At 43.6% G+C, this 71,831-nt stretch overlaps 3 protein-coding genes across 4 annotated transcripts; 1 reads left to right on the forward strand and 2 right to left on the reverse strand.

Annotated features, from left to right (window-relative positions):
• Window positions 1-2,611: 2,611 nt before the first annotated feature.
• On the reverse strand, window positions 2,612-4,355 carry LOC123364109 (histone H2A-beta, sperm-like). The gene has a single exon (XM_045005927.1). The coding sequence runs from the start codon at window positions 4,320-4,322 to the stop codon at window positions 3,909-3,911; it is 414 nt and encodes a 137-aa protein (XP_044861862.1). The 5' UTR covers window positions 4,323-4,355; the 3' UTR covers window positions 2,612-3,908.
• Window positions 4,356-12,969: 8,614 nt separating this feature from the next.
• On the reverse strand, window positions 12,970-15,038 carry LOC123364117 (histone H2A-beta, sperm-like). Of its 2 annotated transcripts, none has more exons than XM_045005940.1 (2): window positions 14,881-15,038; window positions 12,970-13,542 (listed from the first exon to the last, which is right to left on the reverse strand). In XM_045005940.1, exon 2 carries the CDS (start codon window positions 13,539-13,541, stop codon window positions 13,104-13,106), a length of 438 nt encoding a protein of 145 aa, XP_044861875.1. In that variant the 5' UTR covers window position 13,542; window positions 14,881-15,038; the 3' UTR covers window positions 12,970-13,103. The 2 variants fall into 2 exon arrangements, with proteins under 2 accessions (XP_044861875.1, XP_044861885.1); XM_045005950.1 differs by lacking the exon at window positions 14,881-15,038 and adding an exon at window positions 13,719-13,846.
• Window positions 15,039-28,076: 13,038 nt separating this feature from the next.
• Window positions 28,077-39,295, forward strand: PDCL3 (phosducin like 3). Its single transcript, XM_045005957.1, has 6 exons — window positions 28,077-28,213; window positions 31,733-31,850; window positions 34,156-34,246; window positions 35,093-35,236; window positions 36,229-36,437; window positions 38,729-39,295. The coding sequence occupies exons 1-6, from the start codon at window positions 28,208-28,210 to the stop codon at window positions 38,869-38,871; spliced, it is 711 nt and encodes a 236-aa protein (XP_044861892.1). The 5' UTR covers window positions 28,077-28,207; the 3' UTR covers window positions 38,872-39,295.
• Window positions 39,296-71,831: the final 32,536 nt, after the last annotated feature.

The following is a 71,831-nucleotide window of genomic DNA, read 5'->3' on the forward strand; positions in this document are numbered from 1 at the left end:
AAAAAAAAATTTAATTTTGCTGCACCCAAAAAAAAAGCAAAAACTAAGTTTTTCTCCAACAGCACTTTTAAACATCCAAAGGCACATTCTACCACCATTCCGCACTTACTCAGCCTATAGTTGAACTGCTCCTTACTACTGTCCAGGCTTCATGAGCCATGGGAGCAAGGGGTAGGCTGGGGTAGGTGCGACCACGCGGTGCTGTCGGCTGGGAGAGCAGCCTGAGGCAGAAGCCTCCAGCTGGCATGATATTCCAGGCAGGACTGAATCTCCATTAGACGAAACTTAAAGAAGAGAGTGACCTGGAGTCATTCCCATTTTTGTCCAGGTGCTCCCAACCGACCTCACCGAGGTTGGCCAGGAGCACCCATGTCTGCCTAGGCACCCCCAACCAACCTCACCAAGGTCAGCCAAGAGCACCCACAAGACGACGATGATGGTTAACAGTCGCATTGCACCATCTGCCGCCAGCAAGGGAAAGCAAGGCAAGGAGATGCTGCTGTGTAGCACTGCAGTACTGCGTCAGTCAGCAGCACCCAGGAGACATACGGTGACAGTGAGCTGAGTGGGCTCCATGCTTGCTGTGGTATGCTGTCTGCACAGGTAACCCAGGAAAAAAGGCGAGAAACGATTGTTTGCCGTTGCTTTTACAGAGGGAGGGAGGGGGGCCTGACGATATGTACCCAGAACCACCCGTGACAATGTTTTTGCCCCATCAAGCATTGGGAGCTCAACCCAGAATTCCAATGGGTGGTGGAGACTGCGGGAACTGTGGGATAGCTACCACAGTGCAATGCTGCGAAAGTCGACACTAGCCTCGGTACTGTGGACGCACTCCACTGACTTAATGCGCTTAGTGGGGACACAAACAATCGACTGTATCAAATCTATTTCTAAAAAATCGACTTCTATAAAATTGACCTAATTTTGTAGTGTAGACATACCCTATGATGGTGAGCATCACACTGCATAAATTCCTTTTATGGATCTGTGCCTTATAGTATCCCCAAGGAAAAGCCAGAGCTTATGAATTTAAAGTTAAGAGTAGTCAAAACACTGGAAAGCATATTATTTGGAATAATCACAGATGGGCAAGGAAATGCTCTAAATGATATAATAATGCAAGAAAGATATTTTAATATCTATCATCTGATAGAGACAAAAAAAACATGATTTCCCCCCAAACATTCCCTGTAAAATACGTCATTCATATTGATACAATAACCATTATACCTGATTTTTAACTAGCATTAATATAAATGTTTAATAGCATTTAATGTATCTTTTCTAAAATACAATGGTCTTCAGTCCAATCTTTTTGCCTGAACAACATTAAACAAAGAAGCCAGACTATGTTGCACTTAAAGTGCAGGACTACTAGAAAGTGCCATCCCCAGAGGAGTGGGGAAAGGACTTCATGGGTTATTGGATGCTTCCCTCTCTTCTTCAGGCATTGAGAGGGTTGTTTTTGTGACAGGCATTTTTGACGTCCTACACTATCTTTAGGTGGCTGATATTCTCACTGTACCTGGAGTCAAATTTCTCAAGCAATGTTGTTTCAGTTAGCTTTCCTTGTTCTCACCTCAGTTCATGTCTCCACCTTTGGGCGTGGAAAACCTTATCTAGAAAGGTTGATGCAGTTCTCTGCAGCACCATCTTTTTTCTAAAGAGACCCTCACATCCTTATGTTCCAATGCTGTGCCCAATTTTGGCTGTCCAGGTTACCATATGCAGGCTTCTTTTTAAATAGGAACAGCTCTGCTACCAGCCCGTCTTGATGGACTGTTATTCAGCCAGCCAAGCCACACAATCTGAGACCTATTTGCAGAGCCACCCCTTCCAAGGTTTGTCTTCAGGTGCTCGTTTTGTAGAAGTCAGTCCCACATGCCATTTAGAGTCATTGGGCTACAGATAGTGAGAATAACTCTAACCTGGTGTTCAGGAGACCCACATGAGCAGTGGGAGACTCAGGTGTTACAGATATGGCAATTTCCTACAGTATCCTTGGGAGACCTCATTGGATTAAGTTTAAGTGCCCTTGGGGGGGGATCTATTGTATTAAAGAGTTGTTTATGTATTGTTGTGGGCTGCAATTGTATTACCTGTCAAGGAGGGAGCTGTGACATATGTGATTCCTGGAGGTTCAAAGGACTATATTGAACAATGCACCAGACCAGCATGGACTCTTGGAACAAAAAGTGTTATATGGTTTTCCTGGGAAATGTATAGGGGGAGGGGAATACAAATTCCACACTTCTGATTATGCAAAAGCCCAACCTTTTGAAGCTACAGTCTGAAGAGTGGGCCATTGTCTGCTGCTCACCTGTTGCATAAAGCCAAGATCAAAGGCCCAACGTGTATAAAGGAAAGACTGAACTATTCATGGTGTGTCTGAACCTGAGACAGTTATGAACTTGTAACCACAAGGAAAATCCAGTTGCTGGTTATAAAGGGTTGACAGCTACCAGGGGTGCAGTTGGAATTGGTGTGATCTCAGGTAAGCTTTTTAGCACATGTGTATGTTCTTTTATGTTTTCTCTGTAATGCTTTTACCCTAAGAATAAATGTGCTTGCTTAGAAAGAGCTGTGTGATGACTTATAACTGCTGGCAACACACTATTCATAACCTCTGGGAAAAAAGCAAACCATCTACGGTGGTCTTTTAGATGGTATGGCTTGCTGAGGATATGACAGTGTAGGCAAGGAACTGTGCAACCTGGAAAACACACAGTGAGGGGGGAAGAGAGATGTGCATTTATGCACAAGAGAGGTGATGGAGGAGAAGCCTAGAATAGGTGCCAAGGGACCACAGAGGGATAATATGCTACAGTTGCCCTGAACTGTGGCACTGGGGTCCAGGCCCTCTGCCCCAGTGACTAAGTACCGTATTTATCCATAGAGGAACAAGCTCAATCCGAGAGCTTGATGGCACCCCACATCCAAGTGGCCCATAGCTCACTGGTTAGAACAGACAGCTGAGAAGTAGGGCACCCCTGTTAAATCCTGTCTCCCCTATTGCATGAGTGCTTTAATCACTGCACTAAAGAGTTACAAAGTTGGGAGCAGCTGCACCTCCTCTGGCCTCCTACCAGATTGGACCCCTTGGGCACATTAGACAGCCCAACACCTATCTTCCCCCTTTATGGACTGCCTAGAGTGAGGGAGCAGCACATATGCCCAGGGGCATAAACCTAAGTATTGAGTAAGTTTAGGCACCTACAGGGTTCAGCAGGAATTTTGTGGATTGCTATGGAGCCTAGAACTACTCATACATGCCTAAGTCTGAGTTTAGGCCTATAAGTGCCTTTCTGAAGCTACCTCAAGGAACAAATAATGCATGGGTGACCATCATTAAAATTAACCAGGGTAGTCCACCCCTTACAGCACAGGAGAGAAATCCACACTTACTTTATCACTATAGGAAACCTGAGTTAAGGTTTCCCTAAACTGCCTAGTACTTTTGAGTGCCCAATCAGATACTATAAGTAGACCCCACTTACCAGAAAGTGCTCAGCACCCCCACTCTGAAAATCAGGCCCACTCAAATTAGTCTCACTTCATGCACACGCAAATATTAGTTTTTAAAATCTTGGCCCCAAGTTTCCTTAAATTAAGAAGTGGTGGGACAGCAACTTCCTTCTCAAGAGTCAGGTCATAGTTTCTCTATCTGCCAACTTCAGAAAACAAGTTTCGGGGGCTTCTCTATGCACTAAATATTTATTTCAAAGACGTTTAAAAAACAAACAAAACCACACACCACAGGAGGGAGTCCTCAGGAGGTTCCATATTTACATACAGTCTACATATAAATATATGGATTACAACCAAGAGTCCTATGTGCATGAAGTGCTAGTGTTGTGGAGAAATCCAGCCTTAGAAACAGCACACTTTCAGCAGGTGAGCTGTTACTAGAATTCTTGTGACTGGCCATCTTTTAGTCCTTGCTTAGGCACCTTTGTGGTCTTGGGAACAAGAGCAGAGAGGATGTTGGGCATAACTCCTCCTTCAGCAATGGTCACCCCAGCAAACAGCTTGTTCAGCTCTTCGTCATTCCTCACGGCCAGCTGGATGTGTCGTGGCCCAATCCTGCTTTTCTTGTTTTCACGGGCAGCATTTCCTGACAGTTCCAATATCTCAGCAGTCAGATATTCCAGCACGGCCGCCAGGTAAACAGGAGCGCCAGCACCTATTCTCTCAGCATAGTTCCCTCTTTTGAGAAGCCGGTGGACACGACCCACTGGGAATTGCAGGCCAGCCTTCGCTGACTTGGTTGTCTTCGAGGCAGTTGTAGGTTTCACGTTTTTCTTTCCACGTCCAGACATCCCAACATCAATCTAGTGTAAAGAAGCAGGTGAGGGGAAGTAAGAGTGAACATTAGCCAGAGGCTTGTCTACACTAGAAAATTAGGTTGGCTTAACTGGGTTGCTCGGGGGTGTGAAAAAATCCACACCCCCTGAATGGCATAGTTATGCCTACCAGAGTCCCCATAAAGACAGCCCTAGGTTTGTGGAAGAATTCTTCCATTGACTAAGCTCCTGCCTCTCGGGCATGTGGATTCTCTAAACCGAGAGAACCACCTCTGGGCAAAGGCAAATTATGGTTTTGTGGGGCCCCAGGCCAGAGCAAGTGAGGGCCCTTCCCCACCCCTTTCACCGGCAGGAGTGCTGGGGGGGGGGACTGCAAGAGAAATGGGGTCAGGGCACAGGGGCTTGCCCCGGCCCTCCACCCAGCACTCCTGCTGGGGATCAGGAGAAGCCCCCGCACCATAACCCCACTCCTCAGCAGGAGTGCTGACAGGAGCGGGTCAAACCCCCCATGCCCCAACCCCATTCCCTGGCAGGAGTGCTGGGCGGGCAGAGAGGGTCAGGGTGCCCATTTTTCCAGGGGCCCCCAATTGGCCCAGGCCCCTAGGCGTGGGTCCCATTGGCCCAGTGGCTAATCCGCCACTTCCCCTGGGCATAGGGAGTGTCTACACTTAAGCATTACAGTGGTATTGCTCTAGCATTTTAAGTGTAGACAAGCTCCAGGATGTCATTATAGTATCCAAGTGTTTCTTAAGCTATGAAGAAGCAGGAGTCAATAATACACCCTCTCACTTTCCCACCTTTATCTGTTTTCTTTAGGAGGAAGGTCCTGATTTTAAGATGCCAGCTTATTAGCAGTAGTTTATCAAGTAAAATGCCTCACGCTCTCTCCTGAAGAAGGAGCCTGTTTGAGTCAGGCAGCTAGTTAGAAGTCCAGTCAAGGGAAAACCACAGTCCATCAAGAGTCTCCAGTAAATTCAGATAGCAGGTAGAAAAAGCAATGAAGTTTTTTCCTGCTGCCCAGAGAGAGAAGTGTTGTCCAGGCTCAGGGTCTTCAACCCAAGATGTCTGTTTCAGAAAGAACAGGAAGGCCCCTTCCCAAGAGGAAAGGTCAAATTGGTCAAGAGGTAGAATAAATACATTAAGGCTTTACACATTCAGGATTATTACAGTTTTGAGAAGCTCTGCATGAAGACCATGTCAAGAGCCGCTCCTACAACACTGGGGACCCCAGGCAGGAAAACTAAGCAGTTTCACCAAATCAGCCCCAAAACACATAAACTGGTAAGCAACTGCAAGAGTGAAAGGAATTCAGAATTTTCTTATATTGTAAAAGCTCCCTGAAGTGAGTTTTGCAATCTTTGAATAAGGGGACCTCAATGCAGTTTGAAGTTTTTTAAAAACCTACTAAGTTACTACTAACTACTACTGTTCAGTATGTGCACCTTATTATTAGGTAGGTAGAGACCTGTAGCTAGGTTTCAGTACAGTTATTTGCAGGATTTGGTAAGGATGAACCACTATGATTATTAGAGAAATAAAATTTAAAAAGTAGTGAAAATTTTCTCTTTAGAGTTGGTGACAGTTAAGTAGGGTACCAGATGCAAAGCAAAATGAGTTTAGGCAGAGGGTTCAGAAGTTGAACAGCAATGTCTTCAGGAGATCAGAGCCTTTATCTCAGTATCAGGATTAGTGAGAAGATAGAAGCTAAACTAGTGACTTACATGATACAGAATAGAAACAGCAACTGAAGTTATTTTGTTTAGAAACCTGCCTTGCACTACATGTCAAATACAGCTACTTAAGGTCTACTTAAACTAAAATTAATAGATCATTACAGAAGAGACACTTTTCCCCCCCTAAAATAAGGTATACTTTCCCTTATGAGAAACAAACACACTTTTACCTTAACCAAATTCTTTACTTATTCTCCTGCCCAGGAACACTACTATCTGAATTTAACAGATTCCTCTTTTTGTAGAAACTACTCTTTAAACCCTTCAGTAATAGCCACTCATTAGCAGCGTCTACTCCAGATCATTTGAGCTCCATCTAGATTATTAATGATTCAGTTACACAGCCACACCCCCCAAAATGATTAACTTGATTGTAGGGAGAAGAGAGAAACAACATAAACCTGTGAGGGGAAGATGTTTCTCTATTAGTTGATGAGTTAGTTAGGCCCTGATCCACAAAGACCTGAGTTAGGAGCCTAGGCTCTGGATGGGAAGCGATTGGTGCCTCAGAATGCAGACCACAGAAGCCAGCACACTAGTAGATGGGGAGCCACCTACACTAAGCAATGGAAGCTATTGATGAGCGTGTCTTAAGCCCTGCCCCTCTGACAGAGATAGGTGCCTAAATCCAGGCTACGAGGAAGCACCTATCTCTGCTAGCAATCCACAACAGGAACTTCTCTTCTGCACATGGGTGGCTAAGCCATTTCTTGTGAGAATGAGCTAGGCAAGCCCTTAATTCAACTCAAAACAACCTCATAACTTGTAGCCTATGAAACTTTGATGTGGGAGACTCTGGTTCAATTTTCCCCTCCCCTCGAGAGGGCAGAAGGATTTGAACAGGGAGAGGCTACCTCTTGGGAACAGTGCTCTAGTGACTGAGCTATGTGATATTCTGACATAGGGCTCCTTCAGTCTCTGCTGTTGCAGCTGTTCCACTTTATATAAATAACTAAAGTGTTTGGAGCAGCCGCACTGCATTCTGGGGCCCTCTGCCTCCAGAGATGCCTTAGCCACCAGGTTATGGCGTCATTATTTTTCCCTCACTCCCTCTCCTCCAATGACTTTTTAAATATTTATACATGGTGAAGCAGCAAAGAATCCTGTGGCACCTTATAGACTAACAGACGTTTTGTAGCATGAGCTTTCGTGGGTTATACCTGCCCCAGGAAATTTCCACCACTTGCATCCGAAGAAGTGGGTATTCACCCACGAAAGCTCATGCTACAAAACGTCTGTTAGTCTATAAGGTGCCACAGGATTCTTTGCTGCTTCTACAGAACCAGACTAACACGGCTACCCCTCTGATACTATACATGGTGAGACAGTTCCAAGAGGAGATACTGAGGGCTTCCCCTCCTCATCAGAATATCCCATAGCTCAGTGATTAGAATGCTCTCCTGAAAGATGGAAGACCCCTATTCAAAACCTTGCTCCCCATCAGGGAGAGGGGAAAATTGAACCTGGGTTTCTTGTATACCAGGTGAGTGCATTAACCACTGGGCTAAAAGTTATAAGGTTTGCAAGGGGAGCAGTGCCTCCTCTGGCCATATTTTGAATGGGTCCTGATCCTGTAGGTGGCATCTGAGCACAACTACTAGGTCAGGCAGCCCTCCTATCTCCACCCAGTTTGTGGATGGCTTAGGCAGGAGATAGGCAGCAGGGCACATGCCCAGAGGCAGAGGTAGATGCCTAGGGAACTTTCCCAGTGAAAATATAGGCACCAAGTAAATATTGGGCATAATGGCTGATCATTGTACAGGGATCAGCTGTAGCTGGAGGGGAGTTTTGTGGCTTGCGGTGGAACCTACAACTTGGATTTAGGTGCCTCAATCTGTTGTTGAGGCACCTGTGCCTTTTGTAGATCTGAGTCCTAACTGCTTTGTGTCCCATTTTTCCTATTTGTAAAATGAGTCTAATATATTATTACTCTACCTCGTGGGGTTGTTCTGAGCTCTGATTGGCTGATATTTTACAAAGGGCTTTGAGCTCTTCAGGTGGAAAGTGCTATATGAATGCTAAGTACTAGAAATGATTTTAAAAGTATCTAGAACATACCTAATAGCTTCCAAATTAAGAACCTTTATTTAATTCCTCAACAAACTCAGGGATAGTTTAGTGTTTCCACAAGAGCTGACTTTTTTAAAATGTTTGTGAATATCTATTAACATAAAAATGTTAATTTGCACAGACATGTCTAGATGCCTGTAGGTAGCTACTCTCACTCACAGCGAGGCACAGATTGGAATGAATAACCTATACCATATTCCTTTAAGATATCCAAGCCTAGGCAGACCCCGTCCCAACAACATAGTGCAATTTGAAGACTTAAGGCCTTAGAAATTTCTGCCCTGTTACATCTGTCTGTCTGTCAGTCATGGCCATGATTTTCATATTAATATATATGTAGTCATGACTTATGACATATTGGGTCTTTTGTTGTATGCAGTGTAGTTGTAGCCGCCCAAGACTACCTCACAGAAAACAATTTGTTTTCTTTAGTATTTTTACATAACATACTTTGCAAGGCAATCTGGGTTTTAGGCCTATTCTGATATCTCACTTCCTCTGGATTTACACCCATGTAATGAGGTCACTGTTTGCTATTGTTATTTTAAGTGCTTATACAGAGATATACACCTATCTCATAGAACTAGAGGGGACCTTGAAAGGTCATCCAATCCAGTCCAGCCCCCTGCCTTGACTAGCAGGACTAAGTACCATCCCTGACACATTTTTGTCCCAGATCCCTAAATGGCCCCCTCAAGGATTGAACTCACAATTCTGGATTTAGGAGGCCAATGCTCAAACCACTGAGCTATCCCTTATGATTGGGCCCAGGTAAAATACCCCCAAATCTATTCTCTCTCCATTACATACGACCTTTATAAATTTTATTTTCTCCCCTCCATACCTATTGCAACTGAGGTTTAGCACTAATTTCTCTTAATTGTCTCTGCTCCTTCCTTAAAATTTCCTCTTCATTTACAGGGATAAAACCAACACCTGTGAGGTTTTGCTCCAGTCACACGTTTTCATTTCACAAGGCCAAACCAGTCTCTGCCCCAGAGCGTTCAGATGTCTGAAGTTCTGTCTTTCAGAAGTGTTTTTGCCTCCCTTTGGTACCAGCACACTGTGATGTTCTGTACCCCATGGGAACACTCTACTCCCCCCATGTTCATCCTTATAATGTGATTGTGTGGTATCCAATGCAAAGTTTGTCATGCTGGGTATCTTCAGAAGGCTCATGTTGTAATGAGAATTGTTATGGTAATGTTATAGGTTGTAATTTCATGTATAGAGTTATGAGGCTGAAAATGTGTCCTCATGGCTTAAAGCAAGCCCAGGCAAAAACTCCCCAAGAGCAGAGGAGCAGTTCACACCTCCTTAGGGTATGGATGGGACAAACCCAGCCCAGCCTCACAGGAACAAAGGACATTGGCCTAGGCAACAACAAATGATCTATTGGACTCTCCAGTGAGTCACCTCCCTTCCTTTGGTCAGTTTGGGACCGTGATGAGGTAATGCTCATCTGATGCTGCGGGAGAGGGGGGGTGTAAAGCCACAAGGGAAGAAAGAACATGATCAAAGAGAAATATTTGCCATGCTCTTCTACCTCCATCTACAGCCATCACCACCAAGCAACTGAAGAGCCTGACTAAAGGGCAACCAGCCAGCCTGAGGTGAGAAGCATTTAAGTTTGTAAGGGCACTGACAGTGTTAAGATCAGCTTAGAATGCGTTTTGCTTTTATTTCATTTGACCAAATCTGACTTGTTATGTTTTGACTTATAATCACTTAAGATCTATATCAGAGGGGTAGCCGTGTTAGTCTGGATCTGTAAAAGCAACAAAGAATCCTGTGGCACCTTATAGACTAACAGACGTTTTGCAGCATGAGCTTTCGTGGGTGAATACCCACTTCTTGCATCTGAAGAAGTGGGTATTCACCCACGAAAGCTCATGCTGCAAAACGTCTGTTAGTCTATAAGGTGCCACAGGATTCTTTGTTGCTTTTAAGATCTATATAGTTAATAAGTGTATTTGTTTATTCTATCTGAAACACTGTGTTTGGTTTGAAGCATCACAGAAACTCCCCTTAGGATAACAAGCCTGGTACATATTATTTCTTTGTTAAAATTGATGAACTCCTATAAGCTTGCAGCATTCAGCAGAAATAACTGGATACTGCAAGATAGAGGTGCCAAGGGTTGTGTCTGGGACTGGAGATATTGGCTAGTGTCAGTCAGTTGCACAATCCAAGGAGCAACTTACATGCTAGAGGCTGTATGTGAACAGCCCAGGAGTGGGGGTTCTCACAGCAGAGCAAAGCTGGCTCCCAGAGTCAAGGATTGGAGTAACCTAGCAGATCACCAGTCCAGATAACAGCAGGGGAATGCCACACACACACACACACTCCTCTTCTCATCTTGAAAAAAAAAAATCACTGCAGCCCTCTTACACTTTCACCCACCTGCCACACCCCACACAACCTATAGGGGGGTTGCTGCTACACTCTCCCAGTCCAATGTATACTCTATGAAGGGAGGTAGTTAGCCAGGGGCACAGCTTCCTTTTCCCTCATATGTGCTACCTACATCTCTGTGGAGCCAGACTTAGGATCTTTTTTTAGAAAAAGGAAATTAAAGTTAAGTGAATAATCTAACTGATGCCACCCTCTGCAGGAGTCTGAGAGCAAACCTACCAGCTAGAACCTAAATTTAGCGAGTCACTTTCTCCCGTGGCTGCCTGAAGATGTTAGCAATGGAGTGAGTTATTTTTTCACACAACACTTTCAGAACAAAAGGTGTTAGTTTGTACTCTCTCCTGCCCTAGCCCCCCCAAAAAGAGTGGGTAGGGAAGTTTCATTTTAATTCAAAATTTGTCTGAGTTTAATACAAGAAGATTCACATTTTCTTTTTTTTTCAAAAAGCTTTGTCCCCATCATAAAGGAGATATGTTGGGCCAGCCTTAGCCTTTCACCTGTCTGCCTACCAGCCAGAGACCCTTGTTATTCTACAGCCACAGAAGTCAACCTGCACAGAATGTGGAGAGAAGATAGTGCAACCATAGTTTCGCAAAGGGAAAACAGGACACCACACAGGGCCAACCTGAGGCCCCTCCCCCATGAGCCATCCTCCATCCTATGCATGGGGCTGGCCTAAGTCCCCCCTTCCACCTGCCCGAGGCCTCTCTCTACCTCTGCACATGGGGCTGGCCCAAGACCTCCTGCCACCAGCCCATATGGCTCTGGCCCAGCCTGAGCTTCTCTCCTGAGTCCTCTCTCCCATGTAGGGCTGGTGTTGCCTCACCTCTCATCCCCCACCACACCCCACTTTTGGGGTGGGGGGTGGGAAGTGCATTTGATGATCAGTTGGCAAGAGCAGACAGGCAAATGCCTGGTTTTGCCAAAAGAGACAGGGCAGCCAGGATAGGGCTTTAGGGTCTGTCCTGGCCAAAACAGGACATATGGTCACTCTCAGGGAAGAGCATGGAGACCTCATGCTATTACCCAGCATGAATTACATGAAACAAGCATAAGTTTCTCTTTTCTCATTCACTCCACTTCTGTGAAGCAACAACAAAAGAGCTATCTGGGGTCACACCAAAGGTCCCTCAAGCCCAGCATCTTGTCTTTCTGATCATGTGCAGTGCCAGGTGCTTCAGAGGAAGTGAGAAGAAGAGAGCAATTTCAGGTGATCCAGCCCCTCTTGTCCAGCCTCAGCTTCTGCCAGTTGGAGGTTTAGGGACATCCAGAGCACAGGCTGCATGCCTGACTAGCTTAGCTAATGAGAGAGACACACAAGGTGACTGAGGTGATATCTTTTATTGGACCAACCTCTGTTGGTGAGAGAGAGATGAGCTTTCAGGACAGAGCTCTTCTTCCAGTCTGGGAAAAGTACTCAGACTATCACAGCGAAATGAAAAGTGGAACAGATAGATTATGTGCTAAGGGACAATTTAATGTGAAGTAACCTGTTACCACCTGTGCAGTCATAGGATAAAAGCACACCAAGTCCTAGTCCACTACACTATATAGTTAGGCCGCTTCCATTCAAACCAGAGTTTTAGGTTTGATGTGACAGTCCAAATCCTGGGTAAAGGCTGTACTAGCTAAGTGGGAAAATCCAGCTATTCAACCAGAGCAGCATCACAACTGACCTCTGTGGCCCAGAGGAAAGACTTTCCTTGCATTTGAGGTATACATCACGCAGCCAAAAGGCCAAACCATGGCCGGGAGCTTGCCATCCTGACTAACTGGTGGTGGTTGAAGGAAGAAAATGATCTGGCCCAAAATAGCTAAAAACATAAATATGGGGTGGCTCCTGCCATAGGTGAGTACAGAGCGCTGCAATGGACATCAACTGCCAAAAGGTAGTAAAAAAAAAAATAAAAAAAATTACAGAGCTTTATATTTAATTCATCATCATACCTTTTAGACAGTGTCTCTGAAGAGAGAACTACCCATTGCTGATCCATTAAAAAAACCAACCAACCAAACACACAATGGCTTTTAGCTGATCAGGGAGTAATAAATCCCTTCTACAATGTGCATGACCATTAAAGGTCTAGGACTCAACTTCTCCATTACAAGTTAATATATGAAGATGGATTTGTCATTATTTTAGCATGTAAAAGCAGAGGTCTTCCATTTCCCTTCATCCCTCCCCACTACAGAGGCCTCTCACTTTCATTACATCCATAGATGCAAAGAATCTATGCTCTCCCCACACTCTTCTTTTTGGAGATTTAGTTAGACCTTGGAGTCTAACACAGGCTCGGAGGCCAGGCTAGCTTGCCTCTGAGCATGCTTGCTTTCAAAGTGCTAAAGAAGCATGTTTATTGTTTAAGAGCTGCAAGCTAGACTTTTCCTGGAGAAAGTTCATTCTCCCTTCTCCCTGAAGGGAAATAATAGATCGAGTCAACTGCTGAATTCTAGAAAGTTTATTACAAACATCTAAAAGACACACAAACATTAAAACAAGTCACCCTGAGTAATATTTAGCAGTGTTAGCATATATAGAGCATTGATAAACACGAGTCAAAGGAAAGGCAGGAGTAAGTCAGTGGTTACTGGATTCTTCCTGGGAAGCAGTAGCATCCCCTCTTGGTAAAGGATCTTTAAGAGTTTTCTTGGGAAGAAGCTGGGAAAGGATGTTGGGCATAACTCCTCCTTCAGCAATGGTCACATCGGCAAACAGCTTGTTCAGCTCTTCGTCATTCCTCACGGCCAGCTGGATGTGTCGTGGCCCAATCCTGCTTTTCTTGTTTTCACGGGCAGCATTTCCTGACAGTTCCAATATCTCAGCAATCAGATATTCCAGCACGGCCGCCAGGTAAACAGGAGCGCCAGCACCTATTCTCTCAGCATAGTTCCCTCTTTTGAGAAGCCGGTGGATACGACCTACTGGGAATTGCAGACCAGCCTTCGCTGACTTTGTTTTTCTTGATAGAACTGTAGGTTTTACGGCCATCACATTTTTCTTTCCACGTCCAGACATTCTAATAATCAAACCAGAGAAGCAGAACTATGTTAGGACTTCGTGACAGCATTAGAGTGCTTGAGCTACAGCTATACAAGAAGAGCCAAAATGGTAGCAAGGTTAAATATACCCTCCCACACCTAGATTTATTCACAAACTCACAAGTAAAGAGAGCCCCTCCCTGCAAAAACTCACCTAGATAATTCCCTAATAATTTCTTCATCTTGAAATACAGCTCACCACCAGTAATTCTCTCTTTAAGCCATCTCTCTCATACAACAGGTTTTGTTTAAATTTGGTGAATCGTTTTCTCCTATGCCTGCCTTAAGTTAACAAGGAAGCTAATCAATAGTCTACCCAGAAACCACTTTTCTAGAACAATTTTGGTTCCCCTTGCCAAGAGAAGGGCCATGTGTCACCATTCACTCTGTTTGTACTGCACAGGAGCAGATTTTTTTTTTTTTTTAAACTCAGAAAATAGCTGAGGAATATTTTGCTCTCCTATACAGATGCAGCATCTTTAAGCTTATTTTCTGCTTCAGAGCAACCAAGCCTATTCTTAAGGGACACAAGTAGGGTCTTACCAGCCACATTCAAGTGCCAAGAACTCCTATAACAACTTCTTAAGCAGTGTATTCTTAAAATGCTCCCACTAGTTTTTTCACAGGACAGTGGGTGTTTCATGGGGGATTTTTCTGCTAAAGGAAGATACCACTAGGCTCCCTAAGGCTGTTTTATTTAAAAAATAAAGGCTAAACAAATACCTTCAAGAACCCTAAAGTAGAAGATAGTGGATTCTACAACATAAAATAGTAAGAGTAAGGAGTCATGAGATGGTCAGACTTTTATTTCTCTCAGACCACAAGCATCAGTAGGTAGTACTCTTCATAGTTTTTACCTTCTCAGTAGATACTAACTAACTAGTTTTCATCCACAGTTAATGCAGGATATATTAGCATTCAGAGGTCATCAATTTAAAACAGAGCTATTAAAACTCTTCTGTGTAGTACAGGTGAAAGGCAGAGTACAGTATGAAAAACAAACTGATATTAAGTCTAGGATTCACAATTGTGTGAAGAGATCTCAAGGGAGATTACAAAAACCACACAACACACATGTCTATTAGGCTAGGAAGAAACAGTAAGGCCAACTAAGCAGCCCTACATAGTTACATATAGAGTCAAGAAAAATCCTAGAGATGAACTAAAGACATAAGTTCTACATTACACACAACTACTAATACCCAGTATTATTAATTATTATTCTTCTTTTCCAAAACAATGCTTTCTCTGAAATACAGTATCTTCATCTTTTAGGTATATACCTTAACTAAAAATCAAGACAAACATCCCATTACCTTCAATAAACCTTACTTTATCCTATCCTAAGCTTATGAGTCAGTATATCCAGCAAACTCTTCTTCTAAAAGAAGCTAGCTCCCTTCTTTTTAACTTCTCAGCAGTAGCCATCTTATTAGCAGCTTTTATTCTAGATCAGCTGACCACCTGGATTATTGATGAGCCATTCACACCCCCCACAAACTAGTAAACTTTATTATGGGTGAAAGCAAGAAATCTATTACAAACACCTGAGAGGTGCAGGAAGTTTCTTTTATCTTATCTGAATTAAGACTGGAAATAAGGGTGAACTGTCTCCAATTGGTTTTTAGAGGAAGTCAATAAACTGGTAGTGACACCACTTGTTTGTTAAAGGGTATAAAAAGAAAAATCTTAACAGGTCCATTGCAAATACCTGCCTGACAATGTTGAAGGTGACTAACATGGGTCTCAGCACCCTTAAATTTAACCTGTTTGTAAGTACCTTGATCAAATACTTATAAAATGTTTTGTTATTGTTTGAATGCAATAAATTGCTCATTATTTAGGCATGTTTAGACCAACTGCATAAAGTACTATTTGGCCTTTGGATTTAATAAAGGAATTTATGGTAAAATTGGTGTTTGGTGATTTCTCATAGTACTAATTTCAAATATTATTAGAAATTCCAACAATCCATTTGTCTGAATTGCCATTAAAACTGCAGGTCAGGTTGCATACCTAGGCCCTCTAGCCTGGATGTATAAAGGGGTTTGGATGTTGCAATACTCAGCATTGCAATGCCTCATTTTTAGGCACTTTGAAAATCATGGGCTCTACAAAGCTTGATTTAGGTCCCTATGCTCCCTGTTCCTTGGCACCTGTCTCTCTCCAAGCATTATATAGGATCTACAAAAGCCAGCACAGTAAGTAGGGAGCAGCCCATGATAGACTATGGCAGATGCTGATGATGGGAGTGTATCCTCACCCACCACCCCTCAAGAGTTTGGTATTTAAGTCAAGGTTGGAGGGACGTGCATAGGGCCTATGAGAATGAGGTAGGGTACCTGCCTCAGACCACAGAAAGACAGGGATAGTATGGACAAGGCATAAATCTCCCTTAAAATCGTTAATCCAGTGATTTTGCTTCTTGTACTAGCCTCAGAGGCTTAAATTGCAGCAAGGATGGGTGGGGCTTAGGTTGGAGATTGGGGAGAAACTTCCTAATTATCAGGCTGGTTAAGCATGGGAATAAATTGCCTAGGGAGGTTGTGGAATCTCCATCACTGGAGGTAAAGAGCAGGTGAGACAAACACCTGTCAGGGATGGCCCAAACTGGGGTTGCCGCTTGTGTAGGGAAAGCCCCTGGCAGGCTGGGCCGGTTTGTTTACCTGCCCTGGCCACAGGTGTGGCTGATTGCAGCTCCCACTGGCTACGGTTAGCTGCTCCAGGCCAACAGAAGCAGCAGCTAGTATGTCCCTTGGCCCACACCACTTCTAGCAGCTCCCATTGGCCTGGAGCAGCAAACAGCAGTCCATGGGAGCTGTGATCGGCTGAACCTGTGGATGCAGCAGGTAAACAAACTGGCCCAGCCCACTATGGTGCTTACCCTGGTGAGCCGCGTCCCAAAGGTTTCTGACCACTGAGATAACTTAGTCCTGCCATGAGTTCAGGGGACTGGTTTAGAAGACCTCTTGAGGTCCCTTCCAGTCCTATGACTCTATGGCTGTGGCTACACTTAGCACTTCAAAGCGCTGCCGCAGTAGCGCTTTGAAGCGCTAAGTGTAGTCAAAGCGCCAGCGCTGGGAGAGAGCTCTCCCAGTGCTCTCCCAGCGCTGTCCGTACTCCACCTCCCTGTGGGGAATAACGGACAGCGCTGGGGCTTTGACCACACTGGCGCTTTGCAGTGCCGCAATTTGCAGCGCTGGAGAGGGTTGTGTTTTCACACCCTGCTGCAGCGCTGCAAATTTGTAAGTGTAGCCAAGCCCTATAATGAGGGTACGCACATGAGATATGGAAGACTGCAGTTCTATTCTCCCTCTCTGCCAAATGAAAAGGGATTTGAACAGGGAATTGACTCCCACTCCAGTGTGTGCCCTAACACTGGACTATAAAGTCATTCTTCTTTTGTCTTTTCTCCAATAAAGTGGAATGGTTTCAACAAGAGAGTGAGGGAATACCCCCTGCTGCCACCCCCACACCAGACTGCCCCATAGCCCTTCTTAACTGAGAGATGATAGATATATTCCTCTTCTTAGGCAGAGAGGGGAATTGAATCAGGGGGTTCTCACAGCCCAAATGAAAATCTCAACTACTGGGCTAAAGGTAAAAAGAGAGGCTTCTTCACCCAGCCATTTTCTGTGAGAGGCCTATAATCACCCTTACTGGATTGAGCCCTGCTGGTAAGATGTTCCTCTGCCCATCTTCTCCTGGTTTCAAGGCTGTGTTGGGCCTTAAGCTTTGGATAGGCACCCAGATGCCTACCTGAGGCCAGAGTGTGCAACCCCAGAGGCAAAAAGTGAGGCACTGAGGAGACTTTTATGGCAAAAATGTAGGGGCCAAGTTAGTTTAAACACCTACAAGGTTCAGCAGCAGCCAACTGGGGCGTTTGTGGCTCACAATGGTGCATAAAACTAGGACTTAAGCACCTAATTCTAGGTTTTAGGCACCTAAGTTCCTTTGTGGATCTGGCCTTCACAGACTCCCAGCATAGCACAAACTGGATCCAGCAACTAAGGCCTCGGTTCTGCAAACATGTTGGAATTGGTGGTAATATCTGAAATTATTTATATTGATATGGGAAACCCCCAAAATACTAATTTAACCATAAATTCCTTTATTAAATCCAAAGGCCAAATGGTACTTTATACACGTACTCTAAACATGCCTAAATAATAAGCAAATTTACTACATCCCAACAGTAACAAAATATTTATATTTAAAAAATCAACAACAGACATTGTCAGTCAGTTTACAACAAACAAGAACTGTGAAAGATTACAAAACTCAAGCCAAAAGTAGTCAAGCATTGACCCCTGTTCTGGCTTCTTTTGCCTTTCCATTGGCCACAGCTGAGAATAAACCAAAATGTCTTAAATGGAACAAACTGTTTCTTCACGTTTGTTCCTTTTAAGACATTTTGGTTTATTCTCAGCTGTGGCCAATGGAAAGGCAAAAGAAGCCAGAACGGGGTCAATGCTTGACTACTTTTGGCTTGAGTTTTGTAATCTTTCACAGTTCTTGTTTGTTGTAAAATATTTATAAGCATTTGACCAAGGTACTTACAAATAGGCTAAACCCAGCGGTGCTTAGACCCATATTGGTCAGCTCCAGGGTGGTCAGGCAGGTGTTAGCAATAAACCCTTTAGGAGTTTACTTTTTATACCCTTTAACAAAGAAGTGATGTCATTGGCAGTTACTGACTTCAGCTAAAAAACAATTGAACACAGTTAACCCTTATTTCCAGTTTTAATCCAGCTAAGATTTACAACCTCTTTTTTTTACCAAGGCCTTTCTTCCACTCCAGCTTGCTATCCAACAGTTTTCCCATTGCTCCTGGGTTCACACAGGTTGTAACACTGGTGTGTGGGTTGGGGAAGAGTTGGGTTAGCTCATTTTAAGACAGATTCTCTGTTTGATTTAAAACCATCTGCAGTCACACCTAGCGGTCAGAAGCCTTCTTTTCAGAAACTTCCCCTTATCTCTTTAGTTATTCTTTGCACCAGACATCCTCTCTACTTTATTCTTCTGGCCTTAATACTTATTATTTCTAAGGCCTTCCTTCTACTTGCTAGTCAGGTCCTTTCTTTACAACACATATGTATTTCCTTAACCACATTTAAGCTAATTTTAATTCTTTATTTTTATACGTATCCTACAACATGTATGCACTTCATGCATATGAACCCCAATCCTGCAAATCCTTGTGTATGTGGTTAACTTTACTATTGTAGTAGCCCCATTGAAATCAAAGAAACGACTTATAATAGTAAAGTTACACACATGCATACATTTTTGCAGGATTGAGGCCTAAACTAGGTTAGAAAAGGGCATAGTGATTATTTCAACAAATAAACACAGAAATGCTGAAAATGAAGACTGGATTTATTGCAAGGATTTCAATAAAAAAAATCAATCAATAAAAATTGTTGATATTTTCCAAATCAGTAATCTCAATCTCTGAAGTGTTCCTCTCTCCTCCTCATAATCTTGTTATGTCTTTTGGAGCTGATTAATGCCAGAGGTGTCATTTCCTCTGGATTAATTGTCCTGAAAGAAGTGTTAATGAGCTGGTCCTTGCTTAAAAACAAGAGGCATAGCCAAAGTCTAGAAGGACAGGAGTCTTAAATACACATTAGAATTTTTTGCATGGGGAAAAAAAGTATGAAAAGGTAAATTATTGGCTTACAATATTTTAAATGTACTGTAATCCACTGATGTCTTAGTAGGTGATGCTTTTAATGTAAAGGACTTTTTCCTTCTAAGAGTGGACTTTTATTCTCTACTACTACACATATGTGAAATGTCACAAAGAAACACTAAAGCTTTTTTACTTGGGTGTAAGTACAGACCTGCACTTCACTAAATGTAAGTGAGAAGCTAGGGGAAGTAATAAATCAAATGAACAGAGAATTGGAAGGGGTCTTTCCTCTACCATTTTGAAATACTAAGTATAATTTCCTGCTCTTGGGAAAAATCTTAAAGGGAATTTATATTAGATGTTCTCACACACTGTTTTCCTCCTGAGGATCTGTTGGAGGTAGTGATGGTGAGCAGGGAAGAGTGTGGTAGAGTTCTTGAATGTAGGGGCAACTAAGAGAATCAGATGCTAGACCCACACGGGAAAAAACAGTTCAGTTCTCAGACTAGCTCTGTTATAAGCTTATGACAGGTCTAAGCTGTTATTGCTAACAAGAAAGGCAGGAGATGCTTTGGGAAGTGATACTTCTCTGTAGCACTAGATCTGTGTAAATTTATGAATGTATATCTCCATAAAAATGAAGCTGGTGACATGTCAGAATGGTTAAATGTGGTATGTTGCTAAAATATCCCCTATGCTGAACAGTCAATATAATTAAATAATTACTGACCTACTTTTAAGTACTTGTGTATATAGAGCTGGCTGGAGAACCATTCTGTTTTGTGAAAAATATTGAGGTTTTGGAATTGTTTTTGTTCTCCATCAGAACAAAAATGAGACCTTTCAAAACTTTTTGCCAAAAAAATAGACACCCCTCCCCCCGAATAGCCAGTCACTCAATGATTAGGGCTCTCAGTTGGGGATGTGGAACTTCAGGTTTAAGTCCCTATTCTGTATGATTCAGAGCAGACACTTGAACCTAAGTCTCCTACACCCCACGTAAGTACCCTAAACACTGGGCTGTTGTAGAGTTTTTCACTTTCTCTTCCTAGTTTTGGCCAGAAACACTCCATCCTGGATCTGAGAAACCTTCCCAAAAAGGCTGGTTGAAACCAATATGTTTCCACTAAAAGTTTTGGTTCTGACAGTCTGAGAGTTGTTTATGTATTTATTTATTTTTCTATGCCACCTAGTCCTACAGAACTCAACCTAAGACTGGATAATGGAGACATTATCAATTTACCACTCTCCTGGTCTCCAAGCAGACAGCAGAGCTTTCCCATCAAAGTAGTGAGCAACTGGCCTGCACCTGAACAGAGCTAGAATTCAGAAACTCAGAATTTCTGTTTCATGTGAAATCCTGAAATTTGGTTTTGTTCCAAATTGGAATGAAAACAAAATTTCTGAATTTCCTGCAAAACAAATTTTTTTTTTGAAAAAATATTTTGGGTCAATTGAAATGTTCAATTTCAATTTTTAAAAGAAAAGTTGTTTTGAAATGACAACATAGAAATGCTTAAAAAAAAACATTTTGTCAAACATTCCCATGGAAAAATTAGATAGAAAAACATTTCATTGGGAAAGTATTTTAGCCAGCTCTACTCCTGAACTCCCTAGGTTTCCAACTCACCTTAAGAGAACAAGCTACACAAGTACAAGGCCAAGGTGCCACTGAGTTAGTGCCACAGTATAATCCACTGTTGTCCACTACCATTGACACCTTGACCCCAAACCATGCACTCACCACTTACCACACCCTGACCAAGAAAATCACTGTGGCTCATACAGATGAGCTATGGCAGATGGAGTGCACAAGCAGAACATTAGAACGCCAATGGTCCAAAAATAATTCTCTCTGACAGACTGGTATTTATCTAGTGCTATGTATAACTACAGCAGTCTATCAGTGAAGAAAAATTGTAAGGATACTGACTGGGATTTTTATTAGCTTTTCTTCTACTGTACTTTTATCAAAAATGTAAATCTTATGGGCATGATGCTTTGAATGATGAGATTTCACCAACTCCCCCACCCAACTGAGTAAAAATGTCATCAACTGGCAAAAAGACCAACAGAAAAACTGTGCTTAGAAGGAAAACAAAGTCATCTACAGCTGGTCTACAATTCCCAGTGGGTCGTGTCCACCGGCTTCTCAAAAGAGGGAACTATGCTGAGAGAATAGGTGCTGGTGTTCCGGTCTACCTGGCGGCTGTGCTGGAATATCTGACTGCTGAAATACTGGAACTGTCAGGAAATGCTGTCTGTGAAAATGAGAGTCAAGATTTTACCATGACACATCCATGTGGCCAGGAGGAACGATAAAGCGCTGAACAGGCTATTTGCAGATGTGACCATTGCAAGGGGAGGAGTTTTGCCCAACATTCTTGCCCAGCTTCTTCCCCGGAGAATTCCTAAAGATCCTTCAACAGAAAAGAAAGCTGTTCCTTCCCAGGAAGAATCCAGTAATGACTGACCCAGAGAAAATGTACGTTTCCTCCTCGTCTCCAGTTCTTCATCAACATGTTAATGTTGTTAATCAATGTGTTGTGTGCGCAAATTGCTGTTAAATATTCAGACTGTTTATCTTAAGGTGTGGGCTTATTAACTGTTCAAATAAACTTAATTCCAATCTACTATCTGATTCTGTTCTCCTGCCCATTAATTCAGTAACATTTTCCCAGGAAAGTGTTTTAAGCTTGCAGTTTTTAAACAATATGAACTTCTCTCTTTAATGCTACTGAAGCAATTATACTAGGAGTAGGGCTAGCCTGACTGACCTCACTATCTATTTTGTACTGCAGACAGGGCTTAAATTCAGCTGGAGCTGTCCGGAGCAGAGCTCCGGTAAATCTTTTCAAACCCGCGGGGCTGAAGCCCCAAGCCCCCCCATCCCCCTCCCTCCCTCCCGAGCTGAAGCCCTGAGTTCCAGTTTTGAGTAGGCTGGTAACTGTGTAAGAACTTCTGCTCCCATTGTGTACCTAATCTGGGAAACCGGTAGTTATTACTAATTTGAGGGGGGTGCCTGGGAGATTGGAGGCTTATCTGTATCTACCACATTTCTCAGGCCACATTACATATAGACAGCCTATCAGAGAGGCTGTGGGCAGTGCCACTGCCATATAATGTTGCCCACTGTTAAAAGCAGCAAAGTATTACCTGTTACAATGAAGGATGGTCCTGGCACTTCCAAACTAGGAACCGAAAACCCAGAGAAATGGGTGGCCTGATTTTGCTCTAACTTAATTGATTTCAGTGGGGATTCTTCCTGATTTATATCTGAATCAAAGGCCCTGGGCCTCTTACTGTAGTTACAGTAGCAGAACAAAAGTAGGGTTGGTGGGAATCAAATATAAAAAAGGGATATTGTGAACAGCCTCCCTGACATACTTTAGAATCGCCCATGCATCAGAAATGATGTCAACCACTCTGCTTTGATATTATTGAAGTTGCTTTCCATGCTACTTAAGCCTGGTCTAAACATGAAGTTGCATCTGTTTAACTAAAAGTGCGGTTTAAAATAATCTGTTCCCCTGTGTGGACACACATTTATATCAGATCAAAACTGGCTTATGTGTGTACACACAGATTTGCACCTATTTCAGTTGGTGCAACTTGTGTGTAGACAAAGCCTAAGTAAATCCAGACAACCTCTGCTTTTCCCAGGTGAGAACTTTATTTCCATCTGGACCAGTGCAAAATACAACCATCAGCCATGACTGACTATTCCACCTTCTCACAGCATGTGGTTGGACATCCCGAGACATCAGGTGTAAGTCTTCAGCTCTAATGGCCTGACTGGGAAGCCTTGAAGGTATTGATTGCTGGATTTGGGAATAAGTAGTCATTTCACAGAACAAACAAAAGGGGAAACAAACAATGGCCCAGGTTTTGTTTTTCCTCCATTACTGATCACTTTCCCAGCTTGCAATCCATTTACTTTGCGGTTGCACCTGGCCAAGGACCTCTGTCTCCATCCAGTTGATGTTGACCCATCTCCAGGTTGGAATGAGGAAAAAATACAGCAGCTAGACCACAGGACTCCTTCTCATCTGTCCCAGCATGCTCTCCATGTGCCAAGTTTCCTGCGAGTCTAAAGCAATAGACTGGTTCCAGTCTGATTACCCATTTTGCCTCTTCAATAAATAGTATTTCCCTGCTCATGACATGAGGGCAACAAAGGACCCTGTCTGGGCCCAACATCACTGAAGGCAGAGCCAGCACCTATGGCTGGAAGATAGGGGACAAGTTTGCATTGACTACAGTAAACCACAGCCTTTTGGCTCAATACAACTGAGGACTGGAGGAAGCTGGTAGCTGTACAACTCAGGCACTGTTGTCACTGGGTGGATGGTTTAGATCCAAATGTAAGGAGTCGGCTTTTTGAAAAGTCCTCCTCCACCCTGAATAGCAGGCATCAATAACTATAAAATCTCTAAAACCAAACACTTACATTTCCCCTTTCTAAGGAGACAGGTGAGAAATAAAATCTTCATGGGTAAACTTTCATGCTACTGCTTTCGTTAATGTGCATGGCACTTAGGTACCAAAGAGATCGTTGCTTTAGGAATACTTTAGATATATAGAAAAACACAGGGTTTCAATAACTAGGAGAGGGGTGCCAGGGTGCTTGCCATCAGTTCTGGGGGGGAAGATCAAAATGTTTTATCCATCCTGTAACTTACAAAGGGTCAGATGCATTTTCATACAATCTGATAAAAAGTACCATTTTCTGAATGCAAAGTTCATCTGAAATTAATATTTTAAAATTAAGTTTTCAACAAAAATATTGCCAGATTCTAAAATATAAATGAATCAGCAGGTGCTGTTCTACGGAGCTTCAGCACATCAAAGGCATATCATTACATGCATGTTTGGTAATATGCATATTACTATTTATTATTTTATCATGTCAGAGGCCTCACTGTGCTGAGCACACATGAAAACATAAGAAAAAGATGGTCCCTTCCCCAAAAAGCATACAATCTAAGGCCCCAATCCTACAAACGTGTGTATAGTTCTATTCACGTGAGTGGTCCCTCTGAAGTCAAGACAACTGATGGTCCTGATCCTGCAACCAGCTTTGAAGAGATGGATCTTTGAGCTCATATGGAACCCCAGAGACATATGTCTGTGCATACCCAGTTGCAGGATTGGGGCCAGTAAGAGTATAGTTAAGCATGGGAAGAAACGTTTGCAGAATCTGTGCCTTAGTACCCTGAAGTTATTTTAGCACCAAATACATCTGTGTGAGTAAACCTCTATTCTCACGTGAAGCCCAATGGAAATCAATGAGCTTTGCACTGGAACAGGGAGCCCACCCATCTAGATACAGCTGCAAGACTGCAGTCTTATCCTTGATTTAATTGCCTTTTATTGTTATAGGAAGAATCAGTAGTAGAGGGAAGCAAAGAAGCACTACAACATCTCGCATTTGAGGTTCTTTATTTAATTGGAACATTCTTGTTTTTATTTTAAACTGGAATTTTTTGATAATTCCTTTTGGTATATTTTCAACATTTCCACATTTAGCATTTTTCCTGTAAGATAAATAACAAGTACACAGATTCAACTTGTTATCAAAGACTTTAACATGAAAATTTGAGCTTTTCCTAGCTGGTAAAATGTAGGGTTATGTTTCCACAACATTCCCATATAGTAAACACATAGACCCCAATCCTGCAAACACTTATGCAGGCGAGCAACTAAAAGACCATACGAACTTTGATACTTGAACTAAGCAGGAGAGGAAAAACACATTGACAACTCAAAATTAAAATAATAGAACCCCTAGATTTTAATACCAGAGGAAACTAATTGTGATCATCTACTCTGACATCCTGCATAACATAGGATATTATTTTATTAATTCCTGTTTCAAGTCCAATAGCAGTGGTAGAACTAGAGCATATCTTTTAGAAAGATAGACACCTTGACCTAAAAATTTCCAGTGATTATGAATTCACCATGACCTTTGGTAAGCTGTTCTGCTGGTTAATTATCCTCACTGTTAAAATATATATACACCTTTTACATAGTCAGAATGTGTCTAGTTTCAATTTCTAGTCAGTGGATCATTTATACCTTTTGCTATGTTTCTAGTGGGGTCTTGCAGGGGTTGGTTCTTGGCCCTACCATATTTAACATTTTTATCAAAAACTTGGAAAAAACATAAAATCATTGCTGATAAAGTTTGCAGATGGCACAAAGATTGGGACAATAGTAAATAAGTGAAGTACTGGGAACAGGCAAACGCTACATTTCAGTATAGCTGAATGTAAGTTACATACATCTAGGAACAAAGACTGTAGTAGGCTGTGCTTACAGGATGAGGGTCTCTATTGTGGGAAGCAATGACTCTGAAAAAGACTTGGGGATCATAGTGGATAATCAGCTGAACATGAGCTCCCAGTATCATTCTGGCCAAAAGGGCTAATGTGATGTATAAACGGGAATATTGAGCAGGTGTAGAGAGGTTAGATTATCTCTGGATTTGGCACTGGTGCAGCCACTGCTGAAATACTGTGTACAGTGCCCAGAATTCAAGAAGGATGTTAAAAAGTTTGGGAGAAGAGCCACTTGAATGACTGGAAGATTGGAAAGCCATATAGTGAGAGACTCCAGGAGCTCAATCAATTTAGCTTAACAGAGAGAAGGTTAAGGACTGACGATCATATTCTGGAAGTATGGGGAAAGGAAATTTGATAAGAGGATTTAACAGTCTAGCAGACAAAAGGTATAAATGATAAATCTAGGGGTCTATTATTTTAAACTTTGAGTTGTCAATGTGTTTTTCCTCTCCTGCTTAGTTTAAGTATCAAAGTTCTTACGGTCTTTTAGTTGCTTGCCTGCATAAATGTTTGCAGGATTGGGGTCTGTGTGTTTACTATATGGGAATGTTGTGGAAACATAACCCTACATTTTACCAGCTAGGAAAAGCTCAAATTTTCATGTTAAAGTCTTTGCTATATTGAATCTGTGTACTTGTTATTTTTAATTTTAATTAATTTAATGGGTGCCATGCTGATTTCGGTATCACTCCGTCTTATTAATCCAGATGTTCTATTCTACCAGTCAAATGCCTTACAGATGTCTAGGTATTTTACATTAACAGTATTATCTTTTTAAATCAAACTTCTAATCTCTTCAAAAAAAATACCAAGTTAGTTTGACAAGGCCTATTTTCCAAAAATCATGTTGATTAGTATTATTATATTACCCTCCTTTAGCTCTTTATTAAATGATTCTCATCTCGGTTATTCCATTATTTTGCCCAAGGCTGATGTCAGTCTGATACAGGCCTATAGATCCCAAGGTAATTTTTAAATACTAGCACATTAGCTTTCCTCTAGTCACTTGGAACTTCCCTGATTATTCTAAGGCTTATTGAAAAATCAACATTAACAGTCCAGAGGACTCCTTGACCAGCTTTTTAAAAACTCCTGGATGCAAGTTACCTGTCCTGCTGCTTTAAAAATGTCTAAATTTAGTAGTTATTCACATCATCCTTTGTTACTAGGGTGCCAACCCTTCAGGATTGGCCTGGAGACTCCAGGAAATAAAGATTAATCTTTCATTTAAGATTGTCATGTGATTAAATCTCCAGGAACACATCCAACCAAAACTGGCAACCCTACTTCTTACTCTTAGAGTGGAAAGTATTTAATCATAATATGATGTGAATACACCTTGTTCTTTGCCTCCTCCCTCCCCCCAACACAGGACAGAAATATTTATTTAATACTTCTGCCTTTCTTGCATTATTATTGAAAATTCTCTCAGTTACAGACTAGTACCTTTGTTAAGATTGTTTTTGTTCTTGATATACTTTAAAAACTCCTTTTTATGGTCTTTCATGCTGCTGGTCACAGATTTCTCCTTGTGTCTTTTTGTTTCCCTTATCAATTTTCTACACTTCCTACCTTCTACTTTACATTCATTCTTCATTTATTTTTATATAAATCTTTTATAGTTGCTTTCACTTCCCTTCTAAGCCAGCCTGGTCTACTGTTATTAAGAAATTCTCAACTAGTCAGTTAAACAGAAACGTGAAAACTTTCCCCCAGCTGATTCAGCGCCTAATTGTTTCTGATTTTGCAAAACAAGCCCTTTTAAAAGCAAGTGAAGTTACTGGTTTGGACTGGATTCTGTTTGCACATAACAAATGTACTCAAATGATCACTTGCACCTAAACAAACAGTAATTCTTAGTTCTGTGATCAATTCCTCTTTATCTGTGAAGGGGAGGGCTAGCAGATAATTCCCCCAGGTTGTCTCCAATACTTTTTGAATTGAGATTTTGATAAATTCAAAGGCCATTTGAATACTGACAGCCTAGGATCTCCACTCCATCGCACTCTGATTGTAATCGGTCAAATACCTGGAGAGGGTTACTGTCTCAGAGCCAGGATATGGTTGGCATTCTCTAGCAGAAGCCACTTCATCCAGGCCTGTGAGAAGAGCCCTGAGCTCTGCTGTGTGAGACCACTTCACACATAACATTAGCATTACAAGGGAAACTAGACCGAGGAGTACTTGTAGCACCTTAGAGACTAATAAATTTATTTGGGCATAAGGTTTCTTAGGCTAAAACCTGATGAAGTGGGCTGTAGCCCAGGAAAGCGTACACTCAAATAAATGTTAGTCTCTAAGGTACCAGGACTCCCCCTTGTTTTTGCTGATACAGACTAACACGGCTCCCACTCTGAAAAGGGACGTTATGAAATCCCTGATTAGGGCTGGATCCCCGCTCCCCACGGCCGGCGCCCCCTCTCCGCCAGCCCCCCAGGGTGCGAATGCGAAGTGGGGGATGGTCCCGGGTGTCCCTACAGCCCCAGTCTGTCCTTACAAGGCTACCCCGGAAGCCGCCGCTCCCGCCGCGTTACACAGTTCCTGCTCCCGGGCCTGGCAGGCGGGGGAGCGGCACGTGGGGGCTGCGCGTAGCCGGGGGAACTTGCCCTGTGGCCGGCCCCAGAGAGGCGCTGCTGCCGCTGCTGCGGTGTCGGGGGCAAAATGCAGGTGAGGAGCCGCAAGCGCCGGGGGGCGGTTCCCGGGGGGCAGGCGGCGTCCCCGCCTCGCCGGCCGGGGGAAGGGCTCGCAAAGCCCCCGCGCTGCGGGCTGGAGCCGGCTGCCCCCGGCGGGGATCGGCGTCTCCGGGCCCCAGCTGCAGCGCGGCCCGTAAGGGGCCTGCTCCGCTCGGCGCCGCTGTGCGGTGGCCGGGGCTGCAAGGAGGAGCCGCTCCGCTAGCCGCGCTGCGGGGCTTGGGGCGGCGGGGTAGCGCCAGCCAGCCGGCCACAGCCACATAAGGAGCGCGCTGCGGGCTCGCTTTGCCCTGCCTGGGTCTCGGGTTACAACGTTGCAGGGAGGATGCTCCTTGCAAGGGGGAAAAGCCTCCGCCGCGATCCCCTTCCGCCTGCTTTGGGCGCGCGTCTTGCATTGCGAATAGCCCCCGGGGGGGCCCTGCAGCACTGGGGCTGGGCTCCCACACGAGCCACCAAAGCGCCAGGACAGGAGGCTTCAAGGGACAGGGTGGGTGCGGGGACGTCTGTTGGGGAGAGACAGGCTTTGGAGCAGCCCCGAAGAACAGCACTGAGTGGCTCCCAGGCGTGTCTCTTTCGCCAACAGAAGTGCAACCAAATAGATGACGTCACCCCCCTTGTCTCTCATATCCTGGGACCCCCACAGCCACAGCTACGGCAACAGTACAGGAAACTTCAACTCTATCAAAACACACTTCCCACGCTCTGGGCTGAAGAGGGAGGGAGAAGAGGGAAGGGTGTGGGGACAATTCTACCAGGCCCTGAGCTCACCTGATCACAGTCATATTTATTACAAGTGAAAAATTCCAATACTGCTTCAAAATAAAGCCTAATTGTATTGAGTTACCAGTGGTCTTACTCCCAACAGTCCTATGATATTTGTTCTGAGTGTTTTAAAATAAGGGGGGGGGGGCAGACACAATGCTGTCTGTGCTCATGCACTATACAGCCTTAGAAGTTATTAATGTGTAAACAGTGACTTGACACCCACTGACAACATGCTTTGTCTTTATTTTGATGTCCTGTAGAGCATTGTCTGCCACAAAGTCTTGTCAGAAAGGTGAATGTTTATGTAAAGTGTGGTCTTAGTCTGAACTATGAGTGGCTGGGTAGCATTGTAGAGTTGGTTATTTATTGTCTTAAAGCTCAGATGAAATGTGTTTGGCTTACATGGAAAAAAGAAGTTGGTTTGTTTCTCTAGGTGACAGACTTACAAATACTTGGCTCTGGAAGCCTACTTGGATTGTTTCTGGCTTGTGCATCACCACCAATAATACAATTTTGCTACCCAGTTTCTGCCTTCAGTGGCACTTATGCACCTACAAAATTTGACCCTTCAATAGGAAATTATAGTGCTATTGGTCTGTGAGCCGGAATGATAGAGCCCATCTTGATCTTCCAAAGCTATATTGCCTGGAGAGTTTATAAAAGTACGTCTTGCATTAGTCACCCAACTAATCTATACTGATACTGACATGATGCGAAACATGCAAGTATCTGAGTGACTCCCTGTATTAACAAAGTAAGGAATCATTAGCCCCATTTTATAGACTTGAACTAAGGAACAAGGAGTCTATGGCAGAGCCACTAATTGAACCTATATGTCCTCAGTCCCAGTTCATTTCCTTAATTACACAGCACTTGTTCAAGTACATGTGGGGAGCAGACATCTATAAATCTCAAAATAAAGAAAACCTAAATCAACTCCCATGACTTCCACAATTTTATAATTCCAAGATGTATAGTATGTGTTATGGGTCTGACCTCTGTTCAGCATTCCTTTGTCTTATCCTGAAAGGGATACAAAATCACTTTGTTTGTGGTTGGTGGTGGCTGTATGTATGTATGTATTAAAAACAATTTTTGTTTTTTTTACAACTTACTTTGATATCTTTCTGTTAAGATAGTAAAACAAACTGTTGGAAAAGTTAGGCACTGCATCTAAATGTTGCCAATAAACAATAAAACATTGCAAGAACAGATTTTTTTTTTTTTAAAGTTCCCATCTGGAAGATAAATGACAAAAGTACCTACTGCTTCTGTTTTGCTGGAATCCCAAACCTAGTATATTCTTGACCTTAAATTAGTCCTTGTCTACATATGCATTTTATATAAAGGTGTGTTTGTTTAAACCAGTACAAAACCCTGTTTTGGTTCAAGATGCTTATGTAGATTTAGCTAAACTTGATTCTGTCGTGATTTGAGCTAAACCCAAATACCGGTAAGTGTGTTTTCACAAACTGGTGCAATTTTAACAAAATTGGGTTTTAAATCTATTTTAAGTTAAACCGGTGAAACTTCTTTGGGTTGAAAAAGCAGAAGTGATTATTGGGGGATTGCCATTTGCACAGTTGGTGAACATTTTCTGATTGGAGAAATTTTCTTTTCTCTTTTTCTAGCTAGCTGTGTTTTATAAGCAAAAGCAAATTCCTGGTACAGATAGACACCTTGAGGTCCTGTAGATCCTCCCCTTAGGCTATGGGGGGGGGGAGGGGGAGATCCTTTAGCATTGGGTGGTCTTCTGCCCGCCCAGTTCCCAGAAATCCAATAGATTCCTCTTTCCCTGCCCTCCCACCCAGATCATCTCTCCTTTCCCCAAGTAACGGAGTTACAAACTCTGCTACAGCCAGGGGTGAAGGTAATTTACAGGACTTACAGTACTGCCGGAGTCCTGAGGGGTGTGTGGCCTTGACCGGAAGAGGCGTGGCCTCTCAAGATTTAAAGGCCCTGGGGCACCGGCTGTGGCTGGGAGCCCCAGGGCCTTTAAATCAATCCAGGGCTCCCAGCTGCAGAGGTGGCTGGGAGCCCCCAGGGCTCACGGGCAAATTAAAGGGCCTGGGGTTCTGGCCGCCGTGGAACTCCGGGTCATGTAAATCCCCACCGCAGCTCCAGCTGGGATTTAAAGGGCTCGGGGCTCCCGCGGCTGCAGGGAGCTCCAAGCCCTTTAAATCCCGGCCCTAGCCCAGCCGCCGAAGCTGCGGGCGGGATTTAAAGGGCTCGGAGCTCCCCACCGCTGCGGGGAGCCTAGAGCCCTTTCAATCCCAGCCGCAGAAGCTGGTGTGGTCTGGCACGGCGTACTGGCTCTTGCCGGTACGCCGGACCAGACAGGACCAGCTTACTTTCACCTCTGGCTACAGCATTCTCTTTTTTTGAGGACCTGCAGAAGCCCTGCTGTAGGGTTTTGAGGTAGGATGGAAAGGGGTGGAACAAGGCACCAGCTTCTTTGCAGGGCACTATATCCTCTGTTCAAGCCTGAACAGAAATCCCATCAGCAGGAGAATCTGTGTGTGTTTTCTGTTGCATGCACAATAAAACCACTACTCCAGTAATGTCGTATGTTTCTGGGGTGGAATCTAATTCCCTCCCCCCCTCCCCTCCCGCACATCCTCCCCCTCCAAAAAAAAAAAAAAGGCAAAATTGACGGGGGCTCAGTTGTGGAAGTGATAGAAGTGTTCCTTCAGTTTAAAACATACACATCCTCCGTTTTGTTCTGTTTTAGGATCCCAATGCAGATACAGAGTGGAATGACATTTTGCGTAAGAAAGGCATCCTCCCTTCCAAGGAAAAGATAAAAGAGCCAGAGGAGGCAGTGGAGGAGCAGGAGCAGAAGTCTGTTGGTGAGTGAGCAGGCAATAAGAGGCAGCAGAAAGCTAAAATCCTGAGCTGCTTCTGTATTAGCGTGTCCAATCACTTTAAAATGTCCAAATAAAAAACAACCTTTTCTCTCGTAACTTAGGGAATACCAAGAGTAGGACTCATATGACATGTTTCCCTTGTTACAACATAGCAAAATTGGCAGAATTCATTTTTTTTTTTACAACTTTGGCAGATATTATCAATTGTTTTAAAGCAATTTTTAGATTTCTTTTATGGCTATTGCGGGGATGGGGGAGTCAGACAATTATTTTGTGATAGAATCTCAATTTCTACTGTCATTAAAGTTAAAGCTTTATGAACCGTTAAAAAATAAATTATGAACATCAAATGTCAAAATATACAAAGTAAATATTCTGAAATCAACAAGTCATACATGTTTTTTCCTATTTATTTACTAGTCCATTTGTAACAAGACTAAATCATTGGATTTTGACTCTAGTAAATTCTCAAGCAGCATTTTTCTTACTTTATCCTTAAAATTGGATTTATTATCTAGCGAAAAATAGTTAATTGGTTTGTGTGTGCATATATGAATTCACCCCCTACACGATATTGTAATAATCTTTGTACAAAATATGCCTTGTGAGGTATCACTTGAAAACTTGACTTTAAGGCCAGAAGGCATGATCATCTAGACTGACCTGCATATTGCAGGCCAGAGAATCTTGCCTACCCACTCCTGTAATAGACCCATAACCACTGTTTTGTTTCTTGCATTTGTTCAGAAAGTAGATATCGCTGTTAAGTTTTGCTTCCTTTTTCGTCATGTTGTGGAATTTCCATTTCAGATGGCTAAATTTGATATCTAACATTGTTGTATGTAATATAGTTGTAGCCATGTTGGTCCCAGGTTATTAGAGAGACAAGGTGGCTGAGGTGATGTCTTTTTTTGGACCAACTTCTGTTAGTGAGAGAGAGAAACTTTCCAGACACACACAGCTCTTCTTCAGGTCTGGGAAAGATACTCTGAACAGGTGGAACAGATTGTTTAGCCTAAGAAGTTAGCATTTATACTAAGGGACCATTCAAGGCAGAGTGGCCCATTAATGCCCCTGCAGTCATGGACAAAAAGAGGGGATTAGTGGGTTACAGATTGTTGTAATAAGTCATAAATCCAGTGTCTATGTTCAGTCCATGATTTTTCATAACTTTCCTAGACACTAATTTAAGCTCCCAGGCTCATCTTTTGAAAGTGTTGTGCAGGTTTCCTTTAAGGATAAGTATGGATAGGTCAGTTATAGAGCGATCGCTTTGTGGAAACTGCCAACCCACAGGTGATAGGGTGTTTTTGTCTTTTATCATTTTCCTATGTGAGTTCATTTGAGAGCATAGTGATTATCTGGTTTCACCCACATAGTTGCTATTGGGGCATTTAGTGGCCTGGATGAGGTACACCACATAGTGTGATAGGCATGTGTAGGATCCCTGGATCTTGAAAGATGTGCTTTGGTGAGTGATGGTCATTGTAGCAGTGGAGATATGTCTGCAGGTTTTGCATCTGTTTTGGCAGGGTTTAGTGCCGTTTTGAGTTGGTGTGTCCTTGTATGTGGGGAGCTTGCTTCTGATGATGAGCTTGGAGAGGCAAGGGGGTTGTTTGAAGGCCAGAACAGGAAAGTCAGGAAAGATTTCTTTCAGGATGGGGTCCCCATCGAGTATGGTGTAGTTCATAGAATCATAGAAGATTAGGGTTGGAAGAGACCTCAGGAGGTCATCTAGTTTGATGATATGGGTTCCAGTACAGGGTGGTAGGCTACAACAAGGGGAGTGCAGTTGGAGGGGGGTTTGTTTCTATATTGAAGCAGGTTCTCTTAAGGCTATTTGGGTGGCCATGATGCAGTCTACTTCTCTGGACTTATTATTCTGAACGACGAAGTGGGTATTCACCCACGAAAGCTCATGCTCCAATACGTCTGTTAGTCTATAAGGTGCCACAGGACTCTTTGCCGCTTTTAGTAACTTTATGATCAAGTATTTGCAGTTGCATCTCAGATATTTAAAATAGTAAATCTGTGGAGTGGAGTGCAGATAAAGTTCTACCATCCCTTTTCCAGCTCAAAGTGCTGAATTTGAGGGTTTCTCAACTCCCTTCTCCGATCATTGTAAGTGGTCTTACTGTGTTATCTTGTTCAATAGCTTAGAAAAACAGCAGAAAATAACATGCATTTTCTCAAGAGGAAAAATGCATGATGTGGGGTTACAAACTTGCACAGATTACTCTTCCTTCTCTAGTGGAATATTGCTAATCCTATATTTCTCCCACTGCAGTGAAAACATATGAAGACATGACTTTGGAGGAGCTAGAAGAAAATGAAGATGAGTTTAATGAGGAAGATGAGCAAGCTATCAAAATGTACAGGTGAAAGCAGCTTACAGAACTGTCTAAATGAAGCTATGTTGGTTACCTCCTTACACGCTAATACAATGCAATTGGATTTCCATTTTCCTGAAGAGAAGGGGAGGAAGGATGTGCTTAATAAGGCCCAAGACAGGGAGCTGGAACACCTGGGGTTTGTACCCTGCTCTGAAAGACTTCTTAGTATCCTTAACTAAGCCACTTGGATCTACATCTTGGGTAGCCTATTTAGGGTTCAGTTTTTCATAGATACTCTTAACACATAACCTAAGTTGAAGTCAATGGGTGCAAAGAGCCTATGCAAATCAGATCTTGGGTTCAGCACCTAACTTATTGGAGACTTTTAAACATTTTGGCCTTAATGAAACTGAGGCAGAGAGATTATGGTCTAAACCTCTACCGTGTTTTTCCTTGAGCAGTCATTTATATCGATTTAGTGTGGGAGTAAAAAAACTCTGTCATTCTGACTTAGTATTATTTTGTATAGATATAAATGACTGCTCAAGGTGCAGGATAGTGGAGAGCTCGTCCCTAAGTATTTTTAAGTATTTACCTCTATCTCAGGGACTAAATATATTTTTATGCACAATGTCTGAAGTTGAATATTGTGACTTTATTCCACTATGATACAAACATTAATCAGTTTTAGACTGCTCTTATATTTAAATGCAAAACTATGCAAACTCTCCTTCACTACCCTGGTGCTTAGAGACCTTTATAATTCATCTCTGCAGACTAGGCTTCAAAACCTGTGATGTTGATTGTCTAATCATTGCTGTTATACAAGTGTATCTGTTCTCAATACTATTTGATTTCTCTTCTTCCATCTTTCCCCTCCTTGTTGTGTAGACAGCAAAGGATAGCAGAATGGAAAGCAACTCAAATAAAGAACAAATTTGGGGAAATTCTGGAGATTTCAGGACAGGATTATGTTCAAGAAGTTACCAAAGCTGGCAAGGGTATATGGGTAATCCTGCATCTTTACAAACAAGGGTGAGTAAGGTGTTTTTAAACACTTAGAATTTTCAGATGCTATTAGTCAGTGTTTCTCAAACTTGTGTAGGGAAAGCCCCTGGCGGGCCAGACCGGTTTATTTACCTGCCCCATCCGCAGGTCCGGCCGATTGCGGCTCCCACTGGCCGCAGTTCACTGCTCCAGGCCAATGGGAGCTGCTATTAGTGAACAATGCTAATACCTTTAGACAAATGAATAACTGTGTTATGGACATTAAAGAATTAATTCCAGAATTCTATCAGTTAAAATGAAGGAAAACCGTATTCTTTATGCTTATCGCTTACGACCAAAGTCTACTGAAACTTCGCTACAGAGAGCTTCTGGGGGCAGACTTAATCCTTTTCTGTATAAAAGCACTTGAGGCTTATGCACTCGAGATCACCAGCTTCCTTCCCTACCCAATGGAGTTCTATGTGGCCCATCTTCTCTTGCTGCACAAAATTTGAGTGAGCAAGGTACTCAATCTTATTGACATTACAAAATAGCTTTTCAAGGAAATTGTCACTACTTTGGAAATAAATGTGTGTGTTATAGAAATGATTCTAAAAACTTGCTTGTTCGTTGTCTTTGGTGTAATTTAAATTAATCAACTCTTCACAGCACACAAGATTTTGCTTCGTCTTTTTAACAATACAAATAGAAGTTTGATTCTTTTCTTTAAAAAGCTGTTATTTCTCTCCATCTTGTGTCTACTTTTTTAGCATGCACTAGTCACAGAAATGGCATCTTGTAAACTAACTTTGTTCTATAATAAAGTGGGAAATCTTAGTTCAACTACTGTAACAAATGACTCTAATCTTACATGTATACTGGAGTGATGGGCACTGTAGTAATATCTATACATTGTTTTATACATTTGTATTTTCATAAGTACTGTTCAATAGGTTGGTATTTCTAACTTTCCGTGTGGAAGGGACTACTCTTGATATTCTGTCTCTTAGCTCTTCTTTTTATCTGTTTTCTTTTAACAGAATTCCCCTCTGTACCTTAATAAATCAGCATTTGAGTGGACTTGCCAGGAAGTTCCCAGACGTCAAATTCATCAAAGCCATTTCTACAACCTGCATACCCAACTATCCTGACCGGAACCTACCTACAATTTTTATGTACTTTGAAGGAGATATCAAGGCCCAGTTTGTTGGGCCCCTGGTGTTTGGTGGCATGAACCTGACAAGAGACGGTAAGCAGCTGCATCTAGTATCTTGTAAAGGAAAAGCAGAATGTCAGTAACCAGTTTAATTAATGTTCCCTATGTTATGCTTGCACTGACTCTCAGAATACAGGGGCTGGGAAGTGGTGACAGGAGGAAAAGAGTATAATAGAAAGGTCACATGATTATTTACATTTCTCATGTACATCTTCTGATTCAAGAGTATATTTTAAGCAGTAAAATATATACACACTTTCTGTCATTTCTTCCCTCCAAACTTGTTTGTATTCCCTGACCATTCTCCACTTGCTTTATAACCTGTGCTGCTTGGTTGTGTGTTCTTAGAGTTCTTCTCTCTTACCTTCCTGACCCACGGACTCTGTTTCTAAGTCACTGTGCCCCTAACTCCCAAGAGGCAAGGTTTTCCCTAGCACCATTGGGGCTGGGAGCTTGAAGATGCACTGCTGTATCTCCCCTCTGCCCCCTCCTTGTCCCCGCCACTGCATCTCTGGCATAGCTGGGGTCTCTCTCATCTCTCTGAAGCAGAGTCTGAATCTGAGCTCTGAGAGGAAGTGGTGTAGTCTCACATAATTCTAGAGTGGGGCACGGGGCACCTCCACAAGGTGCCCTGTGGGGGTGAGGACGCTACTTTTTCTCTGGGGTTCAGGGCTCAATTTAGCCCATATTCCCCTGTGGCAAATAATCTGGGCACAGGCCACCAGTGTTGCTGAACCTTTTAACATACTTGATGCAAATATTTGATAAGCATATATTATGCTCTGTACATGAGGTCTGACAAGGTATTTCAGCACTGAGTGTTTTATTCCTATGAATGTTGTTCTTCAAGCTTGTCTGAAAAAGCATTTATTTGAAAGTGGAGGGAAGGGGAACAGAATTCTTCTTAAATGGTGCGTCAAGATGAAGGATGTCAGCTGTAAAATGATACTTCCTGCATGTTAGAAGCTGAATGAAACCCTTTAGCCTGATTTAATAGGGGATTTTATTGTAATTAAAACTATATTGTTAAATTTCCCAATGGTTCTGTCCAGTTACCTTTAAATAAATTTGAGGGTGCCATAGAAGTACACCACCAATAAATGGCATTTCAAGTGCTGTATTTAACTATATCACTTAGCTCTTTCGCAATAGCATGCAAATAGACTTTCACTAATCAAAGTCGTGGTTTAACTAAAACCCTGGTCTTTTCACATGCTCTGTGTAGTACTCGACAGTAAGTGTTCCTGGCTTTCCAGTGGAAAATTCACTAATGAGAGCATTGCTTTGGGAACAACTACATCTAAATGTAGAGATTGGCTAATTATACATCAAAGTGAGAAATAATTAAAGGTTCTATTATTATCAGTTCTCCATTTCTAAGAACATAAGAATGGCCATACTGGGTCAGACCAATGGTCCATCTAGCCCAGTATCCTGTCTTTCAACGTTAGCCAGTGCCAGGACTTCAGAGGGAATGAACAGAACAGGGCAATTTATCAAGGGATCCATCCCCTGTCTTCCAGTCCCAGCTTCTGACAGTCAGAGGCTTAGGGACCCCCAAAGCACACATCCCTTCATTTAAAGTAATTGGCATTGACAGTAATTGATTTTCAGGTTCCTGGGGATAAGTGTTATACCGCCTCATGTTAGTCATCACATAAGGTTCACCTCTGCACTCTTTGAATTCTTTTTCTTATGGTCTATGAAACTATGTGATTTATCTGTGATTGAGGAGAATGTGAGGTTATATTCATTTCCTTTTTGTCTAACAGAATTAGATTTTAATGATTGAATTGCCAGCAGGAGTAGGAGAGAGGCTTCTGCTGAATGTGTGGTATTGACTTTCCTCCACTTTGAGGAAGTAATCCAATTTGAGCCTATATAATAATAGGCCTGCTATCAGGAGGGAGATCCTTCTCTTGTAAAGGAACTAATCAGCACACGGGGTGCGGGTAGTGGATGAATTGTATTTTTAAAGTTTCCCTGTAAAAATATCTAATTCGGATGTGCAAATGGAATTGTTGCAATTTTTTCCTTCTGTTAAGTAATCTATTCTTTGTCTCTTCCTACTACTCAGTCATTATATAATTCAAGAAATTTTTATCCTCTCGCAGTGTTTTCAACAGCTGGAGTGCACCACTGATTAGTCTGTATCATACATGCTTTAAAATTCACAAGACAGTCTGCAAACACAGTGTGTAAAATGTTGTATGCTTCATGTAGTAAAGGTTTTGTATGCTACAGAAAAGAGAAGGCTGAGCCTGAACAAGCATACACTGTTCCTCCAACCTCATGGGGCACTCTTTTCTCTTAATTCCATGTAGAACTGGAGTGGAAGATTTCAGAGTCGGGTGCCATCAAGACAGATCTAGAGGAAAACCCCAGGAAACAGATCCAGGACCAGTTGATATCCTCAGTCAGGAGCTCTGTTCCAACAAGGAGGGACAGCAACTCTGAAGATGATTAATTCCTATACCAACGTGTAAGATTGATACAGTACATTTTCAGCCAAAGCTCATATCCAGTACACTGGATGAAACCCAGCTGTGACACCTTAATCTTTCCACTGAGGGCTCTGAATTATGGAAGAATAGATTTTCAAGATAGCAGTTTTATTAGCAATTTCAAGCTTTTTTATCTACTACAACTTTGTTTAAAATCCAGAACAGTTTGAAAGACTTTTTTATAAATGGAGACACAGTAAATCTTACCCCGCGTTTTGAAAAATAGTTATAGTAGGAAGAGTGATCCTTTTTCCTCTTCTTTTGGTAAATCTTTGTGACAGAGAGAGGCTTACAAGTTTAAGTACCAAATGGTCTGGTACATATTGTATTGATTTTCAGTAACTTATATTCATGTAAATAAATTACATATATCTAAGTTACAATGTACCATTTATTGCAACACTGCAGTAAGTTCTGGCTTCAGAGTCCTTTTGTTAGCCTGTTGTTTATCATGACCTCTATTCTGGGCATTGAGAGGGGCAAGCTTGCCTCAAGGACAGTCTCTGACCTGTAGAATACTCAGTTGACTAAGGCTATAACTTTATCAAATTAGTATAGCTACCAAACTGGTGCCTCTCATTCGCAATGGAAGTGATGTTAAGAGTTGCCATTTTTTTTTATATTAAAGTAAAAACTTTGCATTCCAGCATCTGCTACAAATACTACTTGTTAAAATAGGAAGCCCGTGGAGGAGGAAAGAAAAAGTTAAAATGCCATCCTAATTATAGATATTTTGAAACTTAAGAAAGCTGCATGGCTGTTTCAGATTGGGCTTGCTGTCCACCTACACTTCTCATTTGGCTACATGTGTATGCTAATAAGCTGCACATGACTATGCTAACAAGCTGACCCAAAGACCTTTTGTTATGTCGCTGATGGATTCTGTGGGAGTATAGAATTTAGCATTTAATAAGTATAAATCCTTTTTTTTTGCATTGCATTGAGATTAGCCTCCAGAAGCTTTCATCTTGGCTTCTTCAGCTTGACACCCTCTATCTGAATCAGTGGAACTCATTTTAGTTCTGCTATTTTAAATAAATTACATATTAGGTTGTAAGATCTTGGTGCAGGGACTGTCTTCCTGTGGGGATGAATAGTGTCTAACTCAAGGGGACTCTGATCTTTTGGTGCTACTGCAATACAAATAAAGAACAAAGATATAAAATTGCTCTTGGCCTCAATATTACCTGTGCATTGTTGGGGTATGGCCCCCTTCTTGTATTATGAAAGGATGATTAGAAGTTCCTGATTTACCTGTTTAAAATTCCAGCATTATCAGTTTTCACCCAATTGAGTGATCTGATTGAACATAAAAACTCAGTGGTAGATTAAGCTTGTCTATGCAAACAAATTTCTGTTAACTTAAACACTGAAATACTTCTCCTTGTATCAGACTATTTGAGACCTGTCTGTGTACTTGACTGTTTTGTCTTTGCATATCTGGAGCAATTCTTCTTACACCTTGTACTACAGCACAGACATGATCTGTATGTTAGAGAGAAATTCTTCCAGTGTGTATTGAAGAGGCTTTGATGCATAAGTATAAATGTTGATTGTGCATCGTATTTGAAAAGTGGGGTGGGAGGGTTTTATAAATGTCTATCTGAAGTAATAAAACAGCAGTGTACACAACATCCCCTGTAGACTATCCAATTTGTGTCCTATACTCAACTAGTCAATTCTCCTTTTTCCTCCATCCCACGCAGTTAAAAAAGTAGACCCAGAAATTAAACATTCTTGGTTACTTCCTCAGCCTTGCACAAAACACTTTAACTTGCTATTGGCTTTTAAACCGAATGTGATTTTAAAGGAAACACACCTTTTCCACACCTGAAGAAGAACTGTTGGGAGCTCAAAAGCTTGTCTCTTTCACCAACTGAAGGTGGTCCAATATAAAGTATTATCTCACTTACCATGTCTCTTTAAAGGAAACAGTTATTCTTATATTCATATCTGACAAAGTTCAACCCAGCTGTAGGAGATACTGCTACCCACTTAATAGAGATAATGTATTTGATTGTTCCTAAATCTTTGCACCCACAAAACAGAGGCCCAGTGTCATTTTATATTAGGAAATAATCGTTGATCTTTTACAATAAACCGCTCTCTTGGTCAGTGGGACCAGACTGCTCAGTGGTGTAATCCTGCTACAAAATAGGCCTAGAGTGTGAAGGAAGTCTGAAGCCTAACCAAGTATTAAAGGGTAGTGTGGACTTACCACAGGACTGGCAGCAAGAAATTGCTGTGCTCCAAGTCCAGGTCTGACAAAGACTCTGATCTCCTTTAACTTACGTACACATATAGCCAATAAACAGGAGCACTTATTTCTGGCTCAAGGTGGTCCTTTCCAGTTCTTAAATATACATCAGTAAACAGTGCCAAGCTCAGCAGGGGCTCGCTAGGAAGGGATGGGGCAAAGGATCCACTGTTACATAATCCCCTCTGGTCTTTACTCCCTATGAAGTGAAGGTAGGAGGACCTAGAGCAGGCTTTCTTCCTCCTCCCTTAATGCCACAAAGTGCTAGTTTCTGCACTTCCCCTATGTGTATTCGATGTCATCATTGATGATTTACTCTAACCCACATCATTTCAACACTATCAGCCCGGGGGGCAGAGGGAGTGTTTCTTATTTTGCATTTTAGTAGATGTCACTGAAATATAGAATAGTGGTGTGGGAAGAATGAAGATGAAAAGTTGGATTTGTACTTTTTCCGGAAGGTGCTTAATTTATTGATGCTTTGGGAGAAAAATTAGAGGATGCAATATTGAAGGAGGCAGATGTGAGAATAAAAAATGATGGGCTGCTTTGTCATGGAGTTGAGACCCATGTAGAGTGCAATTTTAAGTGTTCTCTATGCTTCTTGGCATAGAGGTAAGTGTGAGAACTGCTTCTTGTAAGCTCATACTTGTTCCCTTTCTTGCCAATCGTTGTCCAGCTCGGAGCCATAGCAGAAATTAAATCTCTGTAGGATGTGGATAATGAGCTCAGTTAATCTATCAGCAGCATTGGATCAATGATCACGTCATATCTCCTCGGAACAGCTACATTTTAGAGCATTATGGGGGGACGTTAGATGAACAAATCCTATTAACTATTCTGATATTTGTAGCGGTAACTACTCCATGCACTGCTGTGGAAATCTCCCTAACTGACCAGATACAAAGGCACTTCCATCAGGTGAACAGATTTTAACTATGGCATTCAGCAGGATGAAGGGCAAAAGACAACTTTTAACTCTAAAGTGTGTTTGTTCACATAGCTATAATGTGTCATTCATAGATACCTGCCATATATATTTAATTATTAAGTGAATTGATGATTTATAAAAAGTACCTTTTAGTGACAGCACTGTTAACTGAAGTCACCTCTCCCCAGTATAGGAATAGCCTATGTTGCAGTGCATGCTTTTCCATACTGCTTCTGCCAAGGTTTCTTGTCCTGTTCTGGATGGATCATACATCTGATTCTCCATTACCTATGCACCAGTGTAGAATGGGTGTAAAACTACCAAATTAGAATAGTACTGTTTTACAATCATTTTGCACTGGAGTAAATAACGATACAAGGTTCAGGATAATGAGAATAAGGCCCCAGTCCACCAAGCCCTTAGGCCTGTGAGTAATCCAATGGCAGTCAATGAGACTACTCGCATGCATGAGTTTTTGCAGGACTGGGACCTAGGAGCATTGCAGAAGTAGAAATACCTTAAATAACCTGAGATGTGATGTAACTGTTACTACTAGTATCAGAGGGGTACCCTTGTTAGTCTGGATCTGTAAAAGCAGCAAAGAGTTCTGTGGCACCTTATAAACTAACAGACGTATTGGAGCATATTACTACTAGTGAATTTTTAAGTGATTTTTGAACTTGCTAATTTTATCTCCCTGGTATTTCACTGGAAATTGGGCTGGGGTGGGGAGGGGCAATTGTTTGTTTTCTTCACCCACAAAACTTTTCTTTTTCAATGAATTAATAATTTACCACCCTACTTGCCTGTCCACTTCTCAGGAGAGTGCCCTAACCACTGGGCTATGGGATAGTCTGAGGTGGGTCTCTCCTAGTGAAGATGTTCCACTTTGTATAACTGATTGAAGAGTCATTGGAGCAGGGGAACTGGATTCTGGGTCTCCCACCTGGGTGCTCAATCCACCAGCTGACAGAGTCATTCTCATGGTCCATTTCTGGCACAATGACTAAGCATTTATCCAAGACAGAACAGCTTCAACAGGAGAAACTGAGAGAGCCCCAACTCAGAATAGCTTATAGCCCAGTGCTTAGAGCACCCTCCTGAGAGGATTTGAATAGGGATCTCCCACCTTTCTCCCCATCTAGCAGAGGAGGGGATTACTGTTGGGCTAAAAGTTGAGGGAGGCGGCTCCTCTTTCAACCAGATGTTATAAGGGGCCTGATCTGCGAGTTGTGCTGAGAACACACCTACCGGATCAAGCTCTGGCAAGTGAGATAGGCCAGGCAATACCTATCTTCCCCGGGTTGGAGGATCCGACCGGGGCATAGGCATGAAATAACTGTCCAAGTACTTGGTGCAGGGGCCCAGTGGCAGAGACTTAAGTGTCATGGGGATTTTTAGGGTGGAAAGTTAGGCACTGAGGGATTTTAGATACCTACAGGATTAGACTGCAGCTGAGCAATTGTTTTGAGGATCTCCGTGGCGCCTACATTTTATTGGTTTTAGGCGCCTAATGTGGGGAGTTAAGTGCCTAAGTTCTTTTTGCGGATCTGGGCCTCAGTTCACTCAACCTGCTCCAGTCTGAACCTTGCTGGAACTTCAGCTGGGGGTAGTGTAGAGAGGAAAGAACAGCGCCAGTCAGGGAGTGGAGGGTGTGAGCAGCAGGTAGCGGCTGATGAGAGGGGGAAGATAATGTAAGACGGTATTAGCACTGCTCTTCCTTTTGGACCCGAGCAGCTAGGTAAAGTTTGGGGCCCTCAGACTGTTCCAGCTGGAAGAAAAAGTTGACACGGCAGGCTGGTATTTTCTCTGATGCATTTTTTTTTTAAATGCAGGGAATGTACAAAATGCTGATCACCAAATGCAGGAGAAACCAAAAATGGGAGCGGGGGGGGGGGGAGGGGAAGGGGGTTTCCTCTTTGGTTATAGCCTAGGCCCCTAAGCCTCTTCAGCCAGCACCAGACCAAAAAGCTCTCTAAGTTTTCTCCTCCAATCTTACTGTGCTCACAGAATCCTGCTTGGATTTCTTCAGGCTGCCTTGTCTTTCTCTGGTTCTATGTTCTGCCTTCCCTCATATAAACACACTTCCCAAAAACAATAATCAGTGAAAGCCCCTCCCCACACACATTCCAGAACTTCTGGGTGGGGTTACAAAACTTTTGTCTTAGGTGGGAGCTTGGTGATTGATTTATCCTTACAGGTATGTTAATTGAAGGGTGCATTCATACCCTTCACTCTCAGTGAGGTTTTAAGTCAACCCCTTATAAGGTTTCACCCAATTCATAACACGTCTGAGAGAGACCGATAGGAGTTGCAACTGGAGTAAAGGGGTCTTGCAGCACTAAAATCTTGGGAGAGAGTCCACTCTAGTTTTTGCACTCTGCCCTGCTGTTTATCTTTACCTTACCTGCCCTTGCCCAGTTTTTAAACCACACCGATACTTACTTCCTCTCTTTAAAAAAAAATAAAATCCAGAAATCCCTCCTAGCTGAAGAAAACTGTCAGTGACTCATGTTGTAGCAAAGACAGCAGTCTGTGTGTACAAGCTGTACTCGGCTGCAGCAGCTGACCAGGGTCGGCTTTAGGAAGTGCGGGGCCCAATTCGAACATTTTCGGCAGGGCCCTGGCAGGGATGACTAAAAAAAAAAAAGTGTAAAAAAAAAAAAGCCTTTCATTTCTTCCATATATTATTTACTTTCCATAACTATATAAATAATAAAATTATATATTATGTACATTGCATCATATATGCTGTTGACTGAGTATTAATGACTGTCATTTCACATGTGTGGGTCCCTGCCACTCCCTAGGGGTGTGCACATGTGTGGGTCCCAGCTGCTCCCTGCCCCCATCATTGAAGCAGGTGTGCAGGGTTACTGCCCTGGGAACTGCAGGGCAGCAGTGGACATGGGGCTGGTTGGAGGCAGGGCAGGGGCTGACTGGAGGTAGGGTCTGGCTGCAGGCAGGGCAAGGGGTGCGGGGCAGGCTGGAGACGGGGGTGTGTGGGGTGGGCTGGCTTCAGGCAGGGCCACAGGGGGGTGCAGCAGGGGTTGGCAGGGCTGGAGACAGAGGAGTGCAGGACTGGCTGGCTTCAGGCAGGAGGGGTGCGGCAGGGGTTGGCTGGACACAGGACAGGGGGTGCGGGGCTGGGTGCGGGCAGGGCGGGTGGGCAGGGTAGGGTGTGCAGGGGTGTGGGGGGGGGCTGGCTGGCTTTGGGCAGGGCCGCAGGGGTGTGTGGCAGGGGTTGGCTGAAGACAGGACGGGATTTGGCAGGGGCTGGCTGTGGGCACGGAGTGCAGAGCTGGCTGCAGGCAGGGGGGGCAGGGGGTGCAGCAGAGGCAGCTGGAGCCCCGGACCTTTAAATAGCCCCCAAGCCCCCCGCTATCCCAGGGCTCTGGGGGCTATTTAAAGGGCCCGGGGCTCCCCTGCTTCTACTCCGCCCCGGACCTTTTAAATAGCTGCGGGAACCCTGAGGAATGCATGGGGGCGGCGGGGCTCTGGCGGCTATTTAAAGGACCGGGGTGGCAGAGGCAGCTGGAGCCCCAGCCCTTTAAATAGCCCCCGGACTCCCCCGCTACCCCAGGGCTCTGGGGGCTATTTAAAGGGCCTGGAGCTCCATCTGGGAGAGCGGGGCTGTGGGGCAGCCGCGTTCCCGCCGGCGCTTTGGTCAGGGGAGCGGGGCCATGGAAGACCCCAGAGCAGACCGCAGCCGGGGTAAGTAAAAAAAATTAAAAAGGCGTGGGGCCCCTCTTAGGTGTGGGGCCCGATTCCCGGGAATCTGGCGAATTGGCCTAAAGCCAGCCCTGCAGCTGACACTGGCTATTTTCTTCAGCAAAGCACTTACTGCCAGCCTCTCTCCTTAGCCTGAATATTAAATTAGGTTGCAATAGGGAATGATCTAAAGCAAGGCTTAAGGGGAAGAGAGGGGACTTTACCTGATTTCATAATGTCTGCCCAACAATAATCAGGGACTAGGCCAATTTTAGCAATTTAGTGATAAAAACACTAGTTGCCCTATTGGAAAAGGAAGACAAACAAGCTCAGTTGTACAAAGGCACTTACATGTGTAAGTCTCCGTTTGGGCTCCACTGTGATTCCCAAAAGTCCCAGTGGACCCTGTGTAGGCACTTAACACTCACTGTCAGTTTTCAGGGTCAAAGTTCCCATGGCGCCCGAGTTGCTGCCTCTGGGCATGTGAGCTGCTACCCCACTGTCCGCATCTGGATGCCTGTCTCCCACGTAAGCCCCAGCATGATCCACCAACCAGAGGAACATAGACATTCCTCCACCTAACTTATGTTATCCATCCCTGTCATCAGCATCTCCCATTGGCCAGCTTAGGTGGCTCCCTGCCTGGGATGTTGGCTTTTGTGGCTGGCATTCTAAGGAGCCTGTCTCTCCCCATTCAGTGTAAAGGGAGCCTAGGCACCTAAGTCAGGCTTTGTGGCCCCTATTGTTGTTCCAGCGACTTTTCCGGGCACTTAAAGATTAGGCATTGCAGTGCTCACTGTTGCAATGCCTAAGTCCTTTTGTGGATCTGGGGCTTGAGCCCTTATCAGTGGGATTAGCTTCAAGACCCAGAAGCTCAGCATTACTTTCTTCCTACCTCCGTGACTCCCTATGCCCTTGTGGGGCGAGGGGGAGAGAATCCTTACCCCTTCCCAGAGAGATACAATAAGGTGCCAAGGGACTAGAGCTCTTGAAAGGTGTCTGCTGGCTCTGCCTCCCCTGCTCATTAGATTCCATGCACCCTGCAGTCCTGTAGACATGTGGAGCTGGGAGCAGCACAGGGAAGTGAGTATTGTGAATAGGGAGGGATGGGGGCGGGGGAGGAACAGCAAGTGTGTGGCTGGGGGACGTCATGAGGAAGCAGGAGTGAGCTGAGGGTAGGTTAGAATAAAACAAGATCAAAACTGCAGGGCAGGAGAAGAGACTGGAGATACTGAAAGAGAGAGAATAAATTCTTCCTACTTTGTTTTCTTCACCAACAATCTCTCCATGCCTTTCTTTGGCTAAACTATTGACCCATTGTTCCCATTTCACGTGTCACAGGTCCGGGCAACTGCACCTGTATTTCTTCTCAGTGGTCCAGCCAGGGCACCCAGTCTCAGGCTTCCAGCTCCCCAACTGTTGCCTCTCTTGGGTGGAGCCACGCACGTATCTCTCTCCTCTGACCAGGGTATTTCCACGCTGCACAGTTCCCTGCCTTCACTGTGTATTTCCTGTTACAGACAGGTTGCCCAAGCACACCTGCTTGCTTTCTTTTTAGAGACTAACAGGTGTAATTGCTACAGATGTAAGTTACCTATGCAGCACTTCTTATGCAAGCCTCCTTTATTCTTATGGTAATGAGCAATACAGAGAAAATGCATTAAAAGCAATAAAAGAACCTACATGCAGGCTAATACTCTTACTAGGGTCACCCCAATCCTAACACCCCACCCAAGGGGATTCCTTGGTGGTCAAAAGTTCATTACTGCTCCAGTTCAGAATAAGCACCCAGGTTTATGAGGCCTCAGTAGGCCCAGTTCTTCCAACTGTTAGTACCCTATGGGTTGGGGCCCTCCGTTGACCATCTGTTTGCTGTATCAGGAAGAATGCCCTGAATCAGTTTAAAACCAGGCTATTTTTAAAAAACACAAAACACCTTTCTTTCAGAGAGGTAGCCGTGTTAGTCTGTATCCACAAAAACAATGAGGAGTCTGCTGGCACCTTTTAAAGTAATTATCATCATCATCATCATCATCATAAAACACTTTTCAAGAGAAAATGAAGGGAGCTTAGATGTTCTCATTGTTTAAGGACCAGGAACAAACTTAGGAGGCCTTTTCCAGTCACAAGTGTTTTAACTTTGATCTTTAAAGATTCAGACTCTGGTTGGAGCATTTCAGACAACCGGGGGAGCTAATGAGGTAAATAGAGGTCATTTAAATATTATGAAGGATCCTCTCCGTAGAATTTAGAATATGCCAGATATAGAGTAAACTACAGTTGCCCACAAGATGGCACTGTTCTCCATGGAAAGGTACCATCACTACTTCCTTGGCCATAATCCTGCAGTCATAGTGCTTATTCCAATGGAATATCAGTGCCATGATTTATGATAGTAAGCACTGTTTCTAGTAGTATGTGTTTATAGATTGGGCCCATTGAGAGTACATACCCTCATGCTAGTAGGCAAGGATTGATGTAGGGAGTGCTAAAATATACCCCACTGTACATATGTGAGATCATATCCCATAGGTTTTTAACAGTTTTAGTTGTACCAAATATTAGTGCATGATATTTTTATATTTTACACAGTCATGGTCCCTGCATTCTGATTTAACTGATAAAAGGTAAGTTAATGTCTGTCATATATATATGCTTTCAGTGCATCGTAATTTCCTTTCACGCTGCTCCAAATGATAGAAAAAACATTGGACATGTTGATGTTTATTACAAAAAAAAAAAAAATTAGGCTGCCTAACCAAAAAAAGTCTGGACACTTTTACAGTACACCAATGTATGTTGAAAATCATGTCTTTTGGCATTAATATTTTAAGGAGGAACAGATAAATCGCCTATAAGTCAAGAATAGTTGTCTATATGCATTTCTAATGCATGCATCACTATAGTATCTAGACACCATGTACGTGCATAGATTTCACATCTAGTTCAGTCTAGGTGCATTTTCTGCAGAGCTTTTGGCACAGGCTGAACTTGATGCACTAGTAGTCCATTCACTCTCAGTGTGTGAAGAAAGCACATGCCTAAGTCTTTTCAAGTTCTAGGCTATAAACTCTGCCCATCTCGTTATAGCTACTGTCCAGGGTCAGATTACGTTCAAGTCTTAATTTCCAATGAGAATTTCCCTGGGGCATTTGCCCCTTTCTGTTTTCTACTAAAGACAGGCCTACACAAAGGGCCCTGCAACATGACCTATAAGTGGCAAGACTCAGATTCATCCTGGTTTTAGGAGGTAGTTAGCACCATTGGTTAGAGGCAATGGTATGATAAACCTAGTCCAAGAAAGACTATCCAAAGTAAGAAGCCTCTGGCCCCTTTCTGGGGGTTAGTGTGTGTCCATCCTGTTAATAAAAACAACAAGTAACAAATAAAAACACAGACAGGCATTGCTGTGCCTAAACGTGTAAAAAGCACTTCTCAAAATAAAATAAAAAATGTGCCAAAATAATCCCCCCAAATGGTCAAACATAAGTATGACTTGATCAAATCAGAATTCCACAATATTTTGTAATGGAAAATGCTTGGTTTCCTAATTCACCCCTTCTCTCCCTCACCCTCCTTTCCACTTCCTCCTGGTTTCTCAAGATTCACAGAAGAGGCAGAGGGGTTATTACTCCCCCCACACATCCTGAATTTGCTGCTCTGGTATGTCTTTTACTCAGTATTAAGGTACAAGTGGATTTTATAAGTTAAGCTGTGAAAAACATTTTGGCCTTCAACATTCTGCAGAAGACCATACATTTGATGAATGGAAGGCCACATGAAACAAATTGGAAAAAATCTTAACTGTGTCCCTAACATTCTTTTAATAATAATAAATAATCATAATAATTAATAAATAAAATAATTATTAGAACTGTTCACAGAGCTTTCATCTTCAAAGTGCTATACAAACATTAAATAATCAGTCCTCACAACTACCCAGGTGAAGTAAGAAAGCAGAATCACCAGTAATAATGGACATGAGCTGTGGAGTTTGGATCTGAATTCATTTTACAGAGAGGCCTAAGTCATACAATTCAAATGGATCTGAACTTCCCTCAAACGTAGGTGGGCTTGGATCAGGAGTTCCATTTCAGGCACAGTTGTAACTATTGTCCTTATTTTATAGGAGGGAAACTGAGGCAGGTTAAATTATTTGGCCCAAGGCTACAGGAGGAATCAGTATTAGAATTAGATTGGATTAGGATTTAGGAGTCTCGTTTCCTGCTCTTGTACTCAGATCACTTTAAAAAAAAAGCCAACCTTTCTCATGAGAAAAAGAAATCCCTAAAAATGTTATTTTCCAGGCTGATGACACATGCAGACGGTAATGAATATTGAACACAGAGACTAGTTTATATCGAGCAAAAAAATATAAACTAACACTAGAAGTTCACTGTATCCAGAACATACAATTCTGACAAAATGCTGTGTGCGGTCAATACAGTGTTAGTGGTTCTCTTTGTATCATCTCTTTCAGCCTAATCTGCGATGGATTCAATTTTTCTTTTTTTACCATGGCAACCTCACTATGGTGATTTCAGGGCTAGGAAGCTTTGTATTTATCTTGACCAGCGTGAAGAAGTAGGAACCTCATTAACTGAGGTAGGTGGATAGGTAGCATATGGAACATACTACACTTAAGACAGCATTTCCCTTCCCAGAGCACCTGGGTCATTCATATTATCTTCACTAGCTGCAAGTTTTCCTTTGGAAATACTGAACTGCTAACTGCTCTCCCTGTCCTCGGGGAGGGAAAATCCAGACAGATGGCTTCAGAGAAACCTTGCCTCTCTAGGGCAAGATGTCCTCCTGGAACAATAATTAACGCTGGTGGAATTTTTGAAGTGAAGCTTGGAAAGAATTCAGTATCACCAGAGGGCATTAACACAGAAGCTTGGCAGAGGACAGAGAAAGATAGAGAGGGGAAAAGAAGAAGAAAAACACCCAGACATCACAAAACAGTGATCCTATTAAAATAACATTGAAGTATTCTATTACTGCTCTTTGCCCTCACCTCTCCCTACCTTACAGAGATTTGAGTTGAAATGCGAGAGCTGTTAGCCAGACAAAACCCAATAACAATCCGCAACCAGGGTGAACTTTACACATAGTGCTGAGAGCCAGCACAAAGCCCTTGTTTTATGCAAAACTGCATTGGAGCTTTGTCAGATATCTGTCGGTAAAGTGGCTGCATGGGGGTGGTGGCACCCCGCTCCTTGCTGCAGAAAGCATCAGTGCCCTGGCACAACATAATCTGGTGTGTAAGGCTACAATGGAGACAGGCTCAGGGAAGGGCCACAGAACAATGTCAGTTGGCGCTGGACCCTATGTACCAGACACAGAGGGGCTGCAGCCCTTATTCCAACCCACAGTCTGGAACAGGGGCAGCAGTACAGCTGCAGACTGGCCCCAGGTGTTGGCCCTGCATTAGAGGGATGGATTCCACCTTCCCAACCACCTGTGCAGAGTCTGAGTGCTCCTGCTTTGTGTGAGTGGAGTAGATTTCTTAGCTGCTCCCCAGCCCTGTCCAGGTAGATACACACTTTCCATCTCTGATGGTTACAAGTAAAAGCCAACACATACTTAGGGACCTTTGTCTGAGTCATATGCACAAGTATATTCTCCCTCAGAGGCTCATGCATACAATCATCAGTGGCATTCATGAGAGTCACGCATATGCACTGAGGAAGGGCTCTATCCAAAAAAATCGCAGTGATCCCCAACCTTCTTTGTCTGGCGGGTGCCAGACGACATGCCACAGAGGACTGTGGCGGCGGACGAACATCCGCCGAAATTCTGCCGACAAGCGGCAACGTCAATAGGTGTCGCTGCCGAAATGCCACCGACAAGCAGAGTCATCCAGAGGTGTTGCCACCGAAATACCGCCAAAAATCAGTGGCATTTTGGCGGATGCTCGTCTGCTGGCAGGTGCACTTAGATGCCCCGGCGGGCACCATGGTGCCTGCGGGCACTGCATTGGGGACCCGTGGCGTACCGCATAGGTATGGATCAGCACTCACGTCACACTTCCTGTCAGTACCCAGCCTGGGCCAGGGGAGCTAATGATCCAACCAGCGAACCAAATTCAGTGATGAATCCTGGTCACATGCCACCTGAGTCGCATTGCGCACACACTAAGAAGATTAAACACCTGTGTCCCAGAACTACACACTTGGGAACAGTGAGATTCAACGCTAAAGGTTGTTCTCTGTCCAAGGTTGCTAGGAAATTGAAAGAACTTTACCATATTATCAATGAAGTAATCTTACTTTTTAAGCACAAGATAGGATATTCTCACAGAAGCTGTTCTGCCCATACATTCCAGCAAATATCAACTGATGGAGGAGCATCTGATGTCCATGCACAACATTAGGTATGCATTCCTTTCTTAGGCACATTAAAAAACCTTTGTATTCTATAGGTTTTATACTCTCAATCTTCTTTAATAAGAAAAACTTTCAGGTACAGGATCAAAGGAATATTACAATACTTTTCAAAGGAGAACAGATTCTCTCTCATCTATGGAGAACACTAAAAGTAGTGCAAGAACAGTACAGGCACCATCTTAGACTTTTGAACAAATATTCAAAGAACTGTTAAGGTGTCCATTATGAACTTTAGAGTAAAAGAATTCACAGGGGGAAATAAAAAGTCATTGTCAATACTAGCTGCTGAAAAGTTTGCAATATACCTTTCATTAATGCCCATTCTCATCACTTTCATGAATCACCCACATCTCTTTGTCAAACACTGTAGGATACATTAGGCACATTTGCTTTAAAATATTTTGAGGTGGCATAAAAATGCAAAATAAAACTTAAAGAAAATATGCTTATAGGCTTTCAGTATTGGGGGTCAATTGGGGCTCAGAGCCACTGGCCTACGTGGGGATATTTGGAGCAACTCCCCCCAGCTCCCACCCTAGCACAAGGAGGGGCCATGCCCTGTATTCTCCCTGTGACTCAGAGGATCATAGGAGGGAGTAAGAGCTGACACTCAGGGCAATGCAGCGACTCCAATGACTACTGGCCACTGCACCAGGGCACATAGTGGCAAGCATGTTACACTTACACACACTTTCAATGGCAAGCTACCAACCTGCCCTTTATACCAGTTGTATTACTCTGCCATTGCATGCCAGCTGAGATCAAGAATTTACACATTGCACAGGACTCAGTGAAATAACAGACATTAATAAAACAACTAAGAGCCATTGATGAGACACCATGAACTTATCTAATTCTTTTTTCAACCCAGTTATACTTGTGGCCTTCACACTATATCCTGACAATGCTACATGTTGACTATGCATTGTATGAAGTACTACTTCGTTATATTTGTTTTAAACCTGCTGCCTAGTAATTTCATTGGGTGACCCCTGAGTCTTGTGTTATGTGAAGGGGTAAATAACACATCCCTATTCACATTCTCCACACCATCCACGATTGTATAGACCTTTATCATATCCCCCCTTTATTATCTCTTTTCTGAGATGAACAGTCCCAGGCTTTTTAATCTCTCCTCATATGGCAGCTGTTCCATACCCCATAGAATTTTTGTTGCCCTTCTCTGTACCTTTTCCATTTCTTATATTTTTGAGATGAGGCAACCAGAACTGCATGCAGGATTCAAGGGGTGGGCATACCATAGATTTAGATAGTGGAGTTATAATACTTATCCATCCCTTTTCTAATGGTTCCTAACATTGTTAGCTTTTTAAACTGTTGCTCCACATTGAGCAGACGTTTTCAGAGAACTATCCACAATGACTCCAAGATCCTTCTTGAGTGCTAACAGCCAATTTAGACCCCATCATTCTGTATGTATAGTTGGAATTATGTTTTCTAGTGTGCACTACTTTGCATTTATCAACATTGAATTTCATTGGTCTTTTTGCTGCCAAGTCATCCTGTTAGTAAGATCCCTTTGTAACTCTTCATAGTCAGCTTTGGACTTAACTATCTTTTGTATCATCTGCAAACTTTGCCACCTCACTGTTTATCCTTTACCCAGATCATTTATGAATATGTTGAACAGTACTGGTCCCAGTACAGATCCTTTGGAGACCCTGCTATTTACCTCTTTCCACTGTGAAAACAGACCATTTATTTCTACCCTTTGTTTCCTATTTTTAAGCAGTTGCTGATTCATGAGGACCTTCCCTCTTATCCCAGGTCTGCTTAAGAACCTTTAGTGAAGGATTTTGTCAAAGGCTTTCTGAAAGTCCAAGCACACTATATCAACTCGATCACCCTTATCCACATTTGTTGACTCCCTTCAGAGAATTCTGATAGATTGGTGAGGCGTGATTTCTTTTTACAAAAGCAGCATTGACTCTCCCCCAACATATCATGTTCATCTGTGTGTCTGATAATTCTGTTCGTTCCTATAGTTTCAACCAGTTTTCCTGGTATTGACATTAGGCTTACTGGCCTGTAATTGCCAGGATCACCTCTGGAACCTTTTTTAAAGATCAGCATTACATTAGCTGTCCTCTGAACAAGTGGTTCCATAGGATGGAAGGGAAAGCTACACAAGTTACTGCAGTAGCTGATGCTGCTTTCCCTCATGCATTTGGGGAAGAAGGTAGGAGAAGACTCTGGTAGAAACTTGCTGTCCCACCCCTACCCCCCGTATGCCATAGGCAATAGTCCTCACTTATGCACTAAGATACACTCGGGGAGTTGTGGGTTAGGGTCCCACTCACTTATCAGCCTTCCCAGAGAGGGGAATATGGAGAAGAGTGTCTTTAGTTAGCTCAATGGACTGCCAGGTTCTTAACCAATCCACCACTTAGAGTAAAAATCACACTCATTACGCAGTTGATGCAAGTGCCATTAGGAAAACTAATGTTCTCTAATAATCAATCAATTTCTTTAGTTTGGATCTATTAGGTCATATCTCCTCCTTTTCCACAAGAATATTTAGGAGAATAAGCATTTTGCAGTTTCTATTGACCAGCCCCACTCTGGAGACCAAAATTAAGCACTTGAATGTACAACCTATAATGAGTGTTAATATTAGGGAGGCTAAGATAATACAGCTCTCCTCTGAGGAAATGCCCTTTGAATTCTTCATAAAGCAAAGATGAACTTGTATTTTCTGATGTTTTCTCCTGACAGAGCACTGTGAAGACTTCCATAGTATACCAATAACATTTGCACATTACCTGAGCTAAAGCTATTTCTCACTGCATCCAGTTACATCAACCTAAACCCTGCTATAGGCACTGCTAGGTTGACAGAAAACCCCTTATGTTGCTGTGGCAAGTGCCTACCTTAGTTGTTTAGCAGCAGCTGTGCCACTGTTGCTCTTGTAGTATAGACATACCAATAGATATTATATCTAAACTCAAACCGCAACAGCAGCAAAGCTGCAGTGATGCAGCTATACTGCTATAGCACTTCACTGTGGACACTTACTTCAGTGACAGCAGGGGTTCTTCCATTGCTGTAGGTAACCTACTTCCCTGAGAAGTGATAGCTCGGTCAACAGAAGCACTGTCTACACCAGAGGTTAGATTGGCTTAACTATATCTCTCTCAGGGGTGTGAATTTCTCACACCCCTGAGAGATGTAGCTATGCCGATGTAACTTTTCAGTGTCAATCAGGTCTCTGCTCAACAGCAAGAAGACAGTTTCACAGTTCAATTGTCACAAAGCTGCAAAGTGTGATTCATGAGAGTGCGGTCCCTGTTCAACACGTGCAAAGCCTGGACCCCTCCTGTAACTCGCTCTTGCAGTTTAGTGTTTATTTTTATGTACAGTCTTGTCACTTTAAAGTAATGTAACTGCTACGGCTCAACACGCACCAGGATTACTAAGGTATAGGAAAAAAATCCACTCTCAGCTAAGCACAGTCACCTCCCATAGAGTTCAGTGGGAACTGTTCACAGTGAGATGAGGACAGGGACAGAATGTGGCCTACAGCCTAATTGCTCTGAGGCTTGTTGGTGGCTGAAGTGTACTACTCATACACCATATATAAGGCTAAATGGTAGGCCAGGGTTTATAGTACAGGGAATCCCACCTCCCCCACCTCTACAAAATCTAGGAAGAGAGCTCACCCTGCTTGCTAAAAGCTCTCCTTCCCCACTGCCACCACACAGCAGCCCCACGACTGCCTGGGATGGGGGAAGGAGCCCATGTCACAACAAAGATAAGGAAGTGTCCTTGTGGTATCCCCATGCCTTACTGGCAGCCCTGCCCAGAGAACTCTGTCCCCCAATCAGGAGAGAAGACTCCTTCTCCAGGTATCCTTCACATACTCCCTTTCCCAGCTGCAGCCAACCTTATAAAAGGGCAACCTGGTGACAGGCTGCCTAACCAGGTGGCCACTCAGGGGACATTTGTTCCTGGCCAGTGGCCAGGCTAATCTCAAAATATGGAAGGCGGGACTGCCTTTGACCAGCCACTGCCATGGGATGATGTTAGCTGGATGAACCACTCTGGCTGCTCTTAAAACACTGCTGGAGCTTTATGCATAAACTGCCCAAAGAAATATGCACTCTGTGTGCTGGCCTTGGTTTTATTACTAGCAGAGTTTGCTTGGGGAAAAAAAAAGAGGTGTGTGTTGTAATTCTCTCCTTAAAGCTCTGAGACATTCCACCACTAGCAAGGAGAATGACAAATCCCTCACTTAATGTCACTAATGTGTGACAGATTGCAAAAAAAGCATTTCTTCTCAATCATTACTCATACTACCTTTGAATCAGCAGATAGGTCTGTTTGCTAACTGTCTCCATTGAGGCTACATCTTTACTATGGACACAACATAGTAAAACAATTATAAAACAATTCTGCCATCTACAAAACTGTTTACACAACTTCTAATCACAATCTGGATTAGGTTTTTCAAAAGATTGATTTTGAAAAACAAAGCTTTCCCCTCTAACATTTTAAAAGGACCATGTCACTCTCTCGCTATCTCTTTATCTCTCTCTATTATATTAATCTTGCCTCTGCCAAATTCCAATCCATAAATCTAAGCAGAACAGAATTCTGAATAGCTCTAATGTACCTGATTTGCGTCTGATTCTGCAACTCTTCTCATGTGAATATTGAGATCTCATTGTCATTTTATTATTACCGTTGTTTAACATCTATAATGCAGTAGCATCTAAAGGCTAGGTTGGGCCCCATTACCCTAAATCCCTTTGAGGGGTTAGACTTAAGCCACGTCCCTCTCTTTGGCATTTCCTATTGGCTATTTTAGGTGTCTCCCCAGTCAGCTTGCTGGCCGTTATGGATCCCATTCTTAGACACCTAACTCTCACTATACATTGTAGAGAGAGACTGGGTGTCTAACCTGAGGCTATAGATTCCAATAGCTGGCAGGGCACACACAGGTGCAACACAGAACCTAAGTCCCCTTTGTGGATCTAGCCCTAAGCTCTCAGGCTAAGTAAAGTATTTCAAGGAACAATTACCAAACTCGGCAATCAATATGAAGCACAGTATACATAATTAGGTTTATAGCATTACATTTCTCCCTGAAATCAATAGCCAAAAAGAAAAAAGTAGCTACTAAATGATAGAAAGTATTTGCTAGGAATTAATAACTACTGTCCAAAAGCAAAATTATGAAACTCTATATATACAATTATTTTTTTGCAAACTGCCTGATTTATGACCAGCTCTTTCTCAAGTTCTTAGTGTACTTCATGCTAAGTGTGTTCCTTATTTCTTAAAATAACTCAGTTCCTCCCTTTTACAATGAACTTACTCATGCTCTTTGAACTTCAAGGTAGAAAAATCAAAGGCAGTCAATATGTCTCTCAGGAATTCTTGACCTACTTTGTAGCTATCAGTTCTCTTCTCCACCAGAAATGCAGAAACTGTGTCAGAAAGATTTACACAATAAGCTGTCAAGAATATCTCTTCTTTTAACTTTATGCCATTCCATATGCACAAACTTCAGATACAATTGTAGGATGAATCTCTTTGCCAATGGATAATGTGAAAGATACCTGTGTGGGCTGAAAAGTCTACTTGAGTAGGTTATCAAATGTAATTTAGAAAAGTATCTCTAAATTTCTGTGATGTAGGCAGTGGAGCAAGAACTGTTGCAGAATGAATCCCATCAGCAAAGAAAGGGACAATTAAAAACCTTTGGGATCAAACCAGATGTTTCTTCCCACATGGGGGAATAAATTCCGATAACTGAAGTTATTTTATAAAATAAATGGTAACATTACCCCTTTTTGACCTGAGTGGCTAGTCAAAGTTTTGGGGCCCTGGGGATGTTCACTTGGAAGTAGAAATGATAAAGTCTGGTGTTTTCTTTGATGCAGCTTTGTTTCTTTACAAAGAAGATACAGAGTTCTGTGTGTCTGAATGCAGAAGGAATCAGTTAGCAGGAACAGCTTCTTTTGCTCACAGCATCAAGAGCACTCTTTTCAGCCTGCCCCCCAACCCCAACGTCTTCCCTCAGGTTTCTTCCAGGGTCAGTCACTGTGCTCTCCCCCGACCCCCCCACTTTCCCCAGTGTTTTTGTTCTGCCTTCCCTTCCCCCTACCCAATTTAAAACAATACTCAGGCAAAAGCTCCTGGGGGGGGGGGGAAGGGTCAAACATGGCTTTTGTCTTAGCTGAGGGGAGGGGTTAACTCGACCCATAACAGGATTCCACCCTACTCCTAACAATACTAAAAAGTAATAACACAGTATAGCACTTTTCAGATATACAGTGCTGATAAACACTAACTAATTCAGGGTCTGATCCCTACAACCACTGCTCTCACAAGTAATCTCACTGAGGCCATGGCCCGGATTCCCCAATCAGATCCACATGTGTAGACCTCTACAGCCATGCAAAGCCCAATTGAAGTCAGAGAGGTTCTACTCAAGAACAGGGGGCTGCCTATGTGGATCCAATCGCAATATCAGGGCCTAAGAGACAGACAAAACACCAGACAAAACACCCATTTAAGGAATTAGACCAAAGACATCTTTAGTCCAGGCTAGATTGTGCTGCGTTGTACAAATACCGCTGCAGACCTCGGGAAAATGGAAATATTCCCTTGTGGAGTTTCCTCTGGATTCTTCTGTGAGCAGAGAAGGAAAGTTTAATCCCCCACCCCAAGAAAGATACTGAGGCTGCAGTTCACAAATCCCACTGATCACAGAGACACTCATAGGGGAACAGGACTATCCAGGTGAGGGGCTGCGTATCTCTGCAATAGCTCTAGGCCCCACCTATCCGGCAGCATGGCTCCAAAAGCATGGTCATTATACAGATACCACTTTGCAAAAATGTAGCCATTTCTGGAGCGGAGGCAACTTGCAATAATGCGGCAAAATTCTGGCCAGTGATAGCCGGGTGACCCCTTAATCTTATTAAAACTACCATGAAATTCAGAAAGCCCACCCAAGAGCAAACAAGACCTTAGGTCTTACGGTCTGATTCAAAATAACCTACATATAGTAAAGCTCTTGATGATCAACATACACCATCACCTGGGAATTCCTTGTTATCTGGAAACCGCAGACTATGACTGAGGAAAAAGGTTGTTTAACAAATTTCCCCAAGTCATTGATTCACTGCATATGTTCTTGTTACCAGTCAGAAGTGGAAAGAACAGTAAGAATTTTTCTGCTCTCAATAGCCAGAAGCAATAAAGCCCAGCTCTTCAAAGGTATGTAAGCATACATATACTTCCACTTGAGGAAACTCTGCAAGAAAATCTTCCCATTTTCCTCACCTCTGCAAGGGTATTTACACACAGTCCAGGTTGGATTGTGTTGCTAAAGACTTCTTCCCTGGATCTGGACTTAAGAGACAAATCCTAGGCTTTGCTGTGAAAAAATTCCCATGGCACTGAAGACTTAGGGTGGGTAGGAAGATCCAGTATATCCTTACATGGGTAACAATGAAAATATATTGATTTTTGCAATCAAACACTTCACTATGCTTTTGCTGTATTCACAGATACCAAGTTTCATTTTGTCTCGTTCATTTAATTAATATCTGATCATGCCAGATGCAATAAAATATGTCATTCTCCACAAAAGTTTGCACAAACCCAGCATGTAGAAACTGTACTATTTTTTTTAAACCGAAGTTGGATTCTGTGCTAAGTAGCTTCATGGGGACAAAAAGAAGCCGAACCTACACTATTAGTATAATTTATTCAGTATTTTTACACTGAGCACTATCAGGAAAATGTTTTGAGTTCAAGGGCAGTGCTTTGCTCAGAATATATAAAAGAAAGCCTGGCCATAAGGGGGAAATCTGATTTAAAGGGTTTAGGATCCTTCAATGACAAGCAATTTAAAACTTCAGCAGTAGCTTCATTGTTAGATGAATAAGCAGTACAGAATGTTACATTGCTCTCATGTTAATCCCTTAAAGGACCAGTGACCTCTATTTGGCACTGATGCATTTAATTGTTCCACATTTCCTGTGCTGCATAACAATTTGCTAGTAGATTCAGTCTCAGAGCAGTTCATTTTCTTGTTAACACTATAATATGTGCTTGCTTCATGATACAACATACATTACACCAAATAAAAGACAGCACTCCAAGAAAGCAAAATAAGATATTTGTCCAGTGAAAAGGGGGTGCTTTGGGGAAAATGAATGTGTTTCTTTTTAAGCTTTCTGGGGGTTAAAGCAGCAGAGTAGCAAGAAAAAAAGAACTGGAAATGAATAGTTAAGAAAATAGTAATACATTTCCAGGTGCAAAATGTGCAGTTATGGCTGCACATATTTATCAGTAAACTAGAGGGAGAAACAAACTAAGTAGTGCTGCAGGTTAAAAAAAAATGGATGATGAAATTTCTGGCCTGAAAACCAGAAGAATCAGAGTTGAGATTACAATTCACTGAAAAGCCAATCACTGGAAAGTCTGGAAATAGAAAGTCAAGTTAGGATGGTGGAGGAAAAAAGTGGAGAAAAATTGTGCAAAATATTCTTCAATTTCAGACATGTTTGCACCCCAGAATTTCACATATCCACAAAATATCATAAAAATGGTAATTTCACTGTGGAATCTGAAAGTGAGAGTGAGTGCCATGTGGCAAGTCCAGCTATTGCAACATGCTGCCTATTACACAATTAAAATTAACAATAACACTACATATGATCTACTGGCCCCCTATTTAATTCCAAATCCAATTTTAAGTCCCTTGTCTTCCTTTTCAAATCTCTTAGGGTCTGATCCTAAGTGCCAGTTGATTTCAGTTACACAGGATCAAACCCTTAATGGGCTGGGACTTTGCTAGCTAAATGACAAGAACGCATGAATACTGGTGCCCCTTTCCAACCTGAGGAGCTAGTCAAAGTTCGAAGCCCTGAGGATGTGCCAGTTGGGAATAGAAGCTGACTGTGGAGTCTATTTTCTTTGATGCAATCTTGGTTATTTGCAGAGAATTCACAAAGTCCTGCTTCTGCAAATGCAAGAGGAACTAAAAGTAAATGGAGCAGTTTCTTAGCTTCCAGTCCCAAGCCTCTTTTGTCAGCCCAGGCCCAAAAGCTCTCCTAGCTTCTTCCTGGCTCACACTGCGCTGACAGGCCTCCGCTTGGATTTCTCCAGGCTGCCTCTGTCACGCTCTGGTTCTGTATTCCGTCTACACACATACACACCTTTACCAACACTGTAGACAGCAAGAGCCCCTCCACCCATACAATCCAAAACTCCTGAGCAGGTTCCCGTAACCCTTTTGTCTTAGGTGGATGTTTGTGATTAATTCATCCTTACAGTTACGTTAATTGTATGGTGTGTTCACACCCATCAGTCTCAATAAGGTTTTAACTCAACCCATATCAAGGTTTCACCCAGCTCTTAGCATGCATTTAACTCTAAGCATGTAAGGAGTGCCATCCAAGTTAATGGGACTACTGATGTGCTAAAAAATTAAGCGCATATATGTTTGCAGGAACATGGTGTTAGAGACCACCTCCCTTTCAGCAACCCAGCCATATTAGCAACTCTGCACAGATAAAGCCCTGGGTGAAACTGCTGGGGGTAAGGCATTTTCAGCGTTTGGATCTGGGCTGGGTAACACCTTATAGCTATTCAAGTAAACCCTGTTAGTGCAGATGCAGTGTGTTCCAAAATAAGCTATATACCTGCAAAAGCACTTTTATGGCTCTATAAGTGCATCTAGTGATTTAGTTGGGAATTGGTCCTGCTTTGAGCAGGGGGTTGGACTAGATGACCTCCTGAGGTCCCTTCCAACCCTGATATTCTATGATTCTATGATCTACACTAGGGCTTTTGCGTGTATAGAAATGTCATTAAAAATTACACCCCTAACTGACATGACTGTACCAGCAAAAGGTCTATTGTAGATCTGGCCTTAATGTTTGATCCAAAGCTCATTGAAGTCAATGGAAAGACAGATGTTGATTCAAAGGCTTTTGCTCATGCTCTGTATCTCATTTTGAGGTATATATACACTCAGATAATAATGCCCACCCCCTGTGTTTGTAAGATCTTTAGAAGGTGCTAAATTACACAGTTACTATAATTATTATTTCAACCCCCTGAAAATAGGAACATTAGGCAAAGTTCTGCTCTCATGTACATACCAGTAAATCTCAAGTAACTCCATTGAACTCAATGGAGCTTCTCTAGATTTAACAATGGTAGTTTTGAGATCAGAATTTGGCCTACTTCAAATCTGTAACGATAGGTTTGCAAATATCTCCTCTGAAGGAATAAAAGGTGTGATAGAGAAATTCCATTTAAAATCTTCTGCAGGGAACATGTCTTGTCAACATGACACTCTAAGAGAATTAAATATGAATTCACAGGCTCCCATAAACACACACAAATATAACAAACAGTACACACTCGTCCTTTAACCATCCTGAGCACACCTGTTAAAACAAAATTGTGTTTGATACATTCATAACTGCATGCTGAGCCTACAGTACCTTAAATCTGTCTTCCCTCTGTTCTGCACATCTAACAACAGTAACCAGGTAACAGAAAACTAATTTACATTCCAGATGGATTATCTGCAGCGATGTACTCCATTAGATGGGCAAGAGGTGGCTTACTTTTCACAATCCATGTTGACACACTGGAAATGAAAGTGACAAAAATTATAGATAGCTCTTAGATTGAACAAACAGCTAAGAGGAGACATAGAAGAAAGATAGAGACCCAATGGTTCAATCCTGCAAGACCTCGAGCACTCCTGTGTGAGGTGGTGAGTGCCCTCATGTTCAATTGAAATCAGTGGGCAGAGGGTGCTCAGTTCCTCGCAGGAATGAGCCTAAATTCAGGCAATAGAGGAATGATCTATTTCTTCACAATATCTTTTTCTACTGTTCAAAACACATAAAAAATAAGAGCAATCTCTGTATTTGCTATTCATCAAGTTCCTTTTCTGTTTCTACAAAGGACTAGCTCATATGTTCCATCTGTGAGGAGTGTGTGTGGGATTTAGATTATAAAAAGGGTTAGCTAAACTGACCCAAAGAAAGTGACTATGGGACAAGCAAATAAAAGTTGAGAAGTGGGGTGTGGCCTGGTGCACTCATTTCCCAGCTCATGTAATAAAACTGTCGGGCAGGCTTAAGTCAGTTGTTGTCCCGTCTTATCAGAGACACCTTTTTGAGAACTTATAAAAAGTCCAGACAGAACAAAAACCTGCAGTAACAAAACACAGACAGCAACCACAACTGTTGGGTAGAAAAGGTTCAATTTATTAAATGTACGTAGTCACAATTTTGGATTGGTAAAAGGACAACCTGTCCTCCATCTTGGCACCCCTTCTCCTTCAGCTCTTTTGGCGCTCTTTTTTAAATAGCACCAAAGCAGAGGGAAAGGCGGGAAAGATAGTGTCACGTGATAGTGAAATCCGCCCAGCAACAGAGAACGTATATAAGGGTGTGTTCAAGCCCTGAGGGGGCGTTCTTTCTGCGTCTCTGGATGCTGTGAAAACAGGTCATCCCAGTGAGGCATAGAATCCCTCTCAAAGCACTGGCATTGCTGGTGGCTAGAGCCCTGAGGGAACAGGGCTGCCCAGAGGATTCAGGGGGCCTGGGGCAAAGCAATTTCAGGGGTCCCCTTCCATAAAAAAAAGTTGCAATACTATAGAATACTATATTCTCGTGGGGGCCCCTGCGAATTGCCCCACTTGCCCCTACCCTCCTCTGGGCGGCCCTGTGAGGGAATAAGACCTATGGTGGACCAGTAACACCTAACAAGGTTCCTTGGACTTACCGTCACTCACCTATTAAACCATCAGACAGTGTAGTGTCCTTATTCAGCACGTCGAGTCAAGAGTAGAAGGCAGAAGACATCCTGCTGAAGATCTACTTACCTGTCGCAGAGGTTCCTGAACGCCAATTCCTAGTGTGTTCCTGATCCTTCCCTGAGGTCCTGGTTCCTATCTGTGTTCCTGTTCTTGTACATGGTATAGTCCTTCTCTGTTATTCTTGCAAAACCCCACTCTGCAAGGGTTTGGGCTCTGGGGTTCATCCCCATTACACCATGTGTGTTAACAACCGAGTGGAGGGGGGAGAGGGGAATCTATAAAAACTACTGAAGTGAGTTTGAGGTGCCTAAAATTCATTTTGGGCTGAGGTCTTTATAAGCAATGGGACACTTTTAGTACTTGATGACCAAGACTCAAACTGGGCCAGCTCACAATGGCTCAGCAATTCCATATCTTTCCTTGGGAATTGTATCTTGTGTCACAGAATCTAAGTTTTCATTAAAAAAAAAATAAGGCCCAACATTTTAAAAATATGCCCACTAAATTGCAGTGCCTCCATTTTTGTGTACCTAACTTAGTATCTTTAGGATTTCTAGAGGTACCAAGCAATCACAGTTCTAACTGAAGTCAATGGGACCTGAAAATCCAGGCATTCAAAATTAGCATACTTTTTAAAAGTGTTGGTTTAAAAATCAGTCACTTAAGTATGTGAAGATAGCCTTAAAAATGTGAACCAGAAGTAAACCACCAAAGCCGCCTTAACAGACAGCCCAAGACTCAATCGTTGACTCTACGATTTAAACATCTGTTGATCAAACCATGAAAAAAGAGAGTGACTATCCTATTATGCAGTTCTGTACCATCTACTGTAAGTGGCATCTCAGTTTGGCTACATGAGTGAATGGAACTAGGATGTAGGCAGAGGATGACTTGAAGATAAAGCTTAGGAGAATACCGCCACTCCCCCGCTCCACAGTCTGAACCCTGATGCTAAAAATGGCTTTTCATCACTTTGACTAATATATCAAATATCACTCTCCTGGAGTGAAAACTGTTAATTTAAAAGAATCTATACCAACGGTCACAACCTCCCTACAGTATGAGAAACCTGTTACTTAGATCAACTCCCAAATCGTAGAGTTGTAGGATCAGAAGGGAGCTTGAGAGGTCATCTAGTCCAGTCCCCTGCACTCATGGCAGGACTAAGTATTATCTAGACATGGGGCAGGCAAACTTTTTGGCCTGAGGGCCGCATCGGATTTCATAAATTGTATGGAGAGCCGGTTGGGGGGTGGGTCATGGCCCAGCCCCTCACCTCCTATCTACCCCCCCCAGGACTCCTGCCCCATCCAACCCGCCCTGTTCCCCAACACCCCCCCGAGAATCCCTGCCCCATCCACACACCCCAGCTCCCTGTCCTCTGACTGCCCACCACCACCCCATCCAACCCCCCCTCCTGACTGACCCCCCAGAACCCCTGCCCTCATTCAACCCCCTGTTCCCCCCAAACTGCCCCAACCCCTATCCACACCCCCACCCCTTGACCACCACCCCAAACTCCCCTGCCCTCTATCCAACGCCCCCCTGCTCCCTGCCCCCTTACCATATTGCCTGGAGCACCGGTGGCTGGCAGCTCTACAGCCGCGCCGCCCAGCTGGAGACGGGCCATGCCACCGCTACCACCACGCAGCACAGAGACCGGGTCAGGCCAGGCTCTGCATCTGCGCTGCCCCAGGAGCTCACAGCCCCACTGCCCAGAGCATTGCGCTGGCGGCGGAGCGAGCGAGCGAGCTGAGGCTGCGGGGGAGGGGGAACAGCAGGGGAGGGGCTGGGGCAAGCCTCCCAGGCCAGGAGCTCAGGGTCCAGGCAGGACGGTCCCACGGGCCAAAGGTGGCCCACACGGGCCATAGTTTGCCCACCTCTGATCTAGACCATCCCTGACAGGTGTTTGTCTAACCTATATATATATATAAATGGAGCTATACCTATCTCATAGAGCTGGAAGGGACCTTGAAAGGTCATCGAGTCCAGCCCCCTGCCTTCACTAGCAGGACCAAGTACTGATTTTTGCTCCAGATCCCTAAGTGGCCCCCTCACAACCCTGAGCAGGCCAATGCTCAAACCACTGGGCTATCCCTCCCCCTGCTCTTAAAAATCTCCAACAATGGAGATTCCATAACTTCCCTAGGCAATTTATTCCCATGCTTAACCACCCTGACAGTTAGGAATATTTTCCTAATATCCAGCTTAAACTGCCCTTGCTGCAATTTAAGCCCTTTGCTTCTTGTCCTATCCTCAGAGGTTAAGGGGAATACTTTTTCTCCCTCCTCCTTGTAACAACCTTTTAAGTACTTGAAAACTGTGTTCTGGTAGCACACAAGAATTGTCAGTCACTGTCCACTCACCTATTTATTTAGATTTATAATTAATATGTTTAAAGTACTTATTTCAGTCTCTAAAGCACTTTGCCATAAGTTAAATTTACAATTACATGGGGATGGGATGGGGAGCGGTGCAGCAGCAGTTTCTTCTTCTTACTCCAAACACACACTATGGTTTTCAACCGGAACACCCGGTTCAAAAGGGACCCTCCCCAGCCCAGTGAAAATGAGCAAGTGAGTGTGGGTGGGGGAGAGCGAGCAACAGAGGGAGGGGGGATGGAGTGAGTGGAGTGGGGAAAGGGTGTTCAGTTTTGTGCGATTAGAAAGTTGGCAACCCTAAGACTACCTAACCAGAGTATAAAACCTCTCTCACAAATACCTGCCCTTTTTATGCCCCTCTATCTCCCAGTGCTTGGGTAAGCAGATAATTTTCGGGGCACACTAGAAAACCTAACAGCATGAGCTCACAATCTAAGAAATGAACTCACTGATTTCAGTGGAAGATGTCCACTCCCTGCATGGCTGAATTCAACCCCTTATGCTGTATTATCACTAAGGGCAGGTCTACACTGGGGCGGGATCGATCTAAGGCCTGGTCTACACTAGGACTTTAATTCGAATTTAGCAGCGTTAATTCGAAATAACCGTGCACCCGTCCACACCAGGAAGCCATTTAGTTCGACCTAGAGGGCTCTTTAGTTCGAATTCGGTACTCTACCCCGACGAGGGGAGTAGCGCTAAATTCGACATGGCTATGTCGAATTAGGCTAGGTGTGGATGCAAATCGAACTTACTAGCTCCGGGAGCTATCCCACACTGCACCACTCTGTTGACGCTCTGGACAGCAGTCCGAGCTCGGATGCTCTGACCAGCCACACAGGAAAAGTCCCGGGAAAATTTGAATTCCTTTTCCTGTCTGGACAGTTAGAATCTCATTTCGTGGTTGGACATCGGGGCGAGCTCAGCAGCACCGGCAGCGATGCAGAGCTCTCCAGCAGAGGAGTTCATGTAATCTCTGAATAGAAAGAGGGACCCAGCATAGACTGACCGGGAACTCTTGGATCTGATCGGAGTGAGGGGCGAGGAGTCTCTGCTTTCGGAGCTGCGCTCCAAATAACGGAATGCAAAGACCTACGAGAAGGTCTCCAAAGCCATGAGAGACAGAGGATACAGCCGGGATGCAACGCAGCGCCGCGTGAAAATCAAGGACCCCAGACAAGGCTACCAAAAAAACATAGCGGCAAACGGATGCTACGGAGCCTGCCACCACTGCCCCACCAGTGACCGTGGACTCTGACGATGGGACAGTGTCGACGGACAGTTCCTCGGCGATGTTCGCGGACGGGGAAGATGAAGAAGAGTTTCTGGAGGACAAGGCAGGCGACAGCGCTTACAACGCTGGTTTCCCCGACAGCCAGGATCTCTTCATTACCGTCACGGAGATCCCCTACCAACCCTCCCCGGCCATTAACCCGGATCCTGAATCAGGGGAAGGAGCAGTCGGTAAGTGCTTTAACCATGTAAACTTTTATTCTTAATATAACAGGAATCTGAAGTATGTGAAAAGGAGGTCTCTTTATATATGGGGATAGAACAGAAATCCTCCTGGGAGATCTCCACGAACCTCTCCTGGAGGTAATCGAAAAGCCTCCGCAGGAGGTTCCTGGGGAGAGCTGCCTTATTGGGTGCTCTGTGGTAGCACACTTTTCCGCGCCAGGCTTTCATGAGGTACTCAGGGAGCATTGCCACCCGAGCACGGCTGCGTAGGGCACTGGTTTGTGCTGGCTTTCACGCAGCATGCGCTCTCTATCTCCTTCAGTGACCGTCCTCAGGGTGATCTCGCTCAGAGACTCCTGCATGTAATTAGGGGAATTACTGTAATGTTACGCCTGGTCCAAAGTATTTTTAAAAAATCTCCGGACAGACGGCATAGCAGAGACTCAGCACGCTGCTGCGTGACGAGCGTAACGGAAAGCCAAAGAATCAAATGGACGCTCATGGAGGGAGGGGGGACTGAGGACGCAAGGTATCCCACAGTTCCTGCTGTCTCCGAAAAGGATTTGCATTCTTGGCTGAGCTCCAAATGCTTCTAGGGTCAAAAACAGTGTCCGCGGTGGGTCAGGGCATAGCTCGGCAATTTACGCAGCCCCCCAACCACCCCCAGAAGTGAAAGGGAAAACAATCCTCTCTTGACTCTTTTACATGTCACCCTATCTTTACTGAATGCTGCAGATAGACGCGATGGTGCAGCACTCAACACCAACATCCTTGCTCCCCCCACGATATGGATGGCTGATGGTACAATACGACTGGTATCCGTCGTCGTCGTCATCAGCCTATTGGCACATGGGGCAGTGCAAAAGGACTGGTAACCATGCAGACTACCATCCGTTAGGTCAATCAAGGGTGCCTGGCCCTAATTTTTCCTGGTAGATGGTACAATATGGCTGATAACCATCGTCATCATCGCCACAGGGGGCTGAGCTTCATCAGCCCCCAACCCTTCATGTGTAAAGAAAAGATTCAATTGCCCCTGGACTAGCAGCAGAATGCTGGGCTCCTCTCCTCCACACTCCTTAATGTCCTATCTGGACTATCATAGCAGCTGGAGGCTGCCTTCCACTCATTTCTCACTAACAAGTCACTGTGTCTTATTCCTGCATTCTTTATTACTTCATCACACAAGTGGGGGAACAATGCTATGGTAGCCCAGGAAGGCTGGGGAAGAATGGAATGAACAGGTGGGGTTGTTGCAGGAGCACCCCCTGTGAATAGCATACAGCTCATAATCTATGCAGGATCTGACACAGAGCAGCTGTGCTCTCTGTTTCTCTGATACAGTGGCTCTCTAGTACACTTGCCCATATTCTAGGCAGGACTGATTCTATTTTTAGATACCAAAAAGGAGGGATTGACTCAGGGAGTCATTCCCAATTTTGGCTTTTGCGCCCCTGGCTAAGAGCAGCCAGGGGCACTTATGACAGCAGCAATGGTGCAGTGCAAAAGGACTGCTAACCATGCCCATCTTATTACCAATTTATGGTGTGGTAGATGGTACAATATGGCTGGTAACCATCTCTGCTGTCATGCAAAAGCAAAAGCATGCTGCTGTGTAGCGCTGCTGAACCGCCTCTGTCAGCGGCATCTAGTACACATACGGTGACAGGCACAAAAGGCAAAACAGGCTCCATGGTTTCCACGCTGTGGCGTCTGCCAGGGCAATCCAGGGAAAACGGGCTTGAAATGATTGTCTGCTGTAGCTTTCCCGGAGGAAGGGATGACTGACGACATTTACCCAGAACCACCCGCGAAAATGGTTTTTGCCCCATCAGGCACTGGGATCTCAACCCAGAATTCACAGAGACAGATTAGACTGTGTTCATTCTTCGCAAAAATTTATCTTGGCAAGGAATTCACTCCCTTTTTCCCATCACACAGCTTGGACTGTCTCCAGACCTGCCACAGCATCCCCCTCACAGAGGCTGGCAAAGATTAGGCGGCGAAATAAAAAGACACGGGACGAGATGTTCGCTGAACTTATGGGGTGCTCCCGAGACGACGCGGACCAGCAGAGCCAGTGGAGGGAGACCCTCTCTCTGTACCAGCGCTCACTCAGCGAACGGGAGGAGAGGTGGCGTGAGGAAGACAAGCAGGCGACTCAAACGCTGCTTGGACTAATGAGAGAGCAAACGGACATGCTCCTGCGCCTTGTGCATGTTCTGCAGGACCTCCGGCAGGAGGACAGAGCCCCCCTGCAGTGTATCTGCAACCGCCCTCCCCCGCCACAAAGTCCCATACCCCCCCTCACCCAAAATAACCAGAAGGAGGGGCGCCAGAGGCCGTGTAAACTGTCACTGCACCCCAGCAGAGTGCTCAAGTACCCAAAAGCTCTCATACCCTACATTTTGAAAAGTCCTTTCCTTCCCGCCTCACCCAAGCCCCCATCCCAGTTTCATCCCCTAACTGTCTAGTTGATAATAAAAAATACTTTTCTGTTAATTACTGTTTCCGTCATGTTCTTTTAGAGGAGACTGTGTTTGAAGGGGGGGAAGGGGGTTGGTAATTTGACAGGACAATCACCTTTACCAGGGTACAGACATGGGGGCAGGATCAGCAGCAGGTCACACACACACTGCAGTCAATACGCACCCTGGTCGGTATGGGAGGTGGTTTGCAGGTTCTGTGTGGGTGGGGGGGTACGTGACTTTGTAGCGGGGGAGGGCGGTTACAGATCTCATGCAACAGTCCCTGTCCTGGACCACAGAGCCACGCAGCAGAGGAATCTGTATCCGTCCTCCCCCGCCAAAAGGCCACATAGCCCACGCACACAGAGTCCCAAAAAGGAGGGATGGCAGGCTCCGTTGAAACATCCAGTCCGGCACTGCAGACCACTCTGGGAGCAGGAGCCTGTCATTCCTCGAGTTTACAGGCGGTCTTTACATCACTGCACACCCTACCCAGCACAGTCCGTGTCCCAGTTTCAACCCTGTAACGCAAAGTCATCAATAAAGAAACCTTTGTAAAGTTACAGTGGAACATGTATTTTATTTTTAAACGTGTGTTGGAAGTTGGGGAAGCGGGGTGGGCGGGGTATGTAACTGCAGATGCTAGTCAACAGTCACTTGGTAAAGAAACAGGGGCAGCTTCAGCTTCTCTGTAAAGAAACTGAACAGTCACAGGTCACGCTGCTCGCTGCTCGCTGGTACTTGAAGAGTTCCTTGTCGCTGTGAAAGGCGCCTGCACAGAGCTTCACGAGCCAGGGCATTAGCGGGTAGGCTGGGTCCCCGACGATCACTATAGGCATCTGCACATCCCCAAGACTTATTTTGTGGTCCGGGAAGAAACTACCTTCCTGCAGGCGTCTAAACAGACCAGAGTTCCTGAAAACACGCACGTCATGAACTTTGCCTGGCCACCCGACGTTGATGTTGGTAAAACGTCCCCCATGGTCCACCAGTGCTCGCAGCACCATTGAAAAGTAGCCCTATTTCTCAGCAGCTGACTGTGGAAGAGGTGGACGATAAGGTGCGAGGAGTTGACAACGGCCATAACTGCAGCTGGATCCGTGCTCAAAGTGCTGTGGCCAGGGCCGTCCTTAGGATTTCTGGTGCCCTAGGCGAGATTATTAAACTGGTGCCCCTGTGCCTGATCTGCTCTTAGCAACACAAATATAAGCATACAGTATTGGAAAACTTGCCACATTCACGTTATTAAAACCAGTTTAACTTAATTAAGCACACTGTAATGCTGATGCACTAGCACTAAAGAAGTAGCATTATAGAAAAAATTCTGATTTGACAGAATGATGCAAATATAATTTTTTTAATTTGTCAAAATTTTATTGGAAATTTATATGAAGAGGTATTGAAACAAAGATTTGTTTTTAATTAAAAGCAATCTTTCTGGCTATTTTGGCTGCAAAATCAGTTTAATAAGCTGGGTTTCCAAACAGTGGGAAACTATAACCCT

The sequence above is a fragment of the Mauremys mutica genome, chromosome 1, assembly GCF_020497125.1.
Source record: "Mauremys mutica isolate MM-2020 ecotype Southern chromosome 1, ASM2049712v1, whole genome shotgun sequence".
Taxonomy (NCBI): Eukaryota; Metazoa; Chordata; order Testudines; family Geoemydidae; genus Mauremys; species Mauremys mutica.

What these genes read in the sequence shown, in the direction of transcription:
- PDCL3 (XM_045005957.1), top strand. An exon ending in CTGCATCTTTACAAACAAGG is followed by an intron (nt 35,237 to 36,228) that starts GTGAGTAAGGTG and finishes TTCTTTTAACAG; the next exon opens with AATTCCCCTCTGTACCTTAA. An exon ending in CATGAACCTGACAAGAGACG is followed by an intron (nt 36,438 to 38,728) that starts GTAAGCAGCTGC and finishes AATTCCATGTAG; the next exon opens with AACTGGAGTGGAAGATTTCA.
- LOC123364109 (XM_045005927.1), bottom strand. Translation starts at nt 4,322, where the DNA reads ATGTCTGGACGTGGAAAGAAAAACGTGAAACCTACAACTGCCTCGAAG.
- LOC123364117 (XM_045005940.1), bottom strand. Translation starts at nt 13,541, where the DNA reads ATGTCTGGACGTGGAAAGAAAAATGTGATGGCCGTAAAACCTACAGTT.